At 41.1% G+C, this 72,089-nt stretch overlaps 1 protein-coding gene and 1 pseudogene across 1 annotated transcript; one reads left to right on the forward strand and one right to left on the reverse strand.

Annotated features, from left to right (window-relative positions):
* Positions 1-30,999: 30,999 nt before the first annotated feature.
* On the reverse strand, positions 31,000-31,386 carry LOC147427250 (uncharacterized). Its single transcript, XM_086497962.1, has one exon. The coding sequence runs from the start codon at positions 31,384-31,386 to the stop codon at positions 31,000-31,002; it is 387 nt and encodes a 128-aa protein (XP_086354088.1).
* A 33,220-nt stretch (positions 31,387-64,606) lies between these two features.
* LOC147427251 (uncharacterized) lies at positions 64,607-68,228 on the forward strand (annotated as a pseudogene).
* The last annotated feature ends 3,861 nt before the right edge of the window (positions 68,229-72,089 follow it).

Here is a 72,089-nt window from a genome sequence, read left to right on the forward strand (position 1 = left end):
TTGATTTCCGTAAGCTTTTATGGAGTGTAGTATGTGTTGCCCCAGTAGCACGCACGACTCAACGCACTTCAAGGAATGCAATCTTTAGCAACGGTTGAAGAGTGGTTGAGCCATCGCCAGTCCCACAATTCAATTACAAGGTGAATGCATCCGACCCTATTTGATTGCAAACTCGGATTTCAAAGCCACAACGTTTTTGGTGAAGCCCTTTCGATCAAAAGGTGAGCAACAATTGATTCAAAAGCAGCACTTTGATAGGCATATTTCAAAAGTCAGAGTAAAAGTGGAGAATGTGTTTGGTATCTTGAAGAATAGATGGCGCATACTACGTGAATGGTGATAGGCGCTTGCTGCCTCTTACCAAACTTTGTGCAGCTTTGAGGAGAGATCAAACCGAATGAGCGGCTTGATCCCCATCCAAATGATGGCGAGCCTTTGTGTGGTGAGCATTACAACTCAGAATCAGGAGAAAGAGCTTTGTGTATTAGAGCAGCTTTATTTGGAAACCATGCCTTGAAAATCATACGGCGGCAAGCGAACATTCTACAAAATAATAGGAGAGTCCAATAAAATTATGAAGGTCAATGATAAAGTTTTCTTTCTTGCATTAATAGCTTTGTTTTTGTGATTTACTTGTTAGTTTGTTCGTTGTACTAACTTTTTGTACCAAACATGTTTTTAAACTTATGTATTGATCTCATGTTCCCTTCCATCTTGCTTGTCCAAGTACAATCAACAATCATGTTTTCATGCTCCTGGACTGTTTTTGAATTGGCATCACTTCTTGTTCAACAATTATGTATGCCACTTATACAGAAGGCCTCTATTGTAATTGTCATCTAATCGTTCAAATCATTGGGCAATTTGTTGGATTTTAACAATCTTTTAACGGATGCAAATAATGTCAATCAGTTGGTATTTTCTGTACCATGTATACACTACAGTGGTCTCTGGTTATTTTCTTCAGTAAGATTGAAGCTCACCATAGTACTGCTAACTTGGAAAGCACTACTAACATGCAATAAGGGATTGTGGCTGCGCATTCAAGCTGTATAACCTTCACAGGGTTTGAATAATGATGATGATAACACGCATTGATTTTTTGCTGAGGGCACGACAGGGTTGACAAAAACGCCACCGGTTCTGGGCCGGTCGGGAAGCATGTGCGCAGACTGACGATAGGAGGTGCCCGGTGAGGGTGCTGCCGCCGGTGCATGTGCGCCAAACTACCCAATATGGTCAGTGGATATTCCGCACTTATCTGAATGGCCGGCAGCACGCATGTGCATAGTCTATCTCTCTTGATCTTTGGAAGAAAGCAAAAGGAGGAGCTCAGATTCAATCGACTACACTCTCTCTCTTCTCTCTCTCCCTCTCCCCTTAAGAAATTTGTTGAGCCAGCAGAGGATCACACCCACATTTTTGCTCACACTCATCATTTTGTAACCATTGATTGTAATAAATGTCTTTCCGACATTAATTTTGATTTGAGCCATTCATTAAGTAACGGGACTCAATTGAGTTTCCAGCTTGTAATCCGGAAGTAATTTCACTTGCTGATGTAATTAGTTAGAGATGTTCTCACCTCCAAGGCTGAGGTATATAAGCCAAAGTTTTTGTAACCTAAGGGCAGATTATTAATCAAAGTGAGTTTTTTGAGCACCGTGACTGTGTCTGAGAGAGAGAGAGAGAGAGTGAGAGTCTTATCTACTTGCTACACGAGCTACGAAGCCGCCATTGGAGAAGCGACACCGCCATTGTGTTAACAATAGCAAGAGCTACGCACAGATACCAAGAGTGCGCGCTATCGGCTTCTATGTGTGGTAAGTTCCTATGAGCTTTGGTGTGAGTTTTCTTCCAACTCGTGTGTCGGAATGGAGCGTGCAACATACCTATAGAACCACAACGAGTAGAGCTACACATTAGTACCATCGGGGTCAAGTTTCGATCACCTGTATTTTTCAGCCTGTCTTCATACGCGTTTACCGCACGGAGTGGTTATAGGTTGATTTTGCAGTTCAAGTCTTTAGGGTGTTGTTCTTACCTAGTGTATAGACTTCCCCTTGAGTTTGAGATTGATTCAATGATTCTAGATCCTGTTTCGTATAGCATTTTTTCGTAGTACGGATTTCAGTCACTTGCGTATTTTAGAACTTAGATTTGATTTCCTTAGTAGTGATTGTCATTAGAAAGTCAAGTAGGTGATTTGACACCCACCTAGTTGTTTTCATAGGCCTGCGGGTCAAGCTCCGTCCTCGTCTGACAAATTCTGTTGTTGGTTGAGTTCTTGCTATTTAGCTTCTCGCTATTCTGTTGTTGGTTGAGTTCTCACTATTTAGCTTCCGCTAGCGGCAAAACCGCCTTAACATTTGGCGCCGCTGCCAGGGACGAGAGCCCTAAGTAGGTGACCTTAGACTAATCCTACGAGGTGAGTCGTATAAACTACTTTGTATACTTTAGTTAGAAAAGATCTAGGAGTGGTGGACTCCGAAGATCTCGAGAGATACTAGGAAGTGGGGTATTCCTTGGTCTTCCGTGTTGACAGTATTTTTAGTTTAGCTTAGATTTGTTTGTTGTTTTGTTGGTGTGAGTAGTTGTTGATAGAAGAAGAATTTGCTAGTCCGTGAGTGGCAGTGGATCTCTTTAAAATCACAATTACCAAACCCATTTTATGATTAGGAATAGCTTACGTAGGACTTCATTTGATCCTGATCTAGAGCTAGTAATCATTGGAGTATTTGCTTGATATGGTTGATTGCATGTTAGATCACTAAACCGTCGAGTTAGTAGTGAAACTTGCAATAAACAAAAGTCAAAGAAATTTTCTGTGTATCTGGGAGTTACTGAGCACTTGAGAAAGCTTTAGGAAGGATTCTGTGCCAAAAAACTGGAAATCTGCAACTTTAGACATCATACGCATATGATGTCTAAATGACCAAACAGAGACCAAAACAGAAATTTTGACTTTACCAGAGTGTTCAAAAGGGGGGTTATACCCTAATTTCAACTTAAAACAAGAGCATTAACACTCAAAGAAACCCAAAAAGACAAGTCGGAGTCCAAGAAACGCAAAGAATAGGAAATTTTGGATTCAGATCTTGTTTTTACATTCAAACCTGACAAAAATACTTGAAACTCAATTATAAACATTGGAGAAGGCTTAAAACCAAGAATAGTCAAAATCTGGGACAAAAGACATCATACGCGTATAATGTCTTTTAGCACATCCACTACTTATTTTTGATATCTGACCTGACAAGATTGTTACAAACACTGTAGAAAGCATAAATATCAAGTCTTGACCCAAATTGATGAAAAAGACATCATACGCGTATGATGTCTTTGACCTAATTTTGGACATATTTTGATACTTTGCCAACACAGATCCATTGTAATAGCTGTCTAGAGGTTATATTTCAAGTTTCATCCCATTTGGATCACAATTGACCCAAAACAAGTCAAAAGCGGAAAATTGCCAAGAAAAGCCTAAATTAGCCATAACTTGCTCAAACAGAGTTCAAACTGAATTTTGTGAGTGGACAGAGCATAAGGGGGCTACTGAGAGTGAGTATAACCAACATAGTCCAAATCTGTGAAAAAAGACATCATACGCGTATAATGTCTTTTTCAGCATAACTGCAACAAAATTCTCACTTGATGAAACAGAAGTTGTCCAACTGACAAGATTAAACAATTGACCAAGTATCAATCAGATTGGATCAATTCTGACCACAAAAACTTGGGAAAACAAATTGCCGAGACAAAAAAGTTAAAGTCCTTTAGGGGAATTGATGAATTTGAGATCAGGCAGGAATCTCCAGAATAACCAACCAAAACAAGGGGAACAAGCAAGTGTCATATTATACGAGGGAAGTGTAAACCAAATTTGGGTGCAACCATTAGAGCCGATCTTTGAAGGAAGTGTTTTTGATACTTCTTCGGAGAGATCTTACGAGATTTTCACCGAACACTTGTAACACTTGAACCTGAACAACAGAGAAAATATGGCAACAGGATCATCAAACCCTTCCGCCACAATGAAGCTATTGTTCATAAAATACCAGTACGACAATGAGCAAGGTGCCAAGATCTACAAAGATGGAATGGACTCCTATTGTGTAAAGATAGAAGATAGACCTAGTGAGTTCAAGGACTTAGTGCCTGTGAGCTATAGCGGAGATAGATATCTAGATGACAAGGGTACCATGTACTTGGTAGTCCTAAACCCTAACATTGTGGACAAGTGGGGATTGATGGGCACCAAAGCCAAAGTAGATGAAGAACTTGAGGAGAAAGCACCAATAATGAACTTCCCTGATGCGAGGTTAAGAAGAGAGAATGAAACTACAAGGATCAACACTGATAACATCTATGTGGGGCTATACAAATATAATAATGGGGAGCAAGATCTCTATTATAGATGTGAAGAACCCTACACCGGAGAGTTGACAGACCAAAAAAGACTTTATGTCTTTACCTACACAGAGGGATCGGAAGTGAAAATTGCCGCTTACGACAAGTATGGGAGGCAATACTCAACAATGGGCAAGAAAGAATTAGAAGGATATACATACTTTGGGGGACCACTACATCAGTATTATGTTACTTCTAGCTCACAAAGACCAGCACCAACAAATGGAGTGCAAAACCCAATGACAACAGGAGGACAAAGAACTCAGGCTACTGACTCTTTCAGTCAACCTCAGTACTCGAAGCCTGGACCAATGGGATCATTACATTCCAGAGAGTCAATGGATACGAATCGAGGTAGTGCAGTTCCAATCCCCACGTATACCACTCCAGGTCCAAGGTTCGAAGCGGAACCATCACATTTACCTCCTAGTAGTAGACTTAGGGCAGGGGAACCGACAAGGGTAACCCACGAAGTCCATGATGCTAGAGAAAGCTTTATCCGGGACACAGGAGCAATGAGATTGGTAGCAGGCCATAGACGTATGAGACCATCTGAAGTAGCCAAGTGTATGCCAAAGAAGTATGGTGGTTAAGGAGATCCGTATGCACATGTGTCACTCTTTAAGCAAGTCTTAAGAGCTGAGCAGATAACAGATTTCCATACACAATACGAGGGATTTGGTCTTACTCTAGAAGGTACGACATTGACATGGTTTCAACCACTGAACAGAGGGGGATTCCATGACATTGACCATTTGCTAAGAGAGTTTGCTGAGGAATTCTCAAAACGAGGGATTAAGCACAATACGGTCTCACAAATATATGCTTTTAAACAGAGAGAACACGAAAAAGTGAAGGAAGCTTCACTTCGCTTCAAACAATACATTGAGAGATGTCCAGTACGTGAACGACCACAAGATGATAGATTATCTGTTCTCTTTATTGAAGGATTGAGAAACGACACTCTCAAGAAGGACTTGCACTTGAAAGCTTGTACAAGTTTCGAGCAAGTAACGAGAGAAGCATTGTACTTAGTGGATAACTGTACGGTTTATGGAGAGGTGTCAGCGGATACAGATTTTGCATCCAGTAGCTCTTCCTCCATAGCTAGCGAGACTACCACTAAAAAGAATGTTCAAACAACAACCATGCCAAATGTAGAGCAAATGATAGAAGATGCTCTAAAAAGGATGGAACCATACCAAAAACCATTGCCAAAACCACTGAAATGGTGTGCTATTGAACAAAAATGGACAAACCATCCAACAGAGGAGTGCTATTACAACAAAGGGTATGTAAGGGAGCGTCAGTATGCACCTCCTACTCAATTATCACCACCTCAGGTACATCCAGTACCTCGATACCCAACGAGAAATGTACCAGGACCTATGGGGATAGAAAGACCACAACCGGTATTGGGACAACAACCACCTTTACCAGGAGCAAGACCAGTGGGCATTAGATATGCACCAACCTTAGAGAATCAGGAAGAACAAGCCTTAGTGCCTGTTCAAGCCTACTATGAAGAATCTGGTGCACACATGTCTCCAACTGTGTATTACCCACCAGAAGAACCCAAACAACCAGAACCATGGGGCATGATTGGGAATGTTGGAACACCAACAGTTACAAGTGCTTCTGATGAAGAGAGATACAATTTGGACGCAAGAACATTGATGTTCATAGCTCATGGAGGGTTAACAAGACAAAGACCATCCTATCCACAAAGGACGAATCAAGTGGGACCAAGACCAGCACTAGGACCCTGTTACAAGTGTGGAGGTGACCATCTGATGAATGTTTGTACACATACGGAAATCATTAGAATTAACTCTTATTGCACTGAGTGTGGGGTTACTCACTTCATTGAGGATTGTTCAAAGAATCCAAACAAAGTGCAAAAGACGACATTGAATATGCTAGAAACTATTCCTACCAGCAGTGGGTCTGAAAATGAAACTCTGATACCAACGCAAGTTGTTACTAGAGCTCAAGCTAAGAAAACCACTAGAGAACCTGAGAATGGAAAGTTAGCAACTGAAGTGGTTAGTCAAGGACCGCGGAGTCAGAGAAACACATGGAAAGCTAGAAAAGCACGCATGAAGTTGAGAAAAGAACGTGAAGACGCTATTCTAGCTGAGGAACTAAAACAAACTAAAGATAGATTAGAAAAACTTGAGAGTCAAAACGGGAAACGAGAGATGAGCCCGGAAAGAAAGAAACAAAAGAGTATCAAAGAGACGATGAGCTTAAGCTCAGGGGGATCAGTGTTAGTCGACAAAGTACACGAACCATAGGACGCACTGATGAGAGCTTACGAAGCTAGGTTAAAGAACAAACAAACAGAAGAACAGAGGTGGATGACATACCCAAACGCGGAATTGAAAAAGCAGAGACTTGAAATGTGCCAGAGAATGATCGAGACTGCACAAGCCTTATTAGAACCACCAAGAGAAACAATGAATTGTGGAACGGAAAACCCAATTCAGCAAGAGACTATCATTTCATGGGTAGCTGAAAAGACTCCCAGTGCACAAAAGCCTGAAAATACACACAAGGATGACCGCATAGTATTGAACACAACCGATCAGGAGATAGAGAGTTTTCATCCAGTCATACAGAGGTCTTACGGAAGAGATGAGGATTACAATGAATTTTGGAAACAAGTGAGAGAGGCAAAATTTGCAAATGAGCTAAGTTGCCAAGCTAATCAGACAAATTGGGAAAAGGACATTAGGAATCCTCCCATCGTGGAATTTGAGGCAGGATCTCAAGTGGACTTGGATCTGCAATCTTACTAGGGAGATGGGGGCTCTGTTAGAACAATGGAGAGTAAACCTCATTCACTGAATACCTTACCGTCATACATAGGAGAGTATGAAGCAAAATCCGAGATTAGAGCACTTCCCTCATGAAGAATTTCATCAGAAAAAGTCATGGACTTGCAAGGATTGATAGAGATCTTGTCAACACCAGTGACATGCACTATCACTCTAGCTGAGCTTTTGAGGCTAAGACCACATATGTGGACCACTGTAGGAAAATGCTTGGAGAAATTTGGGATAAAAGACCCAACATCGAGACTGCAAGAGGCTATACAAGAGCTGAGCAAATCACAAAAGAACGCTAAGCCTGTACCCTTAAACAAGGTCGGAGAGTATTGCGAAGGTGAAGAGGGAAATACAACCTTACCAGTTGAATTCCAAGGCATGAACACGATGGCAATACTAGACAGCGGAGCTGGGGTAGCCATTGCTACAAAAGAAATATGGAAAAAATGGGGGAAACCAGCAATAAGGAAGACTAAGTTGAAACTCCAATTAGCAGATGGACACATGGAGAAACCTATGGGGTTATTAGACAAAGTCGTAGTGACTTCTTGCGGCATTGAATACGAACATACTTTTTCTATTGTCGATTTTGGCAAGGAGAATAACTATGATATCATACTGGGAAGACCATTCATGAGACAGTTGAAAATGGTCCAGGATTGGGGCTACGATCACATATACCTGAGAAATATGGAAACCACTACACGCCGTGAACTTGAAAGACCATAGCTACAAAGATGTGAACTGAACACCGGTAGAGGAGTTTGATTCAGCTACTTTGGCGGGATCTGAATTTCCAGCTTGGTTAGGTAAGCCCAAGGAGTTATGGATGTGGTGAGCCTCGAAATGTGGAAGTATGAGGCGAGAAGAATATATTTTAGAAAGGGCTATCGAAGACGAAACTTATATAGGAGAACCCTTTCCAGAGGACACGCTTGAACCATTAGAATGGACACACATTCTAGCAACCCTAGATGTTTGTGCAATTCTAGATGGTCCCACAACAAAATTTTGCGACAAGGACGGGTACGACGTGGTTCCGTACTTCATGTTGAGAACTGTACTCGAAAAAGAAACTGAAAAGAACCATACAGTGGAAAAGGAAGATGAAGAAGAGGTGTTTCACGACATTCCCGATCATCCAGAGTGGGGAAATGAAGCAGACAACGAGTCAACGGACAATTCAAGCGGAAATGAAGAAACTATAACGGATGTCAGATTTTATGATTTTCCGAACCAAACTAAACAACGCCAGAAACGCTATAGAGCAAAGAGAAAAACAAAGGGGGTTAGAACCAATCCGTAGGACTTAAAGGGAGTTGAACCATCGATATGCCAACACACAATCCCACTAAAACAAGATGCAAAGCCTAGCAGACAGAGACCATACACATATAATGATACGTTTGCTAAGCGAATCAAAGAAGAGATAGATAAGCTAATGGAAGCTGAATTCATATATGAGATTGAACACACCGATTGGGTATCTCCAATTGTGGTGGTACCCAAGAAGAATGGAAAACTCCGAGTGTGTGTCAACTTAAAGAAAGTGAATGCTGCAACAATCAGGGACAATTATCCCCTGCAGATAACTGATCATGTTCTAGAGCATGTATCAGGGAAAACAGCATACTCCTTTCTTGATGGTTTTTCAGGATATAGCCAGCTAGCCATAGCACCGACTGATCAACATAAAACAGCTTTTGCAACGGAGTGGGGAATTTATGCTTATCGGGTTACGCCTTTTGGTCTAACCAATGCTCCTGCAACCTTCCAGAGGTTGATAACGCATGCTTTCTAAGAATACTTAAGGTTGTTTCTAGAAATATACATGGTTTTTATATACAATTCAAAAGAATATGCAATTGTAGGCACACAAATTGATTGTAATAAAATATTAAACAATTTGTCAGCAGTAAACATTAAGTTATAATATAATCAAGCGCATAAGCAATTGTAAAGGTCAAAAACTAAACAAGTATGGGATCACTAATTTAACGATTGAAAGGTACAAGAGGTCAAGCATTAATAACATGTGCAAGCTTCTCAATTTTCTCTGTTCAATTAAGTTGTTTAATCATGAGAGCCAAGTTTTTCATGTCCGAGAGCTAACTAGAGGCTATACCTAGAAGTCCTTGTAGTTAAGCTACGATAAAGGAATTTCTCATGAAATCATCGCTTGGACTTATTTCCCTTTCTTTGACTCCCCAAAGTCTTTTTACATCAATTCAATTTTGATGCATGTGCTTATTTTGTACGCCTTGGGTTTTTTACTTTTCAAGGAAAAGCTCCCACATTGAGAACCTCTAGGGTTCTAGTACCATAGATGATACATGTGAGTGAAGTACCAAATCAAGTTGGGATTTCTCTTCTAGCTTAAGATTTTACATTGTGGCACTTTTGACTTTCTTGTTTGTTCATTTTGAACATTTTAATTTTGTAACTTTGGGGAGTCATATAACACTATTACCCTCCCAAGGATCATCACACTAGTAAACTCCCTTTATAATACTTAAGCGAAAGTTCAATAAGGACTAAACCCACTAGAAAGCCCTAGTACATTGCACACAATGATCCCTAAATCAGATTAAGAGCCTAAAGAAACCATCGACTATTAGGAAGGCATTTCCCATGGTATTAAGAGAAGATCTGTAACGCCTTCACTTGGCCAAACTAGCTTAGTCAGACTACTTGATTCTTTAACCTAGACAAGGGATTATGATATTAAATATATAGGATCTAATGCTTAATCTAAGGAAATGTGTTGAATATTGTGCTATCAATCACATTTAAAGCAGACAAACATGGATGTCAAAAAAATAGACAAGGGGCATTTCTAATGATCAATAAACACCTATTCATGTTGATGATTACGCTTGATTTGAAGAGTGAATGAGGGAAAGATTCCATGAAGTTCCAAATCCTAACAATAGCAACATGTTCCTGTACACGCTAGAAAATACAAGGAATACCTCTAGGAGCCACCAACCTTTATTGAAAACAATCAAATGACATAAGGAACCCTAACCTAATTATTTGGTCCCCCCCCCCCCCCCCAGAGAGTCAAGGGAACAAGATATTGTAGAGATGGGGAGGTAACCCTAAGGCTAAACCCCTATCCTCGTCATTGTCAATAAAAACAAATTCATTATCTGTGCGACCATACATGCCATCTGTGTAAGCATGTAACTCTTCCTCATCATTAGAGGCACAAATGCTCACTAAGACCATCACTAGGCGTCTATAGTCATCTTGCTCAAAAGGGTAAGCTTGTACAATTGGAGAGACATTCTCTACTAAGTATGGATCAATCATGGTCAAGAGACATATCAGCCATTCTAACTCCTCAAAATTCCTCTCACACGCTAGAGTATCTACAAAATCCCATTCACATGCAAGCACTGGGTAGACTATGTGAAACACTTGTGAAAAGTAAAGAGGGTACCTCTCACCCAACGTAGGAGTGGATGACTGTAGCGTACTAGCCATATCTGTACACACAGATAGATGATGGTTAGAGTGCAAATATTATAAGGGTCATGTCAAAAGGTCATGTCCTTGTACATAATGTGTTTTTATTGTTTTGTGTCATATATAGAACTTGTAGGTTTTCAGATTTTTGTTTGGTGGCTCTTGCTCTTTCACTTTTTTATTTTTGTTTTTGTGAGTATAAGGCTTTATTTATACATTTCCTAGGATTGAGAGGTTAGGAAAGAAGGTTAAGAGGGGAGCAAGTGAATGATGGATATCAGAAAACACTCCCCCCTTCCTTGGGTAGATCATACCTTTTGGAATGATGTCATCACCTTTTGAAACCAATTATTCCAAGTTGTTATGGGAGAAGACTTTGACCAATAGTTTTTGACCGCCCTAGGCACTTCGTCTAGTTGCAAGGGTGGTAAGGTACTCTCCCATGATTTTATTTGTAACGTATTTGTAGGTGGTGAGCTTACAACGGGAGGTGCAAACTCTTTCTTGTTTGTATGGATATGTACAATGGTAGGTGGAGGTTGTGTCGAATCTTCTATTTCCATATAGGAACTACATGAAGAGAAAGAAGCATCATTTTTTTTTCTAGGGCTGAGCTAAGTGATACAAGCCTTTCTTGCTTTAACCCAAACTAGCTCTGGATTAGGTGTATAGTGCTCTATGATCTTTAATTCCCACGATTTTCAATCGGCTTTATCGTCACAATATTTGACTCACATGAGTCAAGTGATAGGTAAGAACACAATTTACATTTTGGCATCCAGGTTTGATCATTCCCTTCATAGTAGCCTTAGTCTTTTAGAAATCCAACACAATAGTATCAACAATGGTCTCTAAAGAAGCTTTAGGAACCCACTTCTATGTTTTCTTTTTTATATTAGAATGGGTCTTGTGTGTCTCAAGCTTTGTTTCAAATACAGAAGTTGAAGCTCTAGAGAGTTGGGCTATAGTAGGGACATATGGTTCAACCTCCTGGACATGCAATGTTTTGCATTTTATTTCCTCAAGAGGCAATATCTCAAGGACTATGGCTTGAGTGACAGGGCTAAGATTTGGTTTCTGCATTGTGACACTTCTTGTCCCCCAATCAATAGTGCATTTTGTTGCTATCATCCACGTGCATCCTAGGTTTATATTACCTTCCATAGTTCCGGCAAGCACGACCAAAAAGTCTTGAGATACAACCCCATTGTCATAACTTGCAGAAGTGTGCCAGATTCTAGAAACTGCAATTTTTTTTCTTGTTGAAACCCTTGACTTGGAAAGTACTCTCACATAGAGATGGCTTTCCTAGCTGACACCACACTCCATATGACAACAGATTGTATTTTTCACCCGTGTCTAATAAGGCGTTATATAGAACTTTCCCATAGGTGCTATTTAGCTCAATAGGGTATCTTAGAGGTAGGTCAAAGTCCAACCAATTATCCTCTGTTTCAACGTGGAATTCATGTGTAACTCCAAGGTTGGCCTCTCGTTGGCGTCTTAAGTGTTGTTGTTGCTCCTTAGCCTCAGCTTGAGCTTGTATCTTCTTCAATTTTTTTTGTGTGTTGGTTGCCTATTTTTTATGGATATCATGTAGCTCCTCTTGGCTTAAAGGATCATAATATGTTTTAAATATTCTCCCATTGAGGAATCCAACGGTTTCAACTCTATCAAGAGTCTCCACACGAATGGTACCTTGTGGGGTAATTTTACATACTCTATATGGTTCTTTTCCCGCATATTTCAACTTTTTCTTTTTGTTACGTACTCCATACAGAAGGAATTTATCACCAACATTGATATCTTTGTTCTTTAGATGACGGTCAAACCATTTCTTCCTCCTATCTTTCTCCACAAATGCATTTTGCACAACCAATTGTCTTTCTTTATCTAGCCTTTCAAGGATATATAAACGCTCAACTAAAGGAATCCTATCCCAACCTTCTTGTGAAGCTACCCGCAGACTAGGAATTACAAACTCCAATGGCATAACTACTTCTTAGCCATATACCATTTTGAACGGTGTACAATTAATAGCCACTTTGTAAGAAGTATGATAAGCCCATAGAGCTGATGTCAGCTTCAAATCCCAATCTGTGCGATGAGCTTCCATTATTTTGGTCAAGATAGAAATCAAGGTCTTGTTAGTGCTCTCAGCTTGGCCATTTGCTTGTGCATAATAAGGTGTAGACTGATGGTGGGCTATCATGAAGTTTGTCTGAGTTCCTTTATCACTCCATTTATAAAATGAGTAGCATTCTCACTCACAATTTCAAAGGGACAACCAAATCTTGTAATAATGTTCTCAAAGAGAAACTTGGTAGTTGACCTTGTATCGGCCTTGCGTGTTGCCTTGGCTTCTGACCACTTTGTCACATAGCCAGTGGCAATGATAATATATCGAGATTGAGTGTTACGAGATGCCAAATTAATCGAACCTAAAAAGTATAAACCCCATTTTTCAAATGGTTGAGTCACTTTAACAAGATATAAGGGCATCTTATCCTTTCATTGTGTGATTTTGTAACATTGGCATTCATCACATCCTTTTGCAAAAAGTGATTCATCCGTAAATAAGATAGGCCACCAATAGCCTGATTACAACACCTTTCTAGCAGTTAGCTCCTCTAAAAAATGTCCTCCGGCTATACCCATGTGGGCTACTTGCAGTATGTATAAATACTTATCCTCATGAGCACAATGTCTAAGAACTTCTTCCTTTCCTAGCTTGTAGAGAGCTCCTACAATTAGAGAATAAGGTTCACATTCTTCTAACAGTTTCAAGCTATATCCTTACGAAGCTTCTTGGGTGGAAAACCATTACCTAGAAAGTTCACAATCTTCTCACTCCATTTAGGTATGGTCTCAACTAGAAATAGGAAAGTATTTGGCACTTCATCATCAAATCCAGTAGGGGCTTCACCATTGGGTATGCGAGATAAATGATCTGCCATGAAATGTCTTTTATCATGTCTCACCATAACGGTAAAATCAAGCTCAAGAAAATTATTGTGTAATTCCTCCCGTGGAACAAGGTTTATTTACTAGATACAACACTGCTTGATGATCAACATAGAAAAAAAAACTTGTTGGCAAGAAGGTAGTAGCAAAAATTCTTTACTGTGTAAATCATAGTTAAACCTTCTCGCTTTATAGTGGTATAGTTTCTCTCATCATCATTTAATTGACGACTTGCAAAGATGATGGGGTAGTCCAATTTATGTTCTCCTGGTTGAGCTAGAACACACCCAATAGCAAAGTTTGATGCATCAATATGCACATGAAAAACTACATTCCAATCGGGCACTCGTAGGATGCGATTACTAGTCAAGTCTTTTTCAATGACTCATAAGCACAATCACACTCCGCGGTCCAGTGGAGCTTAATAAGAAGTTTGTACAATGGACGAGCTATTTCGGCAAAGTTTAAAATAAACCGTCAGTAATAACCAACATGGCCCATGATCTTTTGAACTCCCTTACAGTTTGTAGGTGGTGGCAATTCAGCAATGGCTTTAATTTTTCTCTCATCTGTGGGAATCCCGTTTTTGGACACTATATGCCCTAAAATGACTCCATGTTTAACCCAAAATTGGCATTTGAAAGGGTTTAATGAGATGCGATACAAACTGCACTTTTCACACACTTTTTGTAAGCATGATAGATGTTCTTTCCAAGAGGAATAAACACAAAATTCATCTAAGAAAGCTTCATAAAACTCCCTCAAATATTCTCTAAAAGCAGTGTTCATTAATCTTTGGAAGGTAGCAGGAGCATTGGTTAAGCCAAAAGCCATAACACGAAATGCGAACACTCTGAATTTGGTTATAAAAGCTATTTCAGCTTGGTCCTCTAGTGCAATTTTGATTTTATTGTATCCAAAGTACCCATCTAAGAAGCTATAGCACCATTCACCTCATGTGTGTAAGCTATTGATGAATTTCCTTAATTGATATGTGGTAATTAGTGTGTTGTCATTAGTGTGCTTGGGGTTTCTAGTCTATGGCAAGTCGGACTTCGATGGGCTTGATGTGTGTAGGAGATTAATTGATTAGTGTTAGAGTAGATTTAGAGTTAGTCTTGCCATGGCTAATCTCTACTTTGCAATGGAGAGGTGATCTCTTGAATCCTCTATCCTATTCATCCGATGCTTGTGCTTCTATGCCCTAGCCGGGTTGCCAAATCCACGGATTTGATAATTTTGTGCTAGTTTTGATTAGGTCGTTCTACAATGCCTCCCTACACCTTGCGGGTGATAGACTTTATGGGGATTAAGAAAGAATCAGGTTGGAAAGAACATATGTAAGCATTAAGAAGTAGTAACATGCATAGTTAATTATGTATAAACTTGAGCAGGCATAGGTATAGAGACTTTTGTGGAGAGGGAGAGAGAGAGAGAGAGAGAATATGATGAGATTTATCAAGAGCACGGAGAGCTTCTTTTTGGCCAATAATCACATGGAGGTTCATGAGAAATGAAGATAGAAGTTTCCTTGCTCTTTCTAGCGCATGTTACAGTTTTGGCCATTGAATGAGGGTATTTTCATAGGCTTTTTTTTAGGCTGATAGGCTTTTTGTAGGTTGAAATAGAGGCTAGGGAGGGAGGATAGGTACATTCTCTCTCTACCCAAAAGAGTGGTGGTCCTTTTGACAATAACTACCCTCCCCCCTTTTTAGCCACATTATCAAGGGCGTCCATAGCCTCAGCCCAAAAAAGAACTTTAAAAAAAAAAGCTCAAAAAAACCTCACTTTTACTCAAAAATTCTCCCCAACCCAATGTATACTCAAAAATCAATTTTCTCGCTCAAAATCTCACTACTAGACCTGCTAAATATCAAACTTCCCATCTTTTTTTATTTCCCTTCAAAATCACACCCTCTCTCTCACTCCTGTCCCTCTCTCTTCTCTCTCCTACTTTTCAGCACACGCTCTTCCTCCTTCCCTCTCCTTGCTACAGGTCCACTCCATAGCTTTGCTGCTACAGCTCTCCCCCCCATAGCTCTCCTACAGCTCTCCATCCCATAGCTCTTCACTCCATAGCTCTCCTGCATCTCTCCATCCCAAAGCTCTCCACTCCATAGATCTCCTCTGCACTCTGTAGCTTTCTACAGATCTCCACTCCATAGCTCTCCTGCAAATATCCACTCCATAGCCCGCTTCTCCACTCCATAGCTCTCTTACAGCTATGCACTCCATATCTCTCCTGCAGATCTCCATCCCAAAACTCTCCACTCCATAGCTCTCCTCCCCACTCCATAGCTCTCCTGCAGATCTCCACTCCATATCCCTCTTCTCCACTCCATAGCTCTTTTGCATCTCTCCACTCCATAGCTCTCTTGCAAGCTATCCATCCCAAATCTATCCACTCCATAGCTCTCCTCTGCACTCCATATCTCTCTTGAAGCTCTCCATCCCATAGCTCTTCAGTCCATAGCTTACATCTCCCCTCTGTGGCTTTGCCGCAGCTCTTGACTCTTGCTTGAGGCCAGCTTTATTCCCCTTTCCATGGAGCTAGGAAACATTACAAACCTCCCATCCACAGAAAGATCATCAAAAACAAAACGCGTACATATCCGGTTGTCAAAAGAGCTTGCACCCTCCAAGCATTATGAACTACGTACATTAGAACAATGCCGTTGTCCAGGTCACACAGATGAGGACCTTCGGGTGGATGGTTGCCTCTACCCCAATGACCCTTTGGTTAATGTGTATCCAACATTCAATAGTCTCCCGACCTTCTTGCAATATGTAGGTAGAGGGGAGCCAAGTCTTCTTGGCTACTGCAAGCGATTGTCTACTATTAGAGTTTATAGTGTGAAATGGTGGATGCATTAACACCAAGTTATCATTCATAACAATTCTAGTCTGCAATAAGAATCATTCATATGGAGAAAAAAGCACAAACTCTTTAGCAACATGTGGAAGAGAAGGATGGTAGGATTGCAAATCTTGAGGGTACCATATTGAGTTTGAAAGAGACACCTTTAGGTGCAAGGGATCCTGAGAGGATCTTCTCATCCATAGAGACCCTTGCTCCCAAAGGTCGTGCTTGGATGAGAAGATTTATAGCTACAAGGTGGATTTTTGAATACCCTATCACATTTCGTACATGTATGAAGTCGCTTTTGTGGTGATTGTTTTATTTTTTATTCTTCTTGCAGGAATTTCATCCAAAAGACATGTGGTAGCCAAACCAAGAGGATCCCATTTATTTGCGTACTAGTTTCCTTAAGAAGTCAGATGTCATAACACTCTTGAACACACCAAAGGAAAAAAATATATATTTTTCTATAACCAAGGAGGTGATGTGTAAGTTTTCTAATCTTGTAAGTGATGTTGATTTGGAGAAGGACTGTGATGAATTTGGAATTAGTACAAAGGGTTACACTGCACTACATGGCCTCTTCAAGAATGCTTTGAGGGAACGAGGAGTTACTGAGAATGTAATCCCAGTGCCACGCAAGGTGAAACTTGCTAGAGGGGCCTCCAATGAAGATGTTTTCTCACGTCTAGGTCACTATTTGCACATCGAGGAGACAATACCCTCATCTTTCTTTGTACAATCTCCACAAAGTGCTTAGAAAGCTACCAATGCAAGGAATCATGCTGATAACATTGACAAGGGATTTCCTTACCTTATGTCAAATAATATTTTGTCCATTTGAAGAGGCTTCAATAAGCAATGGTTGTCTTTTATGACTACCATCTAATGGTGAGAAAAGAATCATGTGACGTTTCACTTTCATTGTCGTTGTATGACCTTCACTTTTTGCTTTTCTTTTCTTGCAGTGTTTGGAACTAAGTTGGTGTTTTTTTTCAAGCTTGACACATGCCAAATTGTGAAGCAATGAAGGCTAGAGAGGATGAGTGTCATATTTTTATTGTTAAGACCTCAAGAATACGAGTCTAGAAATGAAAATTTTGTCCTAGAGGATGCAACCTCACCCTCCAAGCGCTGCCACAAAACAAAGTTTTACAGCAAGACGGGCAAGAGGCACTACAGCGGCAACCTCAGAAAGTGCGCCATTTTAGCAGAGCCTTTGTTGATATTCGACATTATTAAAAGTGTGTGGAACTTCTCATCTAAAGGGATCCTTTTGCACGAACATGCAAGGAGACTGTGCAAAGCTACAACAATGAGTTACGTATGCAACCCATCGGCCTCGAAGGACTCAAGAAGCCACATAGGCATACTTTGAGGGTTTATTTGAGGATACCAACTTGTGTGTCATCCATGCCAAGCATGTAACTATAATTCAAAAAGATTTGGCACTAGCCCGTCAGATACGAGCGAGCTTGTAGCTAGTAATATGTACAAAAACACCTTTTTTCAATGGATATGTAATGACTTCAAATTTGGAAATAAAATGATGCTTACTCATTTTGGAATACGTCGCTTCTTCTGTCATTTAAGATCTTTGTATTTAATTGTGTTCAATAATTTTTTATAATTCTAATGTACATTGTCGTGTGGTCCTTGCACACCATGCCATTGAACATGGAGGGGGGAGTTGTGGATGATTATTTTAGTGCTACAAAACCTTCACAACAGGCTTCAAGTGCCATTTGTTGAGTGCACACATAATATCTGTTTTGGCCAAAATTGATGTCTTATGGACAAGGGTCTTTAACAATGTTTGGGCCAAAATAAGCATATATGGTGGCTTCGAGATGTCAATCATAGTCATTTTGGTTGTCTCTCAGTCTTCCACAGGTAACAAAAGGTTGGGAAGGCACTAGTACCAAAAAAACCGTAAGTGATTACTTTGCTGGGTCTTATTTGTCAGTTGAAATACACACATATCATCTGTTTTGGTCATGGTGGTGTAGAAGGCCCCTGTCCACATGGCAACGAGTTTGGGCCTGATGGGGAAAAACTCGCTGCCTTGTGGACAGGGGCCTTCTGCACCACCATGGCCAAAACAAATGATATGTGTGTATTTCAACTGGCAAATAAGACCCAGCAAAGTAATCATTGACGGTGTTTTTGCTACTAGTGCCTTCCCAACCTTTTGTACCTGTGGAAGACTGAGAGACAACCAAAATTCCTTTGATTGACATCTGGAAGGCACCAGATATGTTTGTTTTGGCCCAAACAGTGTTAAAAACCCCTGTCCACAAGACATCAATTTTGGCAAAACAAGTCCGAAATTGGTGCCTTGTGGGGATAGGTTTTTTTTAAAGTTTCTGGGACAAATCCAAAACAACATTAGCATTAAGAATACCGTTTGAAAACTAATGACCCACAAAAGAAAAATGTCCATCAAGGGAGAAATCCTTGTGGATAATGCAAATGTCGCCCATGGGTAGTTTGCCGATGTAGTTTGCAAGTGCTGCTTCTGGGCCAAAAACATTGCTCTCTCCCGCCTTGCAAGCTGTCCACACCTCCATGTCCAAAAGATCCTACAAAATCTCCTGTTAGGAAAATACATTGGGATGGCCAATTATACAAGGAAGACAATTACCGCATGTTGCATGTCGTTGTTGTCCATAGTTTGTGTGTGGTAAAGGTTGAGGGACGATCTCCTCTCATCAACAATGTTTGGGGCATCAAAGTCAAGTGACTCAACATGAAGAGGTTGTTGATTTTCCACAAGCTTGTCTTGGGTTTCCAAGAACTCCTCCTCCATGACGTTTGCTTACTCTGCAAACTGCAATATTTAAAGTGACCAAGGCAAATGTGTCAACGGATGCAATCACTAACTTGTATAGTTTTAGAGACATCATTTTCCATTGTATATGAATGTCAAATGTCACAAGATTACCTTCAAGGCTTTGTAGAGGTATCCATTTCCCAGTCTTACACATCCACCACTTGAGTGGAAGCGTATATACAAATTTGTGCAAACTTTTAAGTACCATATCCAAAGCCCCTAGCTTGTGAGATCACTAACTTGCACAGTTTCAGAGACATCATTTTGTATTGTAATATGAATGTCAAATGTCACAAGATTCCCTTCAAGACTTTGTAAGGTATCCATTTCCCTGTCTTACACATCCACAGCTTTAGGTGGAAGCGTATAAACAAAGTTGTGCAAACTTTTAAGTACTATATCCCAATACCTGAAGCCCCTAGCTTGCATCAATATCTATCTTCCTTATGCATACCCTCTATAAATCCATAATTCTCTCCTAACAAGGGTTCTAATGCTTCAAAAGACATATTCTTGCATATAAATATAGTGGTTGTCAGGACAAGGGTAGGACCAGTCCGGGCCAAGGGCCAGGATGGACATGCAGTCAAGGGGGTCCCTATATTTAGAAGGCCAAGGGCCTATATAGGGCATGGCTGGGTGGTGATGAGCATGTCAGTTCCCTTGCCCTTATATTGGTATCAGAGCTCAGGGGACGGAGCAGCCATGGAGGAGGGAAAGAGGCAGGGCCTTCTCTCTCGATCTCTCTCTCTCTCAAAGATCTCTCTCTCGATCTCTCTATCTCGAAGAAGAACAAGAAGAAGAGATGCTGCCTTGGAAGGCTTTCTCAATCCAGGGAGGAACACGCGGTGCAAGATATGCAACGTGCATGCAAGGTACATGCATGCACAGGAATTGGAGCTCGATGGCATGGCCGCAGGAAACGACTCCTGTGCAAGAGCCGAGGAAGAAAGGCACAGCGCAGGAAGCAACCCGTGTGTTGGGATGGGGAAGAACGACGACCTGCACCAAATCGTGCATGCATGCCGTCATCGGGTTCGCGCTGGGCTAGGGAGTCGAAGTCGTCACTGCACGGCATGCTTTTGTGCATCGCGCGACGACTGGTTCCCTTAGCTCTTCCTCGCGGCTCTGCTCGCTGCCATAGCCAGGTTCGACAGCCTTTTTATTATTTTTATTTTTTTATTTTTTACTGTGGTCATGGGCGCCCTCCAATAACCAAGGGGGCCACCCCAGCTTAGGGGGCCGCCCTACCATTGCTTGGCCCAAGGGGTCACCCAAGGGGGCCGCCTCAAGAAAGGCCTACCGTATGGCATGCATGCATCTCGTACAAGCTTCGCCTCGCCATCGGCAAATAAACCATGCACGACACGGAACTAAGGTATGCGCTGGACAGGTTCAGCACGCATACTATGCACGACAAGGTCGTGTTTTCTAGAAACTTCTGTAAGCTTTTCGAGTTGCCGAAGCATCACTGGTGATGCAGTTCTTGCGTTCAAGAAGCTGCGACGATGATGGCGTAGATGATGGCATCTATAATATTCATCGCTAACCTTCAAAAACAAGGTATGCATAATTGTTGGACTTTTCTTGTTTAATTCGTTCTCAATATGCAGCTATTAAATGTATGCTCGAGCACGGCTCACTTGGTCTTCAACGTGTTGTTCTGCTCATTGAGCAAGGCTCATTAAGTGCATACACCACTCTGGTGTTGAGTACACCACTCTAGAGTTAACCGTTGCGACTTTTTATCATGCATGGCATGTATACACTTACAAGGGCAATGTCCGAAACAAAGCTTTCATTTTTGTCCTGCTAGCATCTGGCGTATGCTAGGAGCATATCCATTTGGTAATTTTTTTACAATGGTATGGTATGCCCATTTCATGGGAGTGCATCAGAAAAATTCTTGTTACCGTATGGCAACTGTAGGCAACGCCTATGATTTGCTTATCTTTCCTTGGCACAGTAGGCACAAGTGCTCGGCATGGCCGACCATTTGTCATAGCCTGCCAAACAGACAGGAGTCTCTTTGCTTTCAGTGATTCAGTTACGCAGGTATGCATATCAGTAATTTTCTACTCTTCCATACAAGGTGCAATTGGACAAGGTCCATTATCTGTGTATGGTCGACACAGTTGACTCTATTCCCTATGACATCTGTCATCAATAGCATTTATTGGCAATGAGGCCAAACATAGTTATTTGAAGCATGGATTCTCTTGAGTACTTTCATAGCGCAAAGGCAAGGACAAAGGGCCAAATTTTCAAAGGCAAGGACAAGGGCCAAATTTTTAGTATCTCAAGGAGATAGGCATGACAAACTCCTTGTCACTGTTTCTACAACCCGACATAGGATGCTTGCCACACAATACTGATTCATTTCACTTGAAATTGCTCGACAAGGTTGATTCTTTTGGTCATGCAGTTTTGCAGCCACATCCATTGGCTATTAGCACTACCAGATTTAAGTGAAGCAAGGCTTCTATTTATGCATCTTGCATAGTGACTCACCACGTTTGGCATATGCTATGAGCATACAAAATTGGGAAGGCTTTGGCAAACGGTTTACAAATTATTTCATTCCGTATATGACGGATGTATAGGATACAAGAGGGTGTATATCCATATGCGACAATTTTTTCTCGCATGGCAGATTTGGCTATGAGCCACCTTTACATGAGCTTTCCCTTTGAAATCTCTTGACAACCGGTTTGCAACAACAACTACTAGGTTAGCCAAGTTTAAGTTTTTATTGTTTTTTCCATGTTTACACTTTTCTCTGGCAATTTTACAGGAAGCAAGGCTTCTCCCTTGTGCCAAGGTACTGCCCAATGACTTGGAGTCAAGGGTATTGGCACACAAGTTTGGGTGGCGATTCGCTCACGGAGTCCCTACCAGTTTAAACTGTGCAAGGCACTTATGCTTGTGGCTCTCACATTTGAGGCCATCACTTTTGCCAAGGGCTTAAAATTATGTATGCACAGCATGCTTTGTCAAAGACAAGATACATTCTGCATTGTTTTTGGGTTGCTGTCAACATACAACTACACTTATTTCATAGGCAAAGTGCCAATGCTAAGTCATTTTCATACAATTACGACCCCTGTAAGGAAGGTAGGTCAACATGTGGTTGTGTTTTTCTGTTACCTCTCTCATTGAGAGACTCATAGCAGAAACTTGTGGCATACTTATAGGATAAGCTGCACGTTACGCATAAGATGCACAAGAGCATGCCAATCAACTATACAAGTCATAGTCGTTTAAGGAAATTTCCTCAGCCCAGCATGCTCTTCTTCTCTCATTCTCTCTTTCTCTAAGGGAAAAATGAAGATCTTCTAAGAAGTTTTTGATATGTGTTTTGCTCATGAGTCAGCCTGAGCCAAGGTGCTCTAACTCGCAGCTAAAACGTGACTAAGATGCTACTCAAATTAGTCTTCATCGGTTCGTCCATTGAACACTAATTTGCACAAGGGCTATGAGCCCCTCAAGCTAAGAGCCATTGTCGGGCCAAGGGTAAGACCCAACTATTGGCATTCTTTGGGTGATTGTTCTCAAGATTGAACAGATCTACCCAGGGGAGTACACATCGACATTAATGGACAAGAAAGAGTCTTGTCATTACGGATGTTTAGGGTGTCATTTTTGCACTACATATTTTCAGTGTGACACTCAAGTTGAGTTTTTTTATAATCTTCAACTCACATCAGCCGATCTCTACAAGGAAGTATAGATGCATCCATCAGTTGCGACAGCATGGCTGACCATCAGAGCTAGGCAGTTCACTTGTGTGGATTCCCTACTCTCTCTATAGCACCACGGAGTGTCTATGGACATATTGTTTGGGGTACGACCCGGCGGGTGAATGCTAAATCACCCCATAGGCATTGAGGATCATAGTTGATCTGCATTGAGGATCACAGTTTTATCTCTCCCAGTTAGTCTTTCAAGGAAAGAATTCCGCAATCTACCACGCGGTAGCGGACAAACTCAACTTTTCAAGTTCATTTCAATCATTATCTACACAGTTAACTATGTTGGTTACTGTTGTCTGCTAGTTTAGCAATTTTTACAAAGGGTCTTACCAAGGGGTTTGACTACGTAAATTTTAACCAAAGGGGTTGGATTGCGAAGGCAACGCCCACGGTTTCCAGTGCAATATTGTTTGTTTTTTCAGGTAGGAGACGTGCTCCTCTACACTTGAAGACGGGTAAGTGAACATTACGTTCAAAGTTCCAGGTACGCATCTATTGATTTGGTGTTATTTCATTTTTAGTATGCTTTGCTCGGTTTTTTCAAGACATATACGTACGCTTGAATGTTACAGAGCCATGCCAAGGGCATGACGGCACAAAGTATTTTGGGCCAAGAGTCCAATCTATCTTTTTGTCTTTTGCTGTTACGAACCTACTTGTAGGGTTCGATTTGGCACATGTTGTCACATGGGATACAACATGGTCTAGGAACTCAAGGATTTCAGTTTAGCCAGTGTGGAGCATGATAATGAGGGTCCCTCTCACTCTTGTCGCAGAGTGTTTGTAGTTACCTCCACACACAAGTACCAACTCGTACTTGATGGATGTCTCTTTTCTTGATATCCTTGTTTGAGACATATTCCACCTGTGGAGAATATGAGTCTCTGGGAATGACACTGGCGCCAACTAGCTAACAATGTGTCGCAACGAAGTCCCTAGGTGCTGTTTGCATCCATGGATTCGACCATTTTGAGCACACAGTATCAGGAGCAATTTCAGTGGCCAGAAATTGTCGGGTGCTAAGTACAAACTTGTTACGATTACAAGTGTAGTGAAACCACCTTAACAGAGGGTTGTTTCTACATATAGCTAAGTATGCTATGTCCATGAGAATGTCTCATGGTTGGTACCTAGGTGTGACCGGGTTGTCACATTCTATTATGGTCCAAAGTCTCGTCATGGAATTGCGGTTCGGATATGTTTGTGTTAAATGCATGCACACTAGGTGTTATGGGCCCTAGTGTTTAACAAAAATTTATTCGGAGGGGCATGCAACTTCATGGACATTATTGTTTCTAAAATTTTTTGCACTGCCAGTGCAATCTCTCTTGCAGACTTAGTATGAGTTTACATCCTGCCATACAAGGTGATGGCTGCGTATGGGTGTTTGTGATTGGCTGCTTGAAACTCCAATCTGCTTTCAACCTAGTTGGTTGTCTCCATTCCCTATCGAGTATATGGCTGGATACTCAATGATTGAGTCATAGTTGTCGTCAGTCGTGGGCGACTGTCTGTAAGTGGTAGGGGAAAAGCACCTCACTCTTACTGCTGCTATTCATCCCGCGTAGGATGGGCAATTTACAAGCATTCTATTTAGTACTAAAGGATATGCAAAGTGCGTACGTTAGTAAACCACGCTAAAGGATATGCTAAGTGCATACGTTAGCAAGAAGTGAAACAACTAGATCGGTTACCTTTCTGGTTTGGAGTTTACTTACTATCAGTTAACGCATGTTGCGACTAGGTAGTCTCTTCATGTATAACTCAGGTTCTCAACCTTGAACACTCGTTAGGGTGGGGTTGTTTACTGATAATGAAAATTGAGACAAAGTCAAGGACTTAAAATTGGCTGATAAGTTATGTCAGCGTGCTACTTTCATGGAAAGTGACAAGAGGTACTCTTTTTGGTACACCTGTGTTGTGATAAACTCGTTTACCATGCTCATGAGTGTTCTAAATGGATTCTACACACTACGTTTGAATAGGGACCCGTACCATCAGATGGTTACAAATGGACAACAATGTAGAAAATCAAGATGTTACTCTTGGTTTCATTGAACCTCCTACTAAACCGGGTTTCGATTCAACGAGCCGTTGGATCCATGAGGGATGCCACGTTGGAAAACATTAGTGTTCTTATGAAGATGTTACCACTTGTGTTTTCGAGGACGAAAACGCTTCTCCAAGGGGGGAGTAATGTCAGGACAAGGGTAGGACCAGTCCGGGCCAAGGGCCAGGACGAACATGCAGTCAAGGGGGTCCCTATATTTAGAAGGCCAAGGGCCTATATAGGGCATGGCTGGGTGGTGATGAGCATGTCAATTCCCTTGCCCTTATAGTGGTTGTGACATTGAATGACAGGGCCTTAAATAAATGCACAAAAACATGCATAAGACAACATCTACCTAGACCTACAAACCTAAAATCCTTCTCAAACTTCAACAAGGAAAGAATGCAAAAAACCATCTTCTCCTTTATGGATAAGATGGATGACAAATATCAGGTTGTAGCCACTCCATGCTAAGAAGTGATCGCATGTCAATTTTGCTGATGTTACCATAACAATGCTCTGAGTTGGGCACTATTCTGTGTGTGTGTGTGTGTGTTGAAGAAGATTCTGCTTTGCAATAGCATTGATGGTTGCACACTGAGAAGCATCATGACACCAATGTCAACATAAAAGTATTGAAAGGTTCTATAGAGACTTATTAATTGTTGTTGCTCACCAAGTTTGATGGAAATATATCTACATAGACATCAAATGGCCCAAAATAAACATACTAGCATACTTGAACACATAGGTCAGCTCAATGCATATGTCTATTGCAACAACAAAGAGAATCAACTTACAATTAGGTGGAAAAAGTTGTATTAGTGTGCCCCAAGTGCATATTAGGCATTGAATACACATGTTGAATAGCAACCACCATCCCATTGATCCTATGGTCCTTGAACCCAAGAAACCTCCCTTTCCAATGGTGATCCAAGTTGTTACAATCTTGAACAGGATGAGTCACGGTGGCTGGAGGTTGCATGAAGACCTGAGCGCCCTTGCAGAATACTTGAGGCACCCACTCCCCATTAGAATCTCTAGTGTTGTACAAGATAACCCTTTTCACCTCATCTTGAGTAGTAGAGTTTGACATTGCTACAGAGAGGAAGGGGCTACAATAAGAGGGTTTGATGGTGATTTTGAATGAGCTAGAGATTAAGGAAGAAGTAAATGTTTTTGGAGAGAGGGAGATACAAAGGATTAACCTTAAAGCGCAATATTGAAGCCATGACAAGGAGACAAGAGGTGGTTGATAGAGTTTTTGTAGGTGCTCCAGCAATGCGTTAGCAACAAGCTAACACGGACACCACGGATACCATTTTTTGGAGCTCTCATTCTAAAAACACTTATTATTTTGATAAATCGGGAATAACTCCTATTTTTAGGATAAACCTTCTAATTGATGAGCCGGGGCTACAAGCTTCCAGATTGTATCAACCTGTCATTGCCTATCTTTAGTTAGAGATCCCAGATAATTAGTTTTCACCACCAAGAACCTTGGCTAGGGTATAAAAGCCAATTTTTGTAAGTTATTGTTAAGTTTTGGATAATGAAATACACAGCATGAGCTAACGGCGCTCACTTCTCTCCTTCTCGCGCTTCCTACTCCCTCCCCGGTTGTCACATAACAACTCTACGCACTAACGTAAACACATCAGAGTATTTCGTAGCTTTTGGCGTCGCCAACGTGCGGCCTAATTTCATCATAAGTAGGCATTTACACTTCAAATTAAAAAACTAAGCATAGGCATGGTATTGGGACAACATTACTAAGAATTTAGATGCATTCTCGGTTGAAAACAACTAGGTCAAAAATCCAATGCTGTTAATAGTTACTATTTTGGCACTTGAGCTAAAGTGGGATTTGAGACCATAAGCATGTTTTCTTAGGTCTCATAAACATGTCCTAGAAGTTTCATTATGTTTGGATGTCATTTGATGCTGTAACGGATGTGATATGTTTGCCAATGAGCGATTGGCTTTTGGTGATTTCAATCACTTAAGTGTAGCTTGAGTCGACGTGACTTGTTAGTTTTTTTTCGAGAGATTGACAACCTCTTGTAGCCTCCATGCACTAGTCGAGTCAGCTTCATTCCATGGATTGACAATTTAATTGTGGTTCTCGCTAAAACTGCAATAAGATAGGATAGTGAGGTTAGACACGCGTCCCACATTTGGCGTCGTTGCTGGGGATTGAAAGAGACCTAAACTAGGAAAACCCACGAGTGTCTTGTGAAGATATCCTTTAACTTTCTTTAGGATCTCCTAGAGTAAAAACTTTCTTTTAGAAACCACATAGCTTAAGATTGTCGTCTTTGGTTGTGTAGAGGTAACTTGGAAGTAATCGTACTTGTCCAGTGCCTTTAGGACTGTAGGATTGTAGGATTAGACTAGGATTTTGAGGATGATTGCTAGACAAGACAAGTCTTAAGATCAATGCTCAGGACACCATAAAAAACAAGAAAATGAGTGTTTGTGGACACTTTCCACAACCCCATTGCATGAGAATCTAGGAGTAGGGTAAGTAGGATCCGAGGTGGATTTCCAAACATTGCTCTCTTCGAAAGAATCATTGTGAGTTGTATTTGAAGTTTCAGAATTTTAGGTCTACGTCTAGAAATAGCACAAAAAGACTTCAAACCACTCAATCCAACTGGAGAGTAAGCTTAAATGTTGTCTGAACCAGTGGGTAAGCTCAAGGACACTTTGAGGTAAAGAATTCAAGAGTTTACCAAAACTCAGATTATTTACTTTTTCTTGACATTTTAGGCCAAATTAAGTTTTGACTTGATTCATAGGCTTAAAATAACTCATAAAAGGACTGTCCTTGAAAAAAGTGCAAAAATTGGTTCATTTCAAGCCTGAAGCTAATAATCGCGATTATTAACTTTCAGCTTAGATTTGAACAAGGTTCATTCCATTGACTCATTGCATGTGTACAAACAACTTTTGTAAAGGCACAGAAGATTTTGATCACCAAACTAACAAAAAACTAGGTAAAGACTAAAGTTTGTACTGACTTTCTGAAACTTGAGTGTAAATTGGGGAAAGATTTGTCCAAACTTGATGAAATTTGTTTCATAGGCTTATATTGATGTGATAAACATGTGTACATGCTTAGTTGACCAAACAGATGCTAAAAGTTGCCAGTTATAAATAATCAAGATTATTTACATCTGTCCCATTTTTCAACGTTTTTAGCCAAGTTGGCATACCAGCAGCTTTACCATGTTGAAATAAGCCCACAAACCAAATTTGGTAAGATTTGGATAATCGGATTGAAAATTGTGACCAAATTTGCAAAGTTAGTATGCGGACAGAAAATTTATTCGAGATGCACAACATCCTTGAGATCCTTATAAGACTAAGCAAAGACATCTCAGTATTCCTTCAGTAGGCTTAATAAAAGATCTTTTTCTTCTTTTGTAAGGTCATTTGCAATGTAGGCTCATCTAGGCTCTTCTCCTGGTTCCGCCAAGATCTATCTTTTTTGCGTTTCTAGGCCCCTTGTAGGACTTGCCTTGTTTTTGTAGTTCTGTGACAGATCGTTCGACTATGAATTTTTTGGTCCTGGAGAGTATATTTCTTGTAATGGGATGGAACACTCATTACATATTTACCATCCTCTTTAGTGGTTTCCATTTCCGTTGTATATATCTCCTTTAGAGATTTTTTCAACTCTTGATACTTCTTTTTCCGTTCAACTCGTGTCATGGTTGAATCCTTGTACTGGTTTTTAGATTTTGCTGGAGTTTCCTTTCTCATTTTTCTCACTGTTTTTGTCATTTCATGTTCTGCGTTCAAAGGATATCTACCAATGATTTTGTCCTTGACACAATCATGTGCATCTATCTGCATCAAGAATTGTGTTCTACTGGAGACCGATGGCATAGGTCTAGCTTTCAAGTTTCTCGTGTCTCTTTTTTGTCTATACCATTTCTCTCTTCTCAGTTTCTAGTTTGGAAAGTCAAAAAACTTTTCCTCCCCTCCTTTCATGAGTAGTTTAGCTCTCACATGTTCTTTTTCCGACCCCAAATCATCTGAGGTAGCTCAATGTTCTTCTAACTCATCTGTTGCATCATAGTAGAGGTCTAAAAAGACTTGTTGAGCTTTCATCAAGTTCTTGGATTCGTGAATTTCGTCTTCAATGTGAAGGTTTAAGATCATCTGGATGGGAATTATGTCATAGCCGTCCTCATTACAAAATTGAGTAGGCATAGACGTGTTTACACATACATCCATTGTCGCTAATATTTGAGTCCACTCAAATGGCTCAAACAAATGCTCTGGAAAGGGTTTAGGTGTAATAGGCATGGCTGCCTATTACAAGATTGTGCTCATAGAAATGTAGAGAGAGAGAGAGAGAGAAGGACAGCACAGCATTAGAGAGAGAGAATAAGAATACATTAGATTCCATAGCCTTTGATTATGAGAAAGCCCGATACGGCGTACAAAGGAAACTCTTCCTTATGTAGAAATAATGAGCACCCTTTCATATCCCCGTAGCCCTTCCTGATTATGCCTCTTGAGATCCCCTCCTTCTAAGGGATTATTCCCACATGAAGGTACACGAAGACATGCTGGACACTCTGAATGTGATCTAATGCGGTCATGTGCAGCTATGTGCAGTCCGAGCACATACACTTGGCACGCACGGTGGATTGCGCAAACCCTGAAGTGCATCCCTTGATTGGTTTTTGTGAAATTCGAGAAGTGTGATGCAAGTATGATCATCGAGGCCGCACACTGGCTCTTTGGCTCTTTGCTCCTAGACTGATCATCTCCATCTACACCGCAACTCGAACTTAAACCAGAAATCTCCACCGCAAACTTGGACTCGCAAACTTGATGCCCATATTTCTGCATCAATGCATAGATTGCCGTCGACATGCGCACATGTTTTATTTAGGCTCGAGCTTTTGTGCTTCTGCTCCTCCTGTGATGCGAGATCATCACATCTCCTCGAGGCTCGCTCTAGATTTTCATGGACTAGATCAAGCAAACCCTCACTGAAAACCTTCTCTCCTTGCTTCATGTGACCCTCAACCAGCCATCCTCTTCAAGCTTGGCCTCCTCTACTATGGTCTTGCTTCTTGGTTGCGCTTTGAGATGCCTGAGATCTATCCCTTCCTCCTCTGCTTCAATTCCCTACAGTGGCATAAATATCTTCTTGCATCTACACCTAAAAGGCAATACTGAAACGATGGTTTTTTGTTGACGGAGGGGGGAGAAGGCATTGCTGCGGCATGCGAGTTGCCCCGCATTTTGCGTAGGCTTTCATAGTAGGAGAGGAAGTCCTCTGCAAAATTGAAAGGTATTGGCCAACGAGGAGTGCAGCATCGGATCCTAAAATCCTGACTCCTTCTGCAGCAGCAACATCATCGCTGCCCACTGCCACAGTGCCCACTCATTGTACCGCACCGCCATGGCCGTAACCGGCCATCCTGCACTTGTCGCAGGTGCCGGGCTTCTGAAGAAAGCTACACCGAACTTCTCATAAAAGTTCAACGCCATCGCAACATACCGCTTTCCCCACTACCGGCTGGGTACAACCGAGTGAACCACATGTGATACTTGCATGGACTGCCTTAAATTGTTGACGTTATGAATTCCAAACTTCTCCGCATTGTGTTTGCCCACCAACCCGATGAGCAATACCCAGACCACCACATGCAGTACTCCCACAGCAACGTCGACTGACACAATCTGGCTATCCTCCAGTAGGCCCCACAACACCACACCGCCTGTATGGTGACTTCTCATCTCAGTCCCGCCTGCAACACACTGTTTTCCCATCACTGAGAATGGGGCTGTAGCACTAGTCATGGCCTTTCAATTGCACGATCAGCCTTTCTATGAGCCCAAGTCTCAGAATCCATGCCATCCTTTTCTCTTGCGTTCCAAAAGTCCCTATCCCTCTGACCAGTGACATTATACCCTCTCGAAGATACAGCCTTCTTAGAAGCGGCCCAGATCTCTGAGTCAGAGCTGTCCAGTGGGACACCATTCATTGGTGCAGAAGAGATATTGTATTTGAAGACCCTGCGGCTTGCACCATTGGCAGGTGGAGCAGGGACAAACTTCTTGGAAGCACCCCAATGACTTTCATCATCCGCCTTAGACGGAAACTCATGATCATCAAATCTACCACCTCCTTCTTCAGCAAAGGGGAGTCCGCTCCGCGCATGGTCACCAAGTGTAATAGGCATGGCTGCCTATTACGAGACTGTGCTCACAGAAATGTAGAGAGAGAGAAGCACATCACAGCATTAGAGAAAGAGAATAAGAATACATCAGATTCCATAGCCTTTGATTATGAGAAAGCCCGATACATCGTACAAAGGAAACCCTTCCTTATGTAGAAATAATGAGCGCCCTTTCATATCCCCGTAGCCCTTCCTGATTATGCCTCTTGATATCCCCTCCTTATAAGGGCTTATTCCCACATGAAGGTACACGAAGACATGCCGGACACTCCCAATGTGATTTAATGTGGTCATGTGTAGCTATGTACGGTCCGAGCACATACAATACTTTCAATGCAAAAGATGTCCCTAAGGATAACAAAAGCGATATAACAGCATCCAGCAATTTAGAACAAGTAGGAATGGTTGTTGTAGCACTGCTTTTAGCCATAGAAGACATGCTCAAAAGGATGAATGACATGATGAATAATATGCAGAAAGCACCTACAAGGGGACCAAGGCAAGGGATACCTCAACAGGGCCAACCAATTAGGCCACAAAAATGGTGTGAAATCGAGGGTAAATGGACCAACCATGAGACCAACGAGTGCTACTTCCGACCAAAGTATGATGGGAATATTTAGTATGTGCCTATGAGGCCACAAGGACAACCCATGTACATATACCAGCCTAACATGGCACCAACTCAAAGACCACCGATGGGTATGGAAAGACATCAACTTGTGTTGGGTCAACAACCTCCATATCGAGGACATAATTCAGTGTTTGTAAAGTACATGCATTCAGAAGGAGTCATAGATGAACAGGCACTAGTGCATGTTACACCCTATGCTGAGCCTAGTCCATCTACATACAGTAATGATAGAAGGAGACTGGTATAATTCACATCCATTACCAATGGAAGAAACTGTGACATTAGGCAAAATTTGGACTCACAAAGGGGCCCTTTAAGGAGTTTGACTTACCTCTCTCTACCAAAACGAGCGCATGGATAAATTTTTGCAAACAAACTCCAAAGTTGGCGGAGGTTTGACAGTTAGAATGTCCTCTTCAAGCTCTATCTACTGATATACCTCATATTTTAGAAGATTCCTTTTTTGATTCACCTATGATGTGACAACTCTGTTGGAATCTAAGTGAATAAAAAAAGAATCTTCTAGAATATGAGGAATCTCATGGCGTGCTATATATCAGTAGATAGAGCTTGAAGAGGACATTCTAACTGTCAAACCTCCGCCAACTTTGGAGTTTGTTTTCAAAAATTTATACATGCGCCTGTTTTGGTAGAGAGAGGTAAAGTCAAACTCCTTAAAGGGCCCCTTTGTGAGTTCAAATTTTGCCTAATGCTTATGATTCACCAGAGCTCGCACCAATCTATTATGTATCTAATCAAGGTGTTAGACCTCCTTTGGTAAGACCCATGATTAAGCCAAGAACGGGAAACTGTCACAACTGTGGTGTAGATGATCATTGGAAAAATGAATGCCCAGAGCCTAACAAGAACCTCAAGCCAATTGAATCTTATTGCATACAATGTTGCAAAAAGGGAGGACACTTCCGAAAAGATTGTCCCAAAAATCCTTTAAACAAGGGGAAAACAGTTGTAAATGTAGTCTAAGTCATACCTAGTAGCTCATTTGAGAGTGAACCGATTGTTCCAATCAAGGTAATCACTAGAGCTCAGGCTAAGAAAAAGAAACATAATAGCTCAGGCTAAGAAAAAGAAACATAACTCTCTGATAATTCAGAGAACACAAAATCTGCCTCTCAAAATACCAAAAGAAGCAGAAGCAAAAGGTATGAATTGAGAAAACAGAAAGAACGAGCTGAAATCGAGGAGAAAGCAAAAACAGCTATTCCAAGAAAAGGTGAAAGAACCTGAAAGTGAAATCAAGGAAACAGCCGTGAATACTGGAGGATCAATTTTGGTTGTTAAAAAATTTTAGTCTATTAATGCAGCCTTGGAAGCTTACCAAGCAGGACTTAAAGCAGGCCAAAACATGAAAAACAAATGGAAAAATTATCCCTCTCTAGACATGGAAGCAGCTAAGCTTGAAGCTTATCAAAATTTGGTAAAAATCACGCAAGAAATGTTGGAAAAAAAACCCAAGCTCCAAAAAGTATAGCAAAACCTGAGGAGCTTGTGGTAAGAGACACTAAAGAAAAATCCAAAGTGATGGTAGAACCCCACCTTGAAACAAAAGAACCATAACTTGTAGTGCCAGACAGCGAAGATACCTTAGACGAAATTCCATTCATGGAGGAAGAGTCACCAGGATACTTATGGAAAAAAGTTTGAGAGATCAATGATGGGAGCCTAACTCTAAAGTCAGCTCCTATAGTGGAAGTTTGGTTGGACAACCTACCTCCTTGTACGGGGATTGCAAATCTGAAGCTTGAGGAATGTCTAAACCATTGACCTTGAAAAAATTACGCTGTTACTTGGGAGATAACAAAGATGAATCCATAGTGTGTAAGACCACTCAAGTAAAAAGAGCGGAACAGACCTTAGAAGTAGACAATATTTATTCAATCATGTCTACACCCATCCAATGCACTCTTACTTCGGGAGAACTGTTAAACCTCAAACCATATTTATGGAATGATATACAGAAAAACCTAGAGAAGGTGGGGATAACGGGGCTTATCGCAAAAAAATTGGAAAAATTAAAACACAAAATGGACAACCAAGAGATTCGATTTGTTCTAATGAACAAAGTTGTAGAATATTATGAAGGGAAAGAAGGAAACACCACCCTTCTAGTGAAATATAATGACATAGAAACCATGGCAATATTGGATAGTGGAGTAGGCATAGTCATAGCCACAAAAGAAGTATGGGAATCCTGGGGACAACCAACCATTAGACAAACCAGAATGAAATTGCAATTGGTTGTTGGACACATTGAAAGACCCCTAGGAATACTTGAAAAAGTGGTAGTTAATTCCTGTGGGATCGAATATCAACACACTTTTTCCATAGTAGACTTTGGGAAGAAACTCAATTACGACATGATATTCGGAAGACCTTTCATGCAACAGGTACAACTTATCCAAGATGGGGGAAACAACTATATGTACTTGAAGAAAGTGGGATCTATAACAAGGGTTAATTTAAAAGATCACACTTATAGACATGTCATGAAAATGCCCATACAAGAGTTTGAGTCAGTCTCTTTGGATGAAACTAAGCTTCCATCTTGGTTAAACAAAGACACTCCTATTTGGATGTGTGGAGCTTCAGAAAATGAAAGTTTAAAAGAGAAGAATGTAAGTTTAGTGATAGATGCGTACCAAAGCATCGTAATTAAATGGGGGGAGAAATCCTCCTTGGTTGTCCAATAATAAAGGCGATGTCCATTGGTAAGCGGGTTGGCTGATGAATAATCATGTGCTCCTTAGGTTCAAGTCCGAGCATTTTCGTGTACACATAGTACATATGTTTGGATGCCAAAAATGATTTTTTTGTCTTCTCTCGCTTTTGAAAATATGGACACGTGCATGCTGGAATCCCTTTTATATGAATCTCATAACTATTTTCAGTGAGAACTCGAAAAACTACATGCTCTTGAGACCTTTTCACTTCATCCAAAAATATAGTTGTCATACTATTACATGCTTCCAATTTCTTCATGGCCTCTTTAGAAATTCCATGCCTCCACTTTTTCTTCTGCAAGCTGCCACCACCTTCTTCACAGTTGCCAGCCGGAGGTTGCACATTTACCATTGCATTCTCTGTCCTAAATCCACTCTGATGTAGTGCTGCAAGTTCCTATGTGGAAATATATGTCCCTCTTGCTACTGGCCAAACATTTGGAGTAGGAGGTAAATCTTTGACTTGTCTTTTGAATGCTCGAGTATGCAAATTATTATGATTACAAAACCATAACCATTGTGTAATGGCTATTGCCCGCACAGGAGCAATAGGCATTATGGGAATGATTACCCACAAACTACATTATGTGAACATCAAAGACATGGAAATAGGATAGAAGACAATACACAGTACACAGGCACAGAACACCTCTTGCTTCATTCATATATAATCCGGACATAGAGTTACAAGAGCAGATGTAATGGATAACATAAAGGTTGGTTACATCAAAAGACAGGTATGACCCCCATATACAACCGCTGCTCTAGCGCAGATCGGGAACGGTCCACACACTCCTCCTGTCCCATGATATCTTGTGAAGAACTGTCACCACGGCCGCCACATACCGCATGACTCCTGATCCGCAATGCCTAGACCTCCGCAGGACCGCATGTGCGACTCATGCCGTAACACCTGGAACGCATGGTGGATTGCGCAAACCCACACTCTAAAATCTACAGTATTATCTCTCAAGGGCCACGCCTCCACCCATTTGGTAGCGTAATCCGTGGCTGTCAAAATATACTTATTACCCGTGTGAGCTGCAACTGGTTTAAAAGGTCCAACAAAATCCAAACCCCACTTTTGAAAAGGCTCCAAGGGCAAAACCGGCTGAAAAGGCATTTTGGACCGTTTGGTAGGTTGCCCCAACCGCTGACACACATCACACTGTTTCACATAATTTCTCACATCCTGAAACAGTGTAGGCCAGCATAATCCGGATTGGAGAACCTTTTGAGCCGTCATTAATGCTGCAAAGTGACCTCTTGCAATATCGGTATGGACTTCCTCCAAAACTGCTTCCTGCTCTCCTGTGGTAGCACACGTCTGAGTAATACATCCGCCACCGTACGATAATAGAGCTTCCCTAGAATAATATCAAAATTCCTGCTTTTGATAGCCATACGTTTCCTCTGATGGCTGGACGAGAAGGAAGGCATTTCGCCACTATCGAGAAAATGAAACATCTCCTCATACCATGTCCATGGGATGCTAGGGATGACCCTTGCCTATTGCGAAACTGTCATATCCTCTGCAGTATCTTTGCAACCACACCTGTTAGAAATAGAGACGCGTTTGGAAATTCATCAGCTACAATCATCGGCGGCTCACCGGAATCTAACCTAGATAGGTAGTCAACCACCGCATGTTGAGCCCCTGGACGATGTATGATCTCAAAGTCAAATTCCTGCAGCAAAAGCATCCATCTGGCCAATCTTCTCGTCAAATTTTGTTGCCATACCAGGTATAAAAGAGCCGAATGGTCCACATGAAAGAAAAAACGTCGCCCCAACAGATAGTGCCGGAATTTCTTCACTGAATAAATCATCCCTAAAAATTCCCTTTCGGTTACTGATAATTTCTTTCTGCGGATGATAATCGTCTGCTGGGATAATAGACAGGTCGGAACCATCCTTGACTTTGTTCTTGCATCAGCACACTGCCAATAGCTCAATCCGAAGCATCCACAAACACATGAAAATCCTGACCCCAATTCAGAGGAAGCATAATCGGAGCTTTGAATAGCTAAAGTTTTAATCTCCAAAAATCCAGATCACATTCCTGCGTCCATTCAAAATCTATAGCATGCGCTGCCTGAGTAATCGGGATTGCCAAATGCGCGACAAATCGCAAATGCCTCCCATGCCAACGAGCTTGACCCAAGAAAACCTGACACTGTTTTTGGTTCTGCGGTGGAGGTGCTTCCATAATTGCGGCTATTTTATCCGGATCCATGGAAATACCATCTTTGGAAATTATATGCCCCAATAGCCTGCCACTACGAACAGCAAATGCACACTTGAAAGGATTCAAACTGAATTTTACCTGTCTGCATTTCATAAAGCATAACCGTAATACTTCAAGTGCTCTAATTGCGCTCCAAAAACACTAAGATCATCCAGAAAAACTCTCATAAAATTCGTCAAATAAGGACCAAAAATTTGAAACATATCCCTTTGAAATTAAAGGCGCATTCCGCAATCTGAACCACATCACTGTGCAAGCAAACACACCCCATGCGGTAATAAAAGCTATTTTTGGATGATCCAGCAATGCCATTCGTATTTGGTTGTATCCACTAACCCATCCAGAAAAGTATACATCTCATGTCCTGCTACATCATCCAAAATGGAATCCAAGAATGGAAGAGGAAAAGGATCTGGAACAGTAGCCGCATTCAATTTCCGGTAATCCACACAAATTCAGATTTGCTTGTTTTTCTTTGGTACAACCACAATTGGAGAAATCCACTCTGGATTATCAATAGGGGTAATAAAACCCACCTCCAAAAGATGATCAAATTCCATCTTAACTTGCTTTGCCACATTTGGATTCATCCTATATGAGTGCTACTTCACTGGCACCGCATCCGGTTTCAGATTTATCGTATGCTAATAAAACTTAGGATCCAATCCCTGCATATATGCATATTCCCATGCGAAAACATCTTAAATTCTGTTAGTAACTTAATCAAATCACCTCTGAAACTTGCCTCAAGTTGCTTATTAATATAGATAGGCTGCGATTCCGCTTGCTCCCCAAGAAAGACCTTCTCTAATTCATCTTCTTTAACCCTTGTAATTTTCTCCATCTGCGCCTCAAACGCACGTTCTTGCTGAATAACGTCCTCCAATGATTCAGGACTTGGAAACACCTGTTGTTGCTCCCCTATTCCTGCTGGAGTTCCTAAAGCCCCCACCGAGTTCCCCTTCGGAACCAGAGAAATATCCGCCAGATATAAAGAAACCAAATCCGGATTAGCTTTCAAAAATTGCTCCTCTTCATCCTCTTCTAATCCTTCCACCATATTTATTGTTTCTGCGATCACCAGGCATGCTGCCTGAACTGGTTGTCTGCATGTTCCCAACATCACCCGCACTTTCCTTCTACCCTTTTTTACTGTAAGCATATTTGCTTCCCAATTATGCTTTACCCTCTCTTGTCATAACCAGGGTCTCCCCAAGATAATGTGATAATCCTGATTATGATCCTTAATATTCAAGACTACTAAGGAAACGGAAAAAGATAAGCCCACCACATCCAAGACAATGCCTGGAAGTAACCGCACTGGTTGCACTCTTCTTTGATCTGCAATGCGGACTACAAAGGGTGTAGGCTCCCAATCATTGAGTCCAAAACGCTCACAAGCTGCTTGAGTAATAATGTTTACTCCCGCTCCTCCATCCAATAGTACCTTGTCAATGTATGCTCCATGGTATCTAACTCAAAGCTCCGGAATACGGGTATCCGTGATCCTATCTGCCGGCAACGGGTCTAAATCATCCTCCTCGCTTTCAACTTTCCTGATGGCGACTTCTCTTAGCTTTGTGTGGACGTTTGTTGCACCAAGGCATTATGAAAATTCGGGACCAATTTCAGCAAATGAACCCAGAGGTACTTATATTGGCGATGTGAGGACCTCTTTCCAAACTCAAATTCCAATCCTCCTCTTCTCTAATATCATCCTTATCCTCCTGATGACTTTAATGGTGGTGGGGATTGTGGCAACCAGGACACAGTCTTTTTCCGCACTTCTTCCTGAGCCGTCCAATCCGAAATCTTTACATCGGGTGTTGGAACAACATTTTTACCCGATCGCATGATTAATGAAACCACTGGATCAGACTCCTCCAATCCTTCAATCTGAACCATAGCCACACTAGGCTGTTTCCCTGCAGCGCGTTCCTGCTTCTTCTGATCATATTTCATAGCTTCAGTACACTCGGATCGCCAGTGCCCATCCCCCAAACAGAAAAGGCATGTCTTGGGGCGATTAGGATCTCGGCCACCTCTTCCGCGACCTCGTCCTCCCCCTTGACCCCGTCCTCCTGCTTGACCTTGCAAAGGCATCTCTGATGTATGAGCATGAGCCATCGCTACAACAGGCTCTTGTCCCTGCCCTATCTGTGGTTGTTGCCATGTAGAAGAGTCTCCTCGACTCCGACGACCCCGACCATTGAAATAACATTCCACTGTATTATGAGTATTGGTCGTGCAAATCGCACACCACTTCTAATTCATTGCGCACTCCTGAGCAGCATGGCCCGGATTCCGACAGTGGGTACACCATAGTTCCTTCCGACTTTTAGCCATCGTAGTAGATTCTGACGATCCAGATGAAACACCTTTCACGTGACGCTGGGAATTTTTCCGATGTGTCTCTTCCGACTCTTTCCCCGAATCGCTGTTGCCTGAGTCTGAAGAGTCTGATACTGCGGACTCCGACTTCGAACTATCACTGCCGCTGTCTTGCGACTTTCGATGAGATTTCTTCCTATCTTTTTTCTTTGATTTCTTTAGGGATTCCGTATCCTCTAAAGCTTCTCCTGCTACCAGCCCTAGAAATTACATTATCCAGTGGAGTAGCTACCTTATCCACTGTTGCCATAGTAGTTCGGAGATCCTTGTTGAGCCCCGCAAAAAATAATCATTCAGCACTTCTGCTGTCGGCCTTTCTGCCTGAGGTACCCTCTGCAAAAGCATCCAAAATTTTGTAGCGTAATCCTCCACTAGCAATGACTTCTGCCGCAGCGTTCTAAGCTTTTCCAAATGTCGAGGGACTGTCTTTTCCGTTCTAAACCTTCGTAAGAACGCTCTGGATCCTTCCACATATGTCTGAAAATGATCATCAGGGTATTTGGACAACCATTTCGCAGCTTTCCCCGAGAGTGTAGATTCAAACACTCATTGTTGATGGAGAGGAATCACCACCCCAGGATGATTAAATCCATAATAATCTTTATTGAATTGGCGCAAATGTGCATCAGGATCTTCTCTCGAAAGACCTCAAAACCGACTATACTTAATCTGAGGATGTGCCATCATCCCTTGCCCAACTGTACCTCTTCCCGAAAAAAGTTGTCGAGCACTAGGAGGTGGGGACCGTGGCAGAGTGTTAGAAGCTGTACACACCCCACGGCATCTAACTACTCAACGGACTATTATTTTTGTAATTATTCATTCATTGAGGAAAACTCGATTTTTCACATTGTACATATTGGGACTTACAGAAGTTTCCAGATTGTATCCCAGTTTTGATAGTTAGATTGAGTAGATTGTTGATTTTGGAACTTTAGGGTTTGAGAAGTTGTAAGGTATATATACCACTTTTTGACCTTAATGAAAAACCTTTTGTCATTTTAAACAAGTTTTTAAGTTTGTGAGTGAGCGTACTGTGTACGTGAGAGAGTGTGAGCTTCGTCTTGACGCTACGTGTGCTACGATGGTCGAAATTGAGTGCGGAGAAGTGCAGCGTGTTGCCCCCGACTAGAGCTACGAGCTGATACCAAAATTGTGCGCGTACGGTTCGGCTTTGGAAGCTCCTTCTACGAGCTTCATCGGTTGTTTGGGTGAGCATACGTTATCTGATTTCACATTGCAGTATATCCACGCGTTCACATTGAGTAGAGCTACACATTAGGCACTTTAGATTTCGGAAACAAAGACCTGCAGATTTCGGCCAGACATCCTACGTGTTTCTGCACCGGGTGTTTTGGGTCATGATTTTGGTTTATAGACCTTAGGGAGAGCGGCCTATAGGTATTAGAAGGGTCTCCTTCAAGTTCTATGGTGTTTCAAAAGTGTTTGATGGGTGTTCGGCTCTAGCAAGCGTTGTAGGAAGATTCCTCTTTTGCACTTTTGAAGACTGTGACTTAGACAATTTCTAGGGACCTGTGTAGGAATTAGTTAGGAGTCGGTCAAGTGTAGGTTGACACCTTATGCTTGCTTCCACGCACCTACGGGTCGATCTTCGTCCTTAGATGACATTACTTGTTAGGTGAGTTCTCCTGTGCTGACGTCCGTCACGGTGTAACCGTCCAACATTGGCACCGCTGCTGGGGACAGAAACCTTAGGTAGGTGACCGAGACTAATCCTTGAGGATTGGGATTTTTGGCTTGCCAAGAGTCTCGCTTTACATTTAGATAGGATCAGAGGGTGGAGGACTCTCTAGGTCTTAGAGGGAGTCTAGGAAGCGTGTGTCTGGCCTAGATCCTTCGACTTAGGTAGAGGAGGTAGACTTAGGTAGTTTTAGGTAGTAGTCGAGTTCTAGAGTAGGAGTGGGAGTGGTAGAAGTGGTGAGAGGAGAACTTGAGAGTCCGGAGAGGCCAAAAAAGAAACCAAAAATCATTATCACCATTTCTTCATGATAGGTAGGAGTAGAGTAAGTAGAACATCATGATTCAGATCTAGAGCATTTCATGTATGTACACTTGCTTGGTAGAATCATTACAAGCCTCTAAAAGACGCAAAAAGACGCAAAAGTGTGGTTGAAAGCCTAATTGAAGTTCAAAAGTTACTGTGAGTGTTTCTGATAGATCTACAGAGCATCAGGAGCATTCCTGTCAAAAAAAAAAAAAAACTTTAATTTTAAGCCAGGAGACATCCTACGCGTAGGATGTCTACAGGCCAATCTGGGAGGAATTTTGGGATTTTGAGTTGACCAGTGTGTTCTGAAGGTAGGGTTTACCCTAATCCTGCAAAGTGGAAATTTGGCCATCTCTTGACAGGATAAGGCCAGAAAGACTTAAATTGCTAGACATCCTACCCAATTAGTGCCAAAACATTAACTTGAAACCAAAACCATAAGATGGCTGCATGAGTATGTCTTGCATGATATATTGAGTGACTGAAAGGGGTTTCACCTCAATCGGGTAAGAAAATTGGGTTCAAAGTGGACTTTAGCACTTTTGACTGAAAAAGCAAAAACAGCTGAAGTTTGGGACTTTTTGACATCCAAATCAAGATCTAAGCATACCACTGGGATACTGACATCAAGGGCAAGCTGTGGAACAAATTTGGGGTCAAACAGGCCAAAAAGACATCCTACGCGTAGGATGTCTTCTGAGTGATTTGGGACTCCAAACTGAAATCTGAGTATACCAAGGTGATCAGCAGCTCAAGGAGAGCTTAAGTCTTGAGTTTAAATCCATTCTGATGAAAAAGACATTCTACGCGTAGGATGTCTAATGCAAGAAAATGAAGCCATAATTTGACTTTAAGCAGTGTAAGGTGTTATATAGCCTAAGGCAAGCCTGCTAGACAATTTTGGTCCAATTTGGAGTTGATTAAACTGATCAATACCATCAAAAGGCAGTCGAAACAGATTTCTGACTCATTGACCAGCTTATAGAAGTCCAAATCAAAAAGTAAAAGCAGCTGTAAGCTCAGCACAACAAGAAGAAACAACAGTGCAAAAAATCCAGGCAAAATACAGCAAAAGACATCCTACGCGTAGGATGTCTATTGGGCCAGACTGCAAACAAAATTTGACATGGTCTAAACAGTGAGGTTCCATTTGGCTTTAGGGTTCCAGAAATTCTTTCAGAAGTGAATTTGGACCTTGGTTGCCCATTTGACAAAGCAAAGACTGAATTCAGACTTTTTCGCGTAAATTGGCCGACATCAGAGAGATGTACCGTTTCAGATTAGCAACCTAATCCAGAACATCAGCAGTGTATAAAATATAGTACTGGTTGAGATTAACTCTCCAGTTATGCCAATCATTACTAAGATAACCTCTAGCTAAAAAAATGCTTTGATTCAATTGCCAAAATTAAAACTCTTGTGTACAGGTATATTCATCAACAAGGCAAGAAGTTGTGCAGAAACTGACCCGCTGCCAGGTGAGTGGTTGAATTTGTGCTAAATTGCATTAATAGGTTTGATGAATTTAAGATCAGGAAGATACATTGTTAGAGACCAGAAGGTGGCAAGTGACCAAGGTAGCTTAGTGTCCACCGAAGAGAGTGTAACTCATGCCAGGCTAGATCCGCTAGCACCAATTATTGAGGAAGGTAGTGATACTGACACTTCGTCAGACAAATCTTTCTTCATGATGGGTAGTCAACAGCCAGGAGGTTTCACCTATGATGGACCTATGCGAGGAGGAAGCACATCCCAAAATCCTTTGAATGATTCCAGGCTTACGGTGATCTTCTTAGAGGGAACAAACTCAAGAGGAGCCCTAGTCTATTCTGACTATCGAGACCGCAAGTGCATTTGTATAGAAGAGAGGCCAGCACAAAGATTGGAGATAATCCGAGTGTATGATGATGGAGATGGATTCCAAGACGAAAAGGGGAACCACTATTTAATAGTTAGCGACCCTGAAGATTATAACAGATATGGAGACAATGTGGCTAAAGGGAAAATGGTTTCAGAAACTCAAGAGCCGCCACCAAACATTGATCGACACGGAGCTATTTTTATGTACGATAAGAAAACAATCAGGATTCCAACTTATAACGAGAATGTGGGAATCTACAAGCACGAGAGTGAGGGTATTGTCTCTTACTTTCACAGCAAAGAACCATACGTAGACGAACTAAGCAAAGACAAGGTTCTTTACTTATTCTCTTATGAAACTGCTACGGGTAAGGGCATAGTTTTTGTTGATAGATACGGGAGAGAATACCAACGTATTCTCCTAGAGGAAGTAGAAAGAGAAACAGGTCCAGGAGCATCAGCATATGCCCCTGAGAAAATGCAGAGAGCCGCCCACACCCCAAGCAAGTCAACGAATCCATTTTCAGATGAGTATGACACTACATCACATTCCACCAGACCGCAAGCATTCAACAACCAAGACCAACCAGCAAACCAGCCATCTTTGCAGGCATGGCTTCAACAAAGTGCAACAATAGAACCAGACCAAAATCGAGATGGTTATCCAGCCGCACGAGGGCTTAGGGATTTGCAAGAACCACCACACTATTCAAGGTATCAAGCAAAGAGTAAGCCAAAGAAACAAGGGTCGATAGAGCTTGGAGGACCACCCATGGAACGAGTTCGAAGAGAAGAACCACCTCCAGCGAGAACCGTTAGAAATTATGGCTTAGGAGCACCGTTGGGCGAAAACATGGGGAATCTGTACGGAAGGCAGCCCTAAGACTAAAAAGATATGTTAAGTTCTGTCCTGTTGAAGAACTGCCAACTCAGTCCATACTTATGCTGATATTCATCCAAGGACTAAGGAATGCAGATCTCCAGAAAGACTTACATATGAAGAGGAGCATGACGTTGAATGAGTTGACCAAGGAGGCTCTGTACCTTGTGGAAAATTGTGTGGTCTACAAAGAAGGGGAGTTCAAGGACCTTGATGACGATTCATCTTCACAGCAAAGTGGGAGAAAGTCTTCCAAGACAACACTGAAAGGAGAAATAGCGGTAAACCAGGAGCAGCTCGTAGATGAAGTGCTAAAAAAGATCAACTTGTACGCCAAACCCCGGGCTAAACAGCCCAAGTGGTGTGCTATTGAACAAAAATGGACAAACCATGGGACCGAGGAATGTTACTATAACAAGGGATATGTGAGGGAGAGACCTTACGCTCCCCAAGCTTCTGTAGCTTCCCCTCAAGTTCCACCGATGCCCAGATATCAAGCAGGCAACTTACCAGGACCTGTAGGTGTAGAAAGACCACAACCGGTGTTGGGGCAACAACCACCCCTACTAGGTTTACGACCAGTTGGTATAAGATACACACCAACGGTAACTGAATCAGAAGAAAAGGCTTTGGTGCCTATGCATGCATATTATGAAGATCCCAATGGATATGCGGCAAACACTGTCTATTATCCACCGGAAGAACCCGCGACACCAGAACCATGGAGCATAATAGGGAATCAAGGACCTCCAATTGCTGCACAGGCCTCAGGAGAAGGAAGATATAGCTTAGATGAACGAACATTGTTGTTCATAGCCAATGGAGGCATGGGCGGACAGAGACAGGCTTACCAGCAACGAGGGGCTCAAGGAGCACCTCAACAACCCAAGGGCCCCTATTACAAGTGTGGCGGAGAACATTGGCTGAGAGACTGTCCTCATGATGAAATCATTAGAGTCAATGCGTATTGCCCAGAATGTGGAATTACTCATTTGATTCCCGATTGCCCTAAAAACCCGAGAAAAGGAACAAAACCACCTTGAACCTGTTGGAAACAGTACCTTCCAGTGGAGTATCGGAAAATGAAACAATCATACCTGTTCCGGCGGTAACACGGGCCCAAGCCCAAAGAAGGACGAAAGAACCCATAATAGAAGAACCAAAAACAGATGCCCAAAGTTCAAAAACAAAAAAATCAGAGAAGCACTTGGAAAGCGAGAAAGGCGCGTAGGAAAGCCAGGAAAGAACGAGAGCAAATAGCCCTATCTGATGAGTTGAAACATACAAAGAATAGATTGGAGCGGTTAGAAGATCTAGCTAGCTTAAGCTCACACACCACAACAGCCATAGCACCTAAGGAAATGGCAGAGCCCAAAAGTGTAGGATCAGGAGGATTCGAAATGGTAGACAAGGTAAACGAGCAGCTGGATGCGCTTCTAAAAGCTTATGAAGCTCGACATAAAAAAAACCAAACCCAGGAGCAAAGGTGGATGACATATCCATATGCGGAAATAGAAAAACAAAGGTTGGATATGTGTAAAAAGATAATCAAGACGGCTCAATCATTGATGGAAGACCCATTGGGTAAATTGACAAATTGCCATGACGCACCAGCTCCAACCTCTATCCAACCAACAGTAGAGAAACATGAAGAAAAAAAGGAAAAACTCACTAATGATTATGAGTCTAGAGGAGAGCCTATCATAGTGCCGAATACCACCGACGAGGCAAGTGACGGAGTCCATCCTAAAATATTGGCAGAAATGGGAAAGGACGGTAACGGTCTAGATGATCTGTGGAAGCAAATCCGAGAGGCCAACAAGGCTAATAGGATGAATGACCACATGAATAGCACGAGAAAAGAAAAGAACGTGATCTTACCTCCTATTGAAGAATTTGAGGCAAGATCACGAATGAACTTTGAGAGACATTCACAAGGGGGAGACCAAGGATCTATTAGTTTGGGGCACAGTCAACCAGACTCTTTGAGAACTTTGCCCTCTTACCTAGGAGAATATGAAGCTAAGTTGGAAGTGAGAGCAATCCCATCTAAAAGACTTTCTTCTAACAAGGTGATGGATTCACAAGGATTGATTGAGTTGTTATCCACCCCGGTGGCATGCACAATCACGTCAGCAGAACTCCTAAGGTTAAGGCCAAACATGTGGACCACAGTAGGAAAATGCCTAGAAAAATTTGGAGTGAAAGACCCCACCTTGAAGCTACAAGAAGGAATCAGGGAGTTGGACAAGCCGAACCTAAACACTAGGCCGGTACCATTGAATAAGGTTGGAGAATATTGTGAGGGAGAAGACGGAAACACGACGCTACCGGTAGAATTCCAAGGAGTAGTTTCCAAAGCTATTCTTGATAGTGGAGCGGGAGTTGCTATCGCCACCAAGGAAATCTGGAAAAAATGGGAAAAACCAGCTCTGAGGGCTACCAGGATGAAGCTGCAGTTGGCAGATGGGTTCATGGAGAAGCCTCTCAGACTCTTGGAAAAAGTAATTGTCACTTCGTGCGGGATCGAGTATGAGCATACATTTGCAATAGTTGATTTCGACAAAAAGAACAATTATGAGATAATCTTGGGACGACCATTCATGCGACAACTAAAGATGGTCCAATATTGGGGTTATGACTACATATACCTCAGACATGGCGAGATGACAACTAAAATACACCTGAAAGACCATAGTTACAAAGATGTAAACCAAACACCAGTGGAAGAGTTTGATTCGGCTACAATAGCAGGATCAAAACTACCAGCATGGTTAGGGCAATCAAAAGAGCTATGGATGTGCAGAGCTTCACATTATGGAAGCTTAAGAAAAGAGGAATGCGTCTTAGAAAGAGCAATTGAGGACAAGGAGTATATTCCGGAACCTTTCCCTGAAGATGCCTTGGAACCTCTAGAATGGGAACACATACTGGCAACATTAGATGTATGTACCATTACCAACAGTCCAACAACAAAATTTTGCGATAAGGATGGCTACGATGTGCTACCCTATTACATGGTAAACGTTGTGCAAGAGAAAGAGACGGTAGAACCTCCAGAACAAGAAGAGTTTTACAACTCCTCTAAACAATTGGAAGTAAATGATGAGGCAGATAATGAGTATTCAGACACCTCAAGTGAGCGTGGGAATGAAGCCGAGAATATCAAGTTTTATGATTTTGCTAATCAATACCCTAGACGCCAAGAATGCAATAGGAGGAAAAGAGCAGGAAGGAAAGCGAGAGAGAACCTGGTGCCCAGGATAAAAGGTAAAACTCACTATTTGATGCTTGTAAAAGCAGAGGATTGTGTGAAAGATCAAATATCATGGAAATTCTCAGAAAATCAAAAAGAACGAACGCGAGAAGAAATAAAACAGGTAAGAAAAGTTAAAACCGAAACAAAATCACAAAAATCTGAAAAATCAAAAAAAGAAACAACAAAAGACCAAGAGTGGACCAAACTGGAGCGTAAACAGAAATACCAAGAACTGAAAAGGTCTTTGAGAGAGATATGGACTACTGAAGAAGATAGTGATGGTAAAGGGGAGTCAGAAAAGGGCAACATGAACGTACCAGCACACTATCGGAAATTTACTATCCAAGATAGAAAAATCATCATGACACCACCAATCAGGGAGAGGACCAACCAAGAATCTTACGATGGGCCTGAAAATGCAAAGAGAATAGACCTCGTAGAACCAGGTGAAAAGCCTCAGCTGGTCTATATAGCTAACGATTTAGATTCTGAGGAGGAAGCACAACTTCTCACAAAGTATAAAGATGTGTTCGCTTGGTCCTATAAAGACCTCAAAGGAATTGATCCATTGATATGCCAACATACAATTCCTTTGAAATCGGATGCAAAACCTAGCAAACAACGTCCTTATACATATAATGACACATTTGCCAAGCGAATCAAAGAAGAGATTGATAAACTGATGGAAGCAGAGTTCATCTATAAAATTGAACATACAGATTGGGTTTCACCCATTGTGGTAGTTCCCAAGAAGAACGGAAAACTGCGGGTGTGTGTAAACCTCAAAAAGGTGAATGTAGCAACCATAAGGGATAATTATCCCTTGCCAATTACAGAACATGTCCTTGAGCAAGTGGCCGGGAAACGGGCTTATTCCTTTCTGGATGGGTTTTCAGAATAGAACAACTGGCAATAGCAAGGGAGGATCAACACAAAAGAGCGTTTGCAACAGAATGGGGGATTTATGCATATCGAGTTATGCCATTTGGCTTAACAAATGCGCCAGCCACTTTCCAGAGGTTAATGACTCACGCTTTCAAGGAATACCTAAGGATATTCTTAGAAATTTACATGGATGACCTGTGTGTACACTCTCTTCTGCGAGAGAAACATATTAACCATCTGCAAAAGGTCTTTGAAAAGTGTAGAACATATTGAATCTGTCTAAACCCGGAAAAGTGTGTATTTATGGTTAAGCAAGGACGAATCTTAGGACACACTGTCTCAAGAAACGGCATAACCACAGACCTAGACAAAGTCAAAGTCATTGTAGACCTGCCCAGACCTACTAATGCGAAACAAGTGCAATCCTTCATGGGGCACTACGGATATTATCGAAGATTCATATACATGTATGGGGTTATCGCAGAACCTCTGTATCGTTTGCTAGTCAATTTTGAATGGACCAATGAGTGTGAAACCTCATTCCAAAGGCTGAAGGAAAACCTTATATCAACACCTGTACTAAAGGCACCAGATTGGGAAAAGATATTCCATGTGCACATTGATGCTTCAGCATATGCCATTGGAAGTATTCTAGCTCAACCTGGAGACGGAACAATGGATTTTCCGATCTGCTATGCAAGCCGACAGTTAAATAGTGCAGAAAAGAACTACACAACCATTGAGAGGGAAGGGTTAGGAATGATTTATGCTGTAAAGAAATTTCGGCATTATTTGCTTGCAAACAAATTTGTGTTCTTCACAGATCATCAAGCTCTTTTATACCTAGTAAATAAACCTTGCAATATAGGGAGAATCGTACGCTAGTTTATTATATTGCTAGAATTTGACTTCACAGTGGTGGTCAAAAAGGGTAAAACCCATCTGCGAGCTGATCATTTTTCAAGAATACACAACGGGGAAGCTTCTCAAGGGGTAGATGATGACATACCAGATGCTTATCTTTTCAACATTGAAATGGTACCCAAATGGTCTCAGGAAATAGTTAGCATTCTCTCCTTCGGAAGTGAGTTTGATAATACAGGATGCAGATCCAAACAGCAAACAATTCGACAAACAAAAAACTTCTAGTTGATAGCAGGACGGTTGTATCATCTTGAATCTGACCTAATCCTACGATTATGTATAAATCCGGAGGAATTCGAGTGCTACCTTGAAGAGGCACATGTCCAGGGTTATGCACTTCATTGTTCGACAGTGAAAACACACCAGAGACTGAAACAGTTAGGGGTTTATTGGCCAACTATGTATGCGGATACACATTCTTATGTTACTAATTGTACAGTATGTAGTGCCAAATGACCAGTGGAGCACGCAACTTTGTTTCGGGTGAACATAGAATCTGCATGGAGTCGATATATCATTGACTTCCTAACCACTAGAATGTTCCCTGAGAACATTACAAGAGCACGGGAAAAAGCTATAGAGTTGGAAGCTCGTGACTTTTAGTTAATTGGAAATCAACTCTATAAGCGGGGAAAGGACAATCAACTGAGAATCTGTGCAAGTGAAAGCGAATACCTGTTGATTCTAGAACATGCACATAGCGGAGTAAGTGGAGGCCACTTTTCGGGCGATAAGACGGCAAAAATTGTCTTGACAACAGGAATTTGGTGGCCTAAATTGCACATGGATGCTGATGATTTTGTAAAGCGTTGTGATGCATGTCAACGCACCAAGATACCAATCAAAAGAGACGAGATGCCATTAAGGACAATGATGTGGGCAAGGGCATTTGCAAAATGGGGCATTGATTTTGTGGGACCTATATCACCCCCTGCATATCGCACCCATAACCAATATATCATTGTGGCTACGGACTATCTCACAAAATGGGTCGAAGCCAAAGCAACACAAAAAGCTGATGCACGCACCACGGCTCAATTTTTGTATGAGAATGTTTTTGTACGTTACGGGTTACCAATAGAAATTGTCAGTGACCGTGGAACACACTTCCTCAATGAAGTCATTGAATATCTACTAGAGGAATTCATGGTCATACATAGGAAATCAGCACCATACCATCCACAGGCCAATGGGCAAGCGGAGGCCACGAATAAAACACTATGCACGATTCTCACTAAAATAGTGTCAGAATCAAGAACCAATTGGGATCAACAGCTACACTCAACACTATGGGCATACAGGGTAGCTTACAAAACGTCAATAGGAACAACACCATATAACATGGTGTTTGGGCTAAATGCTATACTACCCATAGATATTTTTAATCCCAACTCTACGAGTAGCAACAATCTTGGAATGGACAGGGCATGAACTCTCTTCAAGAATTAATGATCTTGAAAAGCTAGATGAACTCCGCATACGAGTTGTCGCTTCGATCTATGCTAAAAAGAGAAGACAAAAGGAGTTTTTTGACAAACATGTGTGTACCAAAGAGTTTAAAACAGGTGATTACGTACTTGTCTATACCTTGAAGAAAAATGCAAAGAAACTTAAAAAGAGAGGGATGGGACCATTTGTGATTCATGATCTATCACAAAGTGGAGCTGCCAAGCTTGCTACATTAGCAGGTGAAGAAATGCCAAACTGGATTAGTGGGTGTCGACTAAGGAGATATCATCTACCGCTCACACAGGCGATGCTCCAACAAATTCATCAAGGAAAGCAAAGAATGAAGGAAAAAAAGAGAGTACGGGAGGAAGCTCAAACCGAAGCACAAGAACGCATTGCAAAAAGACGGCTTCTGGGACAACAACAACAGAGTAAACCACCATTGAAAATCAATGCCATTCGACTGATGAACTTGGAGGAGGAAACAGTTGAGCCAATAATTACAGTCAAAGTGGGCAACAATCAAGTTGAATCAACAGCCTTGCTCGATTCAGGTGCTCAAGCAAATTTGATCTCTTACGGATTATACCAACAGCTCAAAGTCACAGATCAAATTCATCCTACTCCCCAAGTGCTGGAAAGTAGCACATCACATCCATTGAAAACATTAGGATGGACTATATTGCATGTACAGCTACATCAATATATTTACCCACACAAATTCTATGTGGTGATTGATGAAAGCACACAACAACCAATGATGCTAGGGCAACCTTGGCAAAAAGCATACAATGTCCAGATAGACTGGAAAGCAGAGGCGGTCCAAATTCAGCACGAACATGAACAACAGGTAATAGCTTTTTCTCAGAAGTACCATCATGATCAACTAAAAGCCATGCAATCATTTGCAACAAAGACAAAAGAACAAATGCCATCAAAGAACAACATGAAACCTGAGACCAACAACCAGGTAAAGGCCAACCATGCTAATCACAGACCGCTGAAGTCACGGCTACACTGCAAAAATCTAGGCTACCAAAACAAGGTAAACAAGTATGGATGCGGAAGGATAGAAAGGCCATGGCGGGAAGGAAACAATGTAACAACTAGATTCCAACAAAGCAGACGGTGCAACCCAAAACCAAGGTAACCAAGCACATATGGATCCCAAAGAAAATGCTTAGCCATAACCCAAATGTCACTCACATTTGGATACCAAAGCAAAAGACAAAGGAACTACTTACGGTACAAGCAACAATAGAAAGCAGACATCTGCAGGTCAACAAGGAGAATCGACATATGTGGATGCCGATGACAGACAAACCAGTGGCAAACAAGAAAGTGCCAAACCATCTACAAAAGTTGGCAGCACCAAACTACCAATGGAAAGCCAAGGCCATAAGGCCCATAGCTATCACATCCAGGCCATCTCTATCCTCAGATACAGATACGACTCCAACAACAGTGTCGACAAAGCAATTGCCTCTTGCCAAAAAGACAATTAAACAGAGAGCAGTAGAGTTACAACAGCTACTTGCAAAGAAAGCAGGAAGCCTCGACGGCGAATGCCAATAAGCATCTTGCTTATTCCCTTCTCTTGCACAGCATTAATTTTTCCATGCATTGACCGAGTATGCATAAAATAGGGCCACATTAATTGGCCAAGCATTAGCACAAATTTTTCAACCTATGCATGGCACATACTCCGAGGCGAAACCTTGTCGTCCGGGAGGACTCTAGCTAGGAGGGAGGGAGGCATTCTCAATGCGGAACCAATAACAGAAACAGCAAAAAAGGGCATGATTTTTGACTATTTTAAGGGTTGACGTTTGATTGCGAAATTTTCTGGAAGTAACCCAAGTACAGATGCCCTTATACAGCATGAAGCTACAGGTATAGGGGGCCAAACGCCAAATCAAGCCCCTAGGTGTGTGTATATAAGTAGAAATAGCCATTTTTTAGGCAAAATATTGATAAAACGGAGAAATCCGGCCATAAAAATCGCATGAGAGTGTATATAATGTGTTGCGGTGATGTTTGTGATCTATTATGATTTTTGGGAATTTTCTGGGTTTGATTTGCTATTTTCCTTTTAATTTTGCTAATTTTCGGCAGAAAAACTTCAAAAATACAAAAAGCAGCTGAAAAACAGTCATAATGAAAAACAAAAAAATATGGGGATGACCAGTGACTAAAGGACAACCTATGGTATAGTGGGGGTGCAATTATGAGACTGGAACGGAAAGCGTCTTTTGGCCAGGTTTTGACCGAAATGACAAATTTCTGGTAAACAGGGCGAATGGAGTCCAAATCAAGAAATTTTTGAGCCTAAACTGCATCTCGCAGAAAGATAGGAGCACAGGTCAAATTTCATGAAAAATGGTTCGCAGACCTCCATTATAAGAAATTTCCACCCCATTTTTAGTTCATTCTCACTCTTGACCTTGTGGAGAGAGCTTCTACCACCTAGAGCGGATCGACCTTCCAGCAGCTTCTACGACACGTACGTCTACCCGACCAGCTCCAGACATGAGAGGTAGGATCACCACCTTGAGCTTTTCGCGCATGTTTATCATTATGTCGCGAAAACTAGCGTAGAGGTCACACACAAAGCGAGCGGTAGAGACCTACAAGTAGAGACGGCGGCGTAACGGCTAACCCGAAAACAACAAGACTTCATCGGAAGCTTACCCTAGTCTAGGAGACCAGTCCTGGATAGCCAAAGGTAGTGGGAGACCATCGGAAAAAACCCTAATTCCCAGAAACCCGCAAGAGGCCACCAAATGGGAAATCGGCGAATCGGCGACCAAATGCTACCAAAATTTATGGGTAGGAGCATCTCGACATGCTCGAAAAGTCCATATGACCCACATGACCAAAAAGTGACCCGAAGCGGAACTAAAACCTCAGAAACGACATCAGACACATAAAGCGTCAAAATGCACTTGTGGCCAAACCGCAAGTCCGTTTGCCACCAAACTTCACGAGCGGCTTTCCTAGACCATCAACAACCAAGTCCTATGGTGGTAGACCACCACAAATCATCAAAGGTATGTAAACGCAACCACGGGCGCTTCTAGAGCGACAAATTGCCAATTGGAGCTCCAGTGAAGCCAAAGTCCACAAAAACCATACGGCAAGGATCCCCAAGGGATTGGGAAGCTATGGAGACCAACATCGAGGAATTTCATCGCCAAAAAGCACTCCAAAAGTTAGAAAACGGCTCGAAGTCTCTGAAGTCCACACATGGAGTTATACTCTATCCATTTGACTTTTTTGTTGAAATTAGGCTCAAAAGGGACCTTAGGGGGGCAAAGGGCAAGCACTGGGAGCACTAACACTGGAAAAATCATCAGGAGACATCCTACGCGTAGGATGTCTCAAGGGCATTTTTTGGCACAAAACCCAACAATTCTTGTCATGTACATGTTCTGAATGACATTTACAAGCCCTACACCAAGTTTCATCACATTTGGATCAGATTTGACCTCATATGCATGGAAAAACGCAAAGTTAGGGCATAGAGGCAATAATGGGCCATTGACCTACCAAATCTTGTCCAAATCTCATGAAACCTGCACAACACATTCACATACACATAAGCTAACTTTCTGTGTGGTAAGGGAGTAAAAATGAGGAATAAGACATCCTACGTGTAGGATGTCTAATTGACCTTCTTGGCATGGGGGGAAGTTTTGTCATTCCAGATTCAATTACCTCATCAACAAGAGCCCATATGTCAAGTTTGAAGCCATTCTAATCACTTTTGACCCCCAACACCTTCAAGATACACTTTTTGAGCCCAAAAACACCTCACAGAGCCCTACCTGCATCAAATCTTATCCAAATGCAAATCCAAGAACATGGCCATGTTCCATAGGCCAAGGAAAACCCACAGAACAAGTTTCATGCAATTCTGATGAAATAGACATCCTACACGTAGGATGTCTTAAGCTTGAATTTATCCTTCTGTTCAAGAAATGACATCATAGGAGCCAATACCATGATGCATTGAGCCCATACACCAAGTTTCAACCCATTTGGACATCAATTGCTACCCATGATAGACAATCTACCCAAACTGTGACCTAAAGCCTAAATCAGCCCAAAAATCCACCTTTTGACATTCAAATTCAAATCCAAGCTTATAACCATATTCCATGAGCCTTACACTACCTATATGTCAAGTATGAACTAATTCTGAAGAAAAAGACATCCTACGCGTAGGATATCTATATGGATTTTTTTGGCCAGATTTGCACTGTGAGCACATGCACAGCTTCACAAGTTCCTTTTAAGCTATAATTTCAATTTTCAAGTCATTTGGATAAGTAAAACTCAGCTAACTTTGGATTGCTGAGTGCAACAGGATCTATGGCAGCCTCAAAGTCACCGGCAAAGAAGAAGAGAATGACAATCAAAGATTATCTGGACGAGGTGGAACCTTTTTTCATTCCAGAGGGAACACTAAAGCCCACCAGCACCTGGATACAGGAAGATCTGTTAGAGTCAAATGATCTAAAGATCTACCAGGGGGTGTTCAAAGACAATGACGGCAATGTAATAGAGCTGCCAATGCTGCCAAGAGAGCTCAATGAATTTGTCCGAAGCAAAATGGCCGACTACTTGGAGAAAATTGACCTCCATAACTATTTCAAAGCAATACCAGCAGGGGTGGACGTCAAAAGAGTATGGGAGTTTGTAACAAGAATAAAAGAGGATGGAGTGGCCAAAGTGACAGATTTGCACGGCAGACCCGATACAGAGATCATTATCACGGAGCGGGTTGTAGCCCATGCACTAGATCTTTCCAATCAGGGAGACAGTGTGACAAAGAGAAGGGATGAAGTCAAGGTGTACAAAGAGAAAAAGGCTAATTACACCTTCGAAGACATCGCCAACCCAAAGGTGGCGATCATGAGCCAATTGTACAACCAGTACTTCCACATGTGCACGAAGAGGCCACAGAAGTACAGGATGCCACCAAGTGCAATTTCCACAACGTTTACGTGGGCAATGACAAAAGGCACCCCAAAGATAATCAACTATGCGGCATACATACATGATAGCTTGGTAAAAATGGGAAACAAAAAGCCAACCTACATACTGCCAAGAGAAATGATAACCAAGGTAATTTATGCAGCACTACACGCCAAGGGAAGGTAGCCTGACCCCCCATCTCAGAATGATTGGCTAAGGGTAAAGGAAGACAAAGAATACGAGCCACAACGAGCACCAAGGGTGGCTACAAGGTTGAAGAGACGACTAGAGCCAGTGGCAGAGGAGAAAACTGAGCAGAAGAAAGGAAAAAAGGAATCTGCTCAAGTGCCGACCAAAGAGACGTGATCACAAAAAGCGGCTAGACTCGAGAGGCTGATGGAGAGTTTCCGAGCAGAAAGAGCCCTCAAGGGTGATTTAAATGAACTATGGAATCCATCCCTCAAATCTATGACCGGATCCTCCAGAAGAGTGCAGAGGGACCGCTTTGAAGACTATATCAAGAATTTCGAGATTCTTGATGCTGTAGCGGAAAACATTCCCCATGTCCCTTTCACCGAGGAAGAAGTGGAGCAGATACAACAAACATTGCTAGATGAACAAGAGAACCAATAAAGGGAAAGAAAAACGAAAGCAGATCGAGACTTTAAGGGCAAACCTACAGCTTTACCAGATAGCCCTAAACCTAGCCCACCACCATCACCACCTCCTAGCAGCCCTCCACCAGAAGATAAGGAGGCTGAGGACAATCAAGAAGAACACTAGGCTGAGGAGCAAGAGCAAAGGCCAGAACCTGAGCCCAAAGAAGAGGCCAAGCCTGCGTCTGAGCAAAAGGAACTAGAGGAGGCATATTATGCATTTTTGGACCTGCTAGCTGCAGGCTATACAAGGGAAGAAGCCACCACAGTCGCATTCGACTTGGCGAGGACAGGGCATAAAGAACAGATGCCAGGCATCCGGCTAGTTGAGCTAAAGGAAATTTCTACCGACACGGTAGACCTGCACCCGCCCTCTAATGATTGGGACGTGGTGATGACAATGCTAGCTGAAATAAGAGCACAATCTGTGGCATCAGATGAAGAATTGATAAGGCCACCGAAGAAAAGACCAAGATGGAAAGGGATACTCTGCAGGCACAAAGCCAAGGACACAAAGAGAGAGAAGCTGACCTCTAGGCCAGCTTGGCCACGGCTCTACAAAAATGCCAAGCAAAGGAAGAAGCAATTGAGGCAGCGGCAAAAAGATTGCAAGAAGCTGAATAAGAGTGTCTGCAACTTAGCAAGTCATTGCGAGATGCCGAAAAAGAACGGGATAATCTGACACTCCAGCTAGCAGAGGAAACTAAAGAAGTAGAGGCCATGAGGAATGCCAAGGAAAAGGTAGAGATAGAACAAGAATCAAGCCTGGATGAAGTCCTTGAGCTCAAGGACCAATTAAAAGTCAAAGATCAAACCATCCAGACGCTGTGAGCATCACCCGCGAGAGTTAGAGCTACAAGCTCGACTTAAATCATTTCTGAGAGTCAAATATATGAGGAGCAGATGCAAGAACTCCAGAAGGAGTTGACTCTCGAGAAGAAGCAGAGGTTGATGATGGCTGAAGTTTCTATTGCAATGCAAACCAGAATGGAGGAGAGCCAAAAATCCCTACAAGAAGAATTGGAGAGCATAAAGATAAAGCACGAGGAGGCTGAAAAGGTAAATGCTAAACTCAATGACCTCCTCATGACTATGGGCGGAGAAGCCAAAGCGGAAAAGCAGACACTCCTCAAGCAAATTGAGGAGTTGAAAGGCCGGCAACAAGCAAAAGCAGAAAGCTCAGGGCCAGCTGCCAATGAGGGCATCGACCTCGACAATGTGGCAGATCCTGTGGACACACCCATGCCAGAGGAAAGCATAGCAGGCTCCTCTCAAGAGCCCCAGGATCTAACACAAGAAGAGGAGGAAAGATTGCGTAAAGCAATAGAGGCAGAGCTCAGAGAAAGCACAAAGGAATCCTTGGAATGGGAACAGAGGGTTTTCAAATCTATGACAATTCAAAAAATCGACGCCAGCAATCTCAGGCGTGAATGGATTCAACCCTCTCTCCCATATCCATTGCTGAAGTATGAGCCAGCAACAATAAACAGGCGAATCAGTGAAGAGCCAACGGTCCCTCTCTACAACGCAGACACCTCGAAGCCAGAAGGAGTAAATCTAATAGTGGATTCCCAGCCAAAGTGGAGGAAGTCTTGGCTTAGCAAGTACCCGCAATACCTAATACACTTGGTAGAGGCACCTAAACACATCAGAGATAACCTCAGCTTCTATCCTCTACCAAGGGTTAGGACGTGGAAAGCACAAGAAATCTTACAAAGAAGCCAACCCACTTGGCTGAACTACCCAAAGCTGCCAGGCGTGAAGGCAGGTGAGAGAATAAGTGTACAATACATGGTGAAAACCCTAACGGGCGCCATAAAGTTGCTCACTGGCTCACCTAACCTTACATGCATTATGATGAGAAAGATCTGCAGAACCATCCTAGCAGTGTTTGAGACCTTCAAGCCAGGACAGGTGACTCACAGCATATTCTTCTTCCAGGACACATACAGATGTGCTTATGATATGTCAGGTCAGCCTTCCAAGGAGGTGATACATGCGTTGTATCAAAGAATTATGTTTCTCCCATCCTATCACCTCCAGGCATTTGAAGAAGCATTCTACACGGGGTTCTTCACCATGCATACAGATATCTTTGGCCCAACAATGCTAAATCTACATGCACGGTATGAATCACTGCTAAAGATGTGGGAGACCATAAGATGAAGCAAAGGATCAAGGCCATGTCGGGGACGACATGAACAAGGAGGGGGGGGGATGTTAGAAGCTGTACACACCCCACGGCATCTAACTACTCGGCGGACTATTATTTTTGTAATTATTCATTCATTGAGGAAAACCCGATTTTTCACATTGTACATATTGGGACTTACAGAAGTTTCCAGATTGTATCCTAGTTTTGATAGTTAGATTGAGTAGATTGTTGATTTTGGAACTTTAGGGTTTGAGAAGTTGTAAGGTATATATACCACTTTTTGACCTTAATGAAAAACCTTTTGTCATTTTAAACAAGTTTTTAAGTCTGTGAGTGAGCGTACTGTGTACGTGAGAGAGAGTGTGAGCTTCGTCTTGACTCTACGTGTGCTACGGTGGTCGGAATCGAGTGCAGAGAAGTGCAGTGTGTTGCCCCCGACTAGAGCTACGAGCCGATACCAACATTGCACGCGTACGGTGCGGCTTTGGAAGCTCCTTCTACGAGCTTCATCGGTTGTTTGGGTGAGCATACGTTATCTGATTTCACATTGCAGCATATCCACGCGTTCACATTGAGTAGAGCTACACATTAGGCACTTCAGATTTCGGAAACAAAGACCTGCAGATTTCGGCCAGACATCCTACGTGTTTCTGCACCGGGTGTTTTGGTTCGTGATTTTGGTTTATAGACCTTAGGGAGAGCGGCCTATAGGTATTAGTAGGGTCTCCTTCAAGTTCTATGGTGTTTCGAAAGTGTTTGATGGGTGTTCGGCTCTAGCAAGCGTTGTAGGAAGATTCCTCTTTTGCACTTTTGAAGACTGTGACTTAGACAGTTGGTAGGGACCTCTGTAGGAATTAGTTAGGAGTCGGTCGAGTGTAGGTTGACACCTTATGCTTGCTTCCACACGCCTGCGGGTCGAGCTTCGTCCTTAGCTGAAATTACTTGTTAGGTGAGTTCTCGATGTGCTGACGTCCGTCGTGGCGTAACCGTCCAACACGGAGAAATCCCCGGACTGCTTACCGGAGACGATGGTGGAGCAACCTGTGTGGGTGAGGGTGAACATACGACAGAAGGACATGACTGACTGCGTGGAGTACGCCTCGCTCGCCGCAACCGCCTACCACGCACCGAGCTTGGTGATGGAGATACAAATTCCTCAGCCTACGATGAAGAAAAAACAAATTCATCCGAACCGCCTTTCCTCCAACGTCTTTCTACGATTGGAACCACACGGTCAGGCGGACCCTGCGACCTAGTGAGTATGCATATTCATCGCAGGTCGTCCATCACACATCGTGGTCACTAGATGTAATGGCTATTGGCCGCACAGAAGCAATAGGCATTACGGGAATGATTGCCCACAAACTACATTATGTGAACATCAAACACATGGAAAAAGGATAGAAGACAATACACAGTACACAGGCACAGAACACCTCCTGCTTCATTCATATGTAATCCGGACACAGAGTTACAACAGCAGATGTAATGGGATAACATAAAGGTTGGTTACATCAAAAGACAGGTATGCCCCCCATATACAACCGCTGCTCCAGCGCAGATCGGGAACGGTGCACACACTCCTCCTGTCCCAAGATATCTTGTGAAGAACAGCCGCCGCATACCGCATGACTCCTGATACGCAATGCCCAGACCTTCGCAGGACCGCATGTGTGACTCATGCCGTAACACATTGATCAATTGTTTTACCCTTGAATATTCTTTTGGACCATATACATGGAGCAACAAGACCAATAGAGTGCCTATGCACCATCTATTACACAGGCATCATACAAGGATATTTTTTCTCTTTCCACCTTCACCTGCTAACCAACTCGCATGCACACTTTTTGTTAAATTAACATTGGGAATTTGCACCTGCTCCCATGGAATTAGACAAGCCTATGAAATTCTAACAAACATGCATTAAAGTTTATAAATTTCGTGTATACAAATTTTATAAATTTTGCTAAAAATAGAAATTGTCATAAAGGTACTTACATCTGTTCTAATTCCTCCCCAGTGTGAAATTCATTGCTCCCACCATTTAAACCATCTGCTCACTCTTGTGATGCTCTCTGTAGATAGATGTTGTCTCCACCATTTTTGAATTGTAAGCATCTTTTGAGATGCAATCACAGTGGTCTACAAGCTCTCCATTTCTCACACATATCAATGTGTTGATTTTTTAGTTGTTGAGGTATCCACTTTTTAGCATATGTGTGCAGACTCTGCTCCCACTGAAATAGGCATGACCGTTCACGTCCCTCCATGATATTATCTGGCCCGCCATTGAAGACTATTTGAATAGCATTCCAATTTGCACCAGCCTCATCAGACATAAAACCTGCAAAGTCAGCGGCACCATGTCCGTATTTTTCCATTGTTGAATTAAGGTTCTCCCAAATAATTACTTGGGTCTTTGCATCCTCCTCTTTAGTTTCACATATAGCAATTATCTACAGTGATCGTATGCTACAAGATATTCAACATAAATATTTTCACACATATCTTCTCATATTTAAATGATGAAAAAAATTATGAGATATTTAAATACTTAAAGATTACCTTGGATCATAAACTGAGCATGACATTGTTGCACATCCATCTATTCTATGGGTAAAACCCACGTATTTCTTAAGTCACCACTTCTAGTTCTTTTCATCCGATTTACTAGATCAATCCTAGAATCCTGGTCCCTTAGTGGACATTTTAAATAGAAAGCACTTGTCATCCTCTTCGCCCTATCCAGGAAATCTACTCCCATGGAAAAAATAAAACATGCACTTTTTTTGAAGCAATAAAATACTATCATATCAATCCCCAATAAGAGAACCTTGACTCTTTCTCTCCTTTGAAACAATTGAAGAAAACCTACATCATGCATTCCCAAGAAATTTGAATCAATAATAGTTAAAGAATTAACAAATTCAAGGAACAAAACTGAGTTTCTCATACCCTTTGGTTTGAACAAGTAGCTTCATTTCTTCCAAAAAATCATTGAATTGTCCATCGGATGTAACTTCAGTTTCCTCACCAATCAAGGAGTTAAGCACAAGTTGTTGTGCCACTAGCATTTGAATTTTTCTTGGTCCACCCTTTTCAATTTTTAGTATTGCACCTACCAGTTTCTGCACTCTTGCAATAGCAGCCATGGAGGTTTCTGCCTTAACATTATGACAATGTTTACCAACATGTATTGCCAGTCGCGACATGTACCATCTCTAGGCAAAACATAATAGATTTTTCATGGACAAGCACCAAGTAAAACCTTCTGAAAATAATGACAAGTTATTGTTGTTTTGTCTTCCATTGCAAGGTAGTCCTTCTTGACATGTCTATCTAAATATCCATGAAAATCTCGACTATTAAATTCTTGTTCTTTAATATAATGAGGACATGTTGAATAATTGCATTGTATGCATCCCAAACAATGGCTTAGACGAACTGTGCATGCTATCACCATGGTTGTAATTGATGGGCGAGTCCACAAGTGACCAGCAAAGCGTTGTTCCATCCCTCACATTTTTTTTGTTTTATCCTAAGTTGCAGGCAACTCAAAGCACAAATTTCCATCATAATGTTGTGGAAGTTCAGCAACTTGCAAAGGAGATCCACCTAATGTTAATAGATCCTTTCACTTTTTTGCCCCTAGATTTTGTTGAATCCGAATGACGCTTGACTGAGTTTTGAGGTGTCCTATATCGTCTCACCTCTACTTTCAAATGCACAATGCTTAAAACCTCTTCAGATATCTCTCTATCATTTTCTTTCTCACTATCAGATACCTATATAAATGTGTCGGAATGAAGCAACTCAAACAAGCTCGACAAAGATCAATCTATTAAAAAATGTTGATGACCTTCAACATCCCACTGTGGTTGCAATAAGACTTTTGCTAGGCCACAATCACTTTTAGTAAGAACAGATAGTGATTGAAAATGGCAAGATGGAGACAAAAAACTCTACAAATAGTAAGCACTAAGCAACAATGAGTTTCCCCTCAACTGAATCTCGTGGTTGACTATCTGACCACCAACCTTCCAAGTTATTGTCACTTTCATGTTGGAAATATTATCTCAAGCAAAAGATTACATGGTGGAGATGCGCAAAAACTATGGTGGGTTAAGTCAAGGTGGTGAAGGTCAATGAAAGTGGTCAAGGTTAATGAAAGTGAAAGATTGGCAGGTAGACAAAAAGACCCATGGATTTTGTGTATAAGGCAGTTGCATAAGATATTGTACGTTAACACAGACGGCTCAAAGAATAATGAAAATCATAATTTGAAGAAGTGCATTTAAACTAGCTAGTACGTCATTTAATATACTAGGGAAAATTTGGACTCACAAAGGGGCCTTATAAGGAGTTTGACTTCCTCTCTCATGTCCAAAACGGGCGTGCGGTAAATTTTTTAAAAATCAACTCTAAACTTGGCGGATATTTGAAAGTTAGAATATACTCTTCAAGCTCTTTCTATTGATATATAGCACGCCATGAGATTCCTCATATTTTGAAAGATTCTATTTTTTATTCTCTTGTGATGTGACAACTCCATCTAAAATCTAGAGAACCAAAAATAGAATTTTTCAAAATATGAGGAATCTTGTGGTGTGCTATATATCAATAGAAAGAGCATGAAGAGTAGATTCTAACTACCAAATCTTCGCCAAGTTTAGAGCTGATTTGCAAAAAATTTACCGCACGCCCGTTTTGGGCATGATAGAGAAAGTCAAACTCCTTATAAGGTCCCTTTGTGAGTCCAAATTTTCCCTAATGCAGTGACAGTCGTGAATGTATGTACATTCAAACTGTAAATTATAATTTTTAAATATGTACAATCTATAATTTGGTGGTTGCCAGTGGAATTTGTCATCAAATTTGACGGGCCATTTAATTTGTAAATGGTGGTTCAAGACTGCATTTAATGCAGTCTAATGGTGCCTTCATCTTGTGTGTGTGTGTGTGTGTGTGTGTGTGTGTGTGTGTATATATATCTATATATATATATATATATATATATATATATATATATGTGTGTGTGTGTGTGTGTGTGTGTATATGTATGATTGTGTGTGTGTGTGTGTTAACACAGTTTCTGTGCACCTAGTTTTTGTGCCTAATTGCTTTTGTGTGTGTGTGTGTGTGTGTGTGTGTGTGTGTGTGTGCACGCGTGCACGTGCAATGCATAATTAAAATGATGTGTGCATTACCACCATTTTGTTTGTGTATATATAACTTAACTAAAAAAAAACTATGTTTTTTACACACACACACACACACACACAGTCATATATATATATATATATATATATATATATATATATATATATATATATATATATATATATATATATTTACAAACACACGGAAAAACACAATATATGTGTAAAAATGCTACATCTTTTACACACACACAGTCATATATATATATATATATATATATATATATAATTAAAACAAATGCTACATTTTTTACACACATACACAGTCATATATATATATATATATATATATATATATATGACTGTGTATGTGTGTAAAAAATGTAGCATTTGTTTTAATTATATATATATATATATATATATATATATGACTGTGTATGTGTGTAAAAAATGTAGCATTTGTTTTAATTATATATATATATATATATATATATATATATATATATATATATATGACTGTGTGTGTGTAAAAGACGTAGCATTTTTACACATATATTTTGTTTTTTTGTGTGTGTGTGTGTTTAAGTTACATATACAACGTAGCATTTTTACTATATATTTATTTATTTCAATCAATAGCTTGGTATAAAATTGTTTATGTGTTGGTCTGATGTATATATTTTAGAAATGAAATTGAAATGAAAGTTGAGTGAAGTGAAAGTGAAGGATATTCTTTTGCTGTGAAGAAGAAGGAGTAGAAGAAGAAAAGGTACACATCTTGTGTGTGTGTGTGTGTGTGTGTGTGTGTGTGTGTGTGTGTGTGTGTGTTGTCACGCGTGCAAGTCGGATCCGCTAGAGGAGCTCCAACGCATGCTGCCTTCATACCATGCCTTTCAAGGCATGGAGGAGCTTTATTATATGAGCTCCATTGGAGCTCCCCCATGACTTGAAAGGCATGGTGAGAAGGTAGTGCACGTGCTGCTTTCTCACCATGCCTTTCAAGGTATGGAGGAGATCCATTGGGGCTTCAATGGGCGAACATACATGCATACACACACACACACACACACCCAAACACTTGCATTCACACACACAATCATGCATACACACACACACACACACACACACATTATACTTGCATACACACACACACAGTGACAATCATGCATACACACACACATTACACTTGCATACACACCTACACCAATAACAATCATGCATACACACACACACATTACTCTTGCATATACACACACTCAGTAACAATCATGCATTCACACACATCAACACACTTGCACACATGGCACACACACACACAATCATGCATACACGCACACTTACATTACACTTGCATACACACACACACATACAGTAACAACCATGCATACACATACACACTTGCATTCACACACATAAACACACTTACAATGATGCATTTGCATATTACGCAATCAAGCACAAATAAATTGGTTGTAGTACACACAAAGACACTTACATACTCACACTTGTTGTGAAGCAGAGCTAAAAAAACGTTGAAGTGGATTTGTATTTATTTCTTGCCATGAGCAAGTTTAGAATGGGATTTTGTTTTTAATTTGCATTTTGCGTCGTTATGCTGCCAAAATTTTTTAGTTTCTATTTGCATTGTCGTTGCTAAGAATACTTTTGTTTCTTGACAGATTATGGTTTGTACACCATCTAAACATGGCAGGACATGTATCTCTCAGAGTAAGTTCAACTATATTAAGCTATTTATGGTCTTTTTTTTTGTCTCTACATAATAAACTAGTGGTGGTCTTATTGTTTTTCGCTTTTAGGAGTAGGATACACATTAAGGGATGGCACTAAAGGACATAGGGCCAATGCGCGATCGTCCATTGCTTCTTCCAATGTCCGTCAAAAGGAGGATATATTGGGTGATGTGCATGAAGAAGAGGAGCTCATAGATATTCATGCTACACAAGGTGGAGTGGTTGCCCAAAGCGTGTCTGAAGCAACGATAATTGTTTGGAAAGGATGTTCATGGTCGCATATTGGACGAGATTGTAGAGGGTTTTATTGTAAAGAGAGGTGGGGAACCTCCTTGCATTCCTCTCTGCAAATTGATGGAAAACAAAGCCATTAGAGTGGTGGGTACAGGCACTGAGGGCTTGGTGAAAAGATTTGAGATGTCTGGATACAGTGTGCTTAGAGCTTCATTTCTTGTGTCATTTAAGAATCCTGGCCATGATCAATATTATGTTTTTGAATCAGACAAAGAAGAATGGGGGCCTATTTGGCGAGAAATAAGCGATGATTTTAATAATTCCCTTCCTCTTGAGTGGGAAGACTTAAGCGGGAAAAAAAATATTGTTTGGGATGGCAATCACCGCTTGAAAACTTGGATGCGCTTGATAAAAATGCGTAAGTGATTTGTTTTTCATTTAATATAAGGTTGTCTTATTTTACTTTGTGCTTTCTACTTTGCCCTTTTGTTGTTGTAGAATTTTCAATGATAAGGTGGAGACATTGTTGTGTCAAGTGTCAATTTATCTATGTCAATAGAAGTGCGGAGGGGGCACTTATGCTAGCTCTACGCTTTCAAAGTAGGCTCATTTGTTGTTTTAAAAGATATTTCTATTAATTTATCGATATCATTCTCTTGCCATTTAATTTAAGATATTGTGGTTTAGGATTGGTAGAACCACTATGAGCACAAATTTGGGTCAGGAGATCTTCTTATTCCAAAAACTAGCCATGGCAAGAAAAAATTCTTTAATGAAAGACTTTCCCCAAGATTGGAATCAATGGATAGAGGTAGAGCTTGCTTGTGAGAAGAAGGCATCTAAAGGAAGTTGATACAACGCTCCTGCTCTTTTATTGACAATGCTCATATGGAAGGTATAAGTTTTTACCTTAAAGTATACTTTTTATGTTATTTCTAAAGCTAGACACAATTTTGTAAAATCTTGCTTGCGAGAAGAAGGCATCTAAAGGAAGTTGATACAACGCTCCTGCTCTTTTATTGGCAATACTCATATGGAAGGTATAAGTTTTAACCTTAAAGTATACTTTTTATGTTATTTCTAAAGCTAGACACAATTTTGTAAAATATTATCTTTTTTTCTACTTGCTCTACAGAAGGAAGGCTTTGACATGTCTCTTATCAAAGAGATGCAAGAGATCAATGATCCATCGATTTCAGTGCCAGAAAAGGAAATGGTTGCTCTTGGAAGAGTAGAAAAAATATTCAAAGAAAGAGCTTATAAGGTAAACACTTTCTCTTCTCATCATTCATGTTTGAATTTGTACAAAATTGTAAGTTGATATGTCATTTGGATTGGATTTATTGGATTGCAAAATTAATTTGATTTTATTCATGCAAATGCAACATAGATGTTGGCCATTGCCAACCCCGCCAATGGAAAAGGGTTCTTCTCTTCGTTTTTTAACTTCAATTGGATAAGAGAAAAGGATCAGGTGGGCCTTACAAGAGACAAGGTCCACTCTTTGGCAATTTATAGAATTTCACCGGAGAGGTAATAATCCTTGGCTCAAAAAAGCACATGAAATAATCAAATGAATCAATGCGTTTGTGGTTTGTTTATTGTTTTCTCTATAGGAAAAAGGAAATATTTCACTCTTTGATGCATTGCCATGTAGATCATGTTACTTCTGAGCATTATATTAGTGCAATGAAATATGTACTTGCGTAAAGAATGGTATTGGGGAAGTATCTTGAAGCAATGCTTAAGGATCAAAGGGAAAATGATTGATGAAATGTCAGAGGGCTTTGAAGCATGGTTTCATCACCGGTTGACAGAGCACATTGATAAATCTTTTGTGGAGCTTTGGAGTAAGCTCAACACAAAAGAGTCAGATGAAAAATTTCAAAAGCTCATGGAATCTTCGAGGAGAGTATTATTCAGGTAATACAATTGATATCTTTATGGTTGATATTCTATTTTTCACTTAGAGTTTGCATAATAAATAAGTCACTCGGTAAAGGAGATCAAAGAAAGTTAAATGCATTTTATGTAGATGGCTAATTCAGCTTTACAATCAAACTTTGTTGGAGAGGTTGCCAGCTGTCATTGAGAGTTGAAGGGTACTCTCTTTTGAGGAGTGTATGTATCCACTATGGATGAGGGAAATGGTTTGCTGCTTGGGAAATTGAGTATTTCCCTTGGTGAAAAATACAGAGTTTGCTGACAATGGGTGGTACATCATCTTAAGCTCCATTGATCATTTTGGCATTGTGTCTGGCCATGCCATTAACATGGGATTCAAAAATGATGCACACCATCCTTCTTTTGATCCCCAATGATTATGTGTAAAATACCATTGAGATTGAGAGAGTAAGTAAAGTTATTTGTTGATTGAAAAATCATGCTCTTAGTTTTCTTCAATAGATCACATTCCAATTCTAATTTGTAGATGGAAACACTATTGCTAGGATTGTTTTATCATAAGGGTCAACGTCCTATCTACGACATCGATGAGATGGAGAGAGCGTGGACAACAATTCTTTCGATGCCAAGTCCGGAATATTGGTGGAGCGTGTTGACGGAGAGTACATTGGAGGACGTGCTCTTAGAGGTGCCGTTGAGAATAGCCTTGACTTCTTTTGGTAAGAAGATATGCTTCCTACTATTCCTTGTCAGACTATGTTACGTAAAGTAAAAATACCCATGTTTCTTTCCTTTCTTTAGCTGGCTCGTGCGGACATTTACTACGAAACACACCTACATTGTTGATATCTTTTCTACATGTGGTGGCTTGGGCCATGTTTGCACTGAATTTTCTAGGCATTGACTTTGCGTAGATAGTAGTGACCCACAGGTTTTTCAACAGCATCTTTCACGCTTCAAGGCTCCATGTGTAAGTGCTATTCTAGTAGTTGATGCAAATAGTGACGAGGAGACCGACTGGAAACAATATGAGCCCGGATCACACTTCCCTTGATTGACATCAACATTGGTATTATCTATGGTGTTTTCTAGTCTATGATTTGTATGGGATGACGTGTGACCATGGTGTTTGGGTGCCACTTTTTTACTATGATTGAAGACATGTTGTTGGTGTTGACCGTCCTTATCAATGCAGTCATGATTCATATTTATTATGCTAGATAGAAGTTAGTTGAGAGCTTTGGATTTATCAAAGTAATATACCAAAACGAGTTTTTTTGCGTATGTATTTTCTTCTTGTCGTGATCATTGGGCTGCTCCACAGAAGCAAGTATGGAATGGGAATGTTTTTTTGTTTGAATTTTCACGCCGTTATGCTACCAAAATATTGATTGCTTGTCAATATAATCATGCTTTTTTAGCATGTTTGGAAACATAATCGTGGTTTCATGTTTGGAAACATAATCGTGGTTTCATGTATACAAAGATTAACAAAAGTTAGGCAAGATTTCAGGGAAGCATGGAATGGGGATTTTTTTTGTTTGCATTTTCACGCTGTTATGCTGCTGAAATTTTGATAGCTTGTCAATATTTCTTTACACTGTCAGTCTAAGAATATGTATATATATATATATATATATATATTTAATATGTGTGTGTTTATGTACGTAAGCAGTTCTTCAACTTGGTAAAGAGTTTTTAAGTACTTGTTTATATAATATGTAAGCAATTGATCAACGTAAGCAGTTCTTCAACCCGATAAAGTGTTCTTAAGTACTCGTTTATATATTGGACATGTTTATGTACGTAAGGAGTTCTTCAACTCAATTAAGTGTTTTTAATTACTATTTTATGCTGGCAGAGTCTCTGTGTTTATCCTTACTTTTTGGTATGAACATTGTGCAACAACACCTACATGGACAAGAAACAACATTCTACTAAAAGTATGGTAAATACTAAAGACATGCTCATCTTTTGCTTGAATTATTTAGAAAACTCACATAGATTTGCACAATTTATAGTACATTATGTCGTGGCTTTCAAAAAGCTTGTACTTACATTTGGCGATCCAGTTTAGCTAGAAGATATCAACAATACCCTATGCTATGACAGATCCTAAAACATACAATCTTAATGAACTCATGCGATCTCCTCCATCTAGAAAAGTAAAACATTTATATTTTTTGCTAAGCAAAAACAATAGTCCACATCCCAAATTTTTGCCCGGAATTGCCTTTTTCTTTGAAATAATTCCCCTTCTCTTAAGTTCCAATCCAAATTGAAGAAATAAACAATGAGATAAAAGTGAAAAAAAAAGAGTATTATCATGGCTAGGTATCACAAGAAGGTAGTGTCTCTAAAATTGGTAGTTTTCCCCTTACATTAAGCAGCTCAACCAAAGACATATGTATGTTTAGACTCCAAAAAAGCTTTCTCTTTGTACGAAAGGTCTGCCACAAAAATGCCATGCATAAATCGGGCTAAACGGTTGTGATTTCTAGCAGTGTCTCCAAATCAGCTTTGAGGTGGCTCATCCCAAATAGGCATAACTAACTTAACTAGTTAATTAAGGAATGGAGAGTGCACACTTTAAGACTTTGACAATTGTGCAGACAGAGAGAGGGGATGGTCCCAAACCTTGACATTTACATTATTCTCACCAAGGCATAGAAGAGTGGAAGAATAACATATTTATCTAATTAGGTCTCATTTTTTAAATGTTCAAGCTAACATTTTTTATGGTCTCATAAATAAATTATTCTAATGTTAGTCAAATAGTACATCCTCACATGTGGTGTGGTGTCTCACACATTATTTGGAATTCATAAAATACAAAGCAAAGAATAACACAATTTTGTGCACATGATCTCACGTCCCCCTATTCATATCAATCATTACAATCCAAAGAACACCATCATATAAATAAAATAAGCATCGTATAATTAAAATAAGTTGTTTACAATATTAGGTAGGGCATCAAACTTGCAGACACACACACACACAATACAATTTGCATCAAACTAGTACAATTTATTATGTGCTAGTGTATAGTTATTTAAATATATTAATTAGTGAATAATTATTTAAATCTTGCCTCAATCTTCCACCACATTAGAGCCAGAGATGTCCACCAGGTTGACTATGCCTTTGCAAATGAGAAAGTGGTCGATCTCCTTCTGCAAAGCGGCCCTCCGAGTGCTGTCAATGTACCCCCATGTCTTCCACTTGGCTAGAGCACTTTTCATTGTCTCATAGCCATCATTGAGTTCCTGGTCTACGGTGTTGCGAGCACAGTTAAGGTGGTTGAACATCCGGATTGCCTTGTTTGTGTCACGCTCCCTCTGCAAGAACATCTTCTTTTCTTCAAGGGGTGCATTGGGGGGGAGTTTGTGAAGCTCATCATGGATTTTACCAACAACCTCATTACCAGTGGTTGCATATCCTACAAGCATGTAATAAGTACAAGGAAAATAAATAAATCTCTCTTGATTGGCACCTCTGAGTCACTTGTGTTACATGTGCTGCGTGCATTGCATTTATACACCCGTATAAGAAAAATTATACGTATAAAACGTCAATATACGCCGTATTTCCGAATAATTACCGAATAGCCGTATAAAACCATTTTCGATCGAGATATTTCATAGTGGCCTATAAAATTTACAATCTTAAAGTAAATCATTATTGATTATTCTACATAGAAGCACAAAGATTAATGTTCGTCATTTTAAGAGTGTAGAGATGCATACTTTATGCCCTCTTCATCTTAATGAGACTTTCATTATTTTTGTGCTTCTATTTCTGTAGTAACAGCATTGTTCATCAGCAGATGACTTGGTGTTACTCTGAACGTAGATATATACAACAACTGATTTACATTTGAGATTGTTGAGCTGTTTGCTGATGGTTGTGTTGTGCGTTCCACACACTCCATTAGAAATAGCTTATAAAATTTATAATTTTAGATTAAGTTTTTCTGTCATATGTGTTACATAGAAACAGAAGCGTTACCACTCGTTACATTAAGAGTGAAGAGATACATATTTTCATGCCCTCTTCATCTTAATGTGACATACTGGTTACTCGTGTGTTTCATATTCCAAAATAACATCATTTTTCATCATTAAATGACTTGGTGTTGTTTTGGACGTAAACACATATGATAGGTAACTTACAACTGCAATTGTTAATTTATCCGCTGATAGTTGTGTTGTGAGTTCCACACACTTTATCAGGGATTAGATTGATAAAAACTATCAATCTATTTTACAACAGCATCCAGGACTTGTGCCGAGAATATCTCACACTAGCTGAGTTGTTCACATGTATGATTTTCCAACCCTTTAGATGTAATTTCTTTCATCATCTCACACTTCTGCACATAGCAGGGTCCAATTCTTGTGCTGAGAGCATCGCTCCAAGCAGAGTTTGCACCAGCTATTTTTGACATATCCCTCCTGACATCAGGTGCTTTAGTAAACATGGTCAAACAAACCATTAGACAGATCATGAAAACCTTTCAAGAACTAAAAAATCCTGCAATTACTTCCTTGCCAAACATAGCTGAGCGCATACATCTTGTGC

The sequence above is a fragment of the Adiantum capillus-veneris genome, chromosome 24 (assembly GCF_014529385.1).
Source record: "Adiantum capillus-veneris isolate H3 chromosome 24, ASM1452938v2, whole genome shotgun sequence".
In the NCBI taxonomy this organism is placed as follows: Eukaryota; Viridiplantae; Streptophyta; class Polypodiopsida; order Polypodiales; family Pteridaceae; genus Adiantum; species Adiantum capillus-veneris.

What these genes read in the sequence shown, in the direction of transcription:
- LOC147427250 (XM_086497962.1), bottom strand. Translation starts at nt 31,386, where the DNA reads ATGCCTATTACACTTGGTGACCATGCGCGGAGCGGACTCCCCTTTGCT.